The sequence below is a fragment of the Muntiacus reevesi genome, chromosome 9 (genome assembly GCF_963930625.1).
Source record: "Muntiacus reevesi chromosome 9, mMunRee1.1, whole genome shotgun sequence".
In the NCBI taxonomy this organism is placed as follows: domain Eukaryota; kingdom Metazoa; phylum Chordata; class Mammalia; order Artiodactyla; family Cervidae; genus Muntiacus; species Muntiacus reevesi.
In genome coordinates, this window is record NC_089257.1 from 86,843,993 (window position 1) to 86,916,081 (window position 72,089).

A 72,089-nucleotide genomic window follows, 5' to 3' on the forward strand; every position below is an offset into this window, starting at 1 on the left:
GAACTTTATTGGCGAAGTGATAGCTCTGCTTTTTAATATATTGTCTAGGTTTATCAAAGCTGTCCTTCCAAGCAGCAAGCCTCTTTTAATTTCATGGATACAGTCACCATCTACAGTAATTTTGGAGCCCAGGAAAATAAAGCCTGTCACTGTTTCCATTGTTTTGCCATCTATTTGCCATGGAGTGATGGGACCAGAAACCATGATCTTCACTTTTTGAATGTTGAGTTTTAAGTCAGCTTTTTCATTCTCCTCTTTTACCTTCATCAAGAGACTCCTTAGTTACTCTTTACGTTCTGAAATAAGATTAGAGTCATCTGCATATTTGAGGTTATTGATATTTCTCCCAGCAAACTTAATTCCCTGGTACCTCATCCAGTCTGACATTTCTCATGATGTACTCTGCATATAAATTAAATAAGCAGGATGAAAATATACATGTTTTACCTACTCCTTTCCCAATTTGGAACCAGTCCTTTTTCCCATGTCTGGTTGTAACTGTTGCTTCTTGACCTGTATACAGATTTTTCAGAAGGCAAGTAAGGTGGTCTGGTATTCCCACTCTCTTTAAGAATTTTCTACAATTTGTTGTAATCCACACAGCCAAAGGCTTTAGTGTAGTCAATGAAGCAGAAGTATATTTTTTTTTCTGGAATTCTCTTGCTTTTTCTATGATCCAAAGAATGTTGGCAATTTGATCTCTGGTAAATCTCTGGATTATTATTATTATTATTTTAAATGAAATAATTTCAAGCATCCATTCTGGTAAGAATTCTGTAAGTTTAGATATCAACTACAGAAAAATAAATATTATAATAAGCACAAACATATGAAAGCTAGACAACACACTTCTGAATAACCAACAGATCACTGAAGAAATAAAAAAGGAAAAAAAAATATTCATGGAAACAAATGATAATGAAAACAAGATGACCCAAAATCTGTTGGATTCAATAAACAGTCCTAAGAGGAAAGTTCATAGCAATACATGTCTACCTCAAGAAACAAGAGAAATATCAAATAGACACCTAACCTTAAACAAAAAGCAACTATAGAAAGAACAATGACAATGAAAACTTAGTAGAAGGAAAAAAATAATAAAAATCAGAGCAGAATTTAATGACCAAGAAATGAAGGAGACTATAGGTCAGTAAAGATGGTTCTTCGAGAAGTTAAACAAAATAGAAAATATGTTTGCCAGAATCACCAACAACAAAAGGGAGAAGACTCAAATCAATAAAATTTGAAATGAAAATGGAGAAATTACAAGCAACACAGAAATTCAAACAATCATAAGAGACTACTATGAGCAACTATATGCTAATAATATGGGCAACTTGGGAGAAATGGAGAAATTCTTAGAAAATTATAACTTTCCAGAACTAAAACAGGAAGAAATAGAAAATGTGAACAGATCAATCACAAGCATGGAAATCAAAACTCTACTCAAAAATTTTCCAACAAGCAAAATCCCAGAACCATATGGCTTCACAGATGAATTCTACCAAAAATTTAGAGAGGTGCTAACACCAATCGTATCATGACCAACGGACTTTATTGCAGGGATACAAAGATTTTTCAGTATTCACAAATCAATCAATGAGAACAAGACAAGGGTGACCATTCTCACCACTATTGTTCAACATAGTTGAAGAAAAAAATAGTGAGATGAATCTAGATTGGAAAAGAAGAAGTAAAACACTGTTTCCAGATGGCATGTTCTTTACACAGGAAACCCCAAAGATGCCATCAGAAAACCAATGAATATATTAAAGCTGCAGGATTAAATTAATACACAGAAATCCATTGAATTTATATACACTAACAATGAAATATCAGAAAGATAAATTAAGGAAACAATCACATTCACCATTGCAATGGAAAGAATAAAATACTTAGGAATAATTTTACCTAAGGAAACAAAAGATTTGTACCAGAAAACTATAAAACACCGATGAATGAAGTCAAAGATTACACAAATAGATGGAGAAATATACCATTTTCTTGGATTGGAAGAATCAGTATAGCGAAAATGAGTATTCTACCCAAAGGAATCTATAGATTCAATGCAATCCCTATCAAATAATCAATGATACTTTTCACAGAACTAGAAAAAATAATTTCACAATTTGTATGGAAACACAAAAGACCCTGAAGAGCCAAAATAATCTTGAAAAAGAAGAATGGAACTGGAGGAATCAATCTTTCTTACTTTAGGCTAAAGCAAAGTTACAGTCATCAAGACAGTATGGTACTGGCACAAAGAAAAAAAAGTATAGGTAAACAGAACAAAGTAGAACGTCCAGAGATAGATTCAAACACCCATAGACAACTTAACTCTCACAAAAGAGGCAAAAATATTCAACGGGGAAAAGACAGTCTCTTCAATAAGTGGTGCTGGGCAAATCAGTCACCCATGTGTAAAAGAATGAAACTAGAACATTATCTAACACCATACACAAAAATAACTCAAAATGGGTTAAAGACCTAAATGTATGACCCGAAACTATAAAATTCTTAGGAAAAAACAGTCAGAACACTCTGAAATAAATCACATCATGATCATCCATGATCTACCTCCCAGAGTAATGGAAATAAAAACAAAAATAAGAAAATAGGACTTAATTAAAGGAAAATTTTTTGCACAACAAAGGAAAACTATAAGCAAGGTTAAAAAAAAAAAAAAAAAAAAGGCAGCCCTCAGAATGGGAGAAAATAATAGCAAACAAAACAACTGACAAAACATTAATCTCCAAAATACATGAGTGGCTCAAACAGCTAAATACCAGAAAGCAAACAACCCATTCATAAAAGGGCAAAAGACCTAAACAGACATTTCTCCAGAGAAGAAATACAGGTGACTAATAGTGACACAAAAAGATGTTCAATATCATTCATTATTATAGAAGTGTAAATCAAAACTCCAGTGAGGTATCATCTTGCGTCAGTCAGAATGGTTATTATCTCATCAAAAAATCTACAAACAATAAATGCTGGAGAAAAGGGAACCCTCTTACACTGTTGGTGGTAATGCAAATATGGAGAACAGTGTGAAAAGTCCTTAAAAAAAAAAAAAAAAAAAAAAAACTGGGAATAGATTGCCATATGACCCAGCAATCCCACTGCTAGGTATATACTCTGAGGAAACCTGAATTAAAAGAGACACATGTACCCCAATGTTCATTGCAGTACTATTTACAAAACCTAGGACATGGAAGCAACCTAGATGTCCATCAGCAGTTGAGTGGATAAGGAATTTATGGTACATATACACAATGGAATATTACTCAGCTATAAAAATAAATGTATTTGAGTCAATTCTAATAAGGTGGATGAATCTGGAACCTATTATACAGAGTAAAATGGGTCAGAAAGAAAAAGACAAATATTATTAACACATATAAATGGAATTTAAAAAGATGATACTAATGATTCCACATGCAGGGCAGCAGAGAAGACACAGTTATAAAGAACAGATTTTTGGACTCAACTGGAGAAGGCAAGGTTGGAATGATTTGAGAGAATAGTAATGAAACATATATTTTACCATATGTAAAATAGATAACCAGGGTGAATTTGATCCATGAGGTAGAGCACCCAAAGCTGGTGTACTGAGGCAACTTAGAAGGGAAAGGTGAGGAGAGAGGTGGGAGAGGGGTTCAAGATGAAAGGGACACATGTATACCTATGGCTATTCATGTTTATGTATAGCAAAAACCATCACAATATTGTAATTATTCTCCAATTAAAATAAATTAATTAATTTTAAAAAAGTGTTTAATTGGTTGTGTTTTGAATACAAGAATGCTATTAAATGTTGTATATTGATCTCAGTTTTTACAAATTAGAGGATTATATTATTCCTTTTAAAAATTTTCAATGAATAAAATCATATTTTCAGAAACAGTGATGGCTTTGTGTCTTGGCTTCAAAAAATTTTAGTTTATATATTTTACTACCTTGAAATCTAGTGCCAAATCGAATAGAATTTTTTAATCTCTTATTTTGAGGAAGGCTTCCATAAAAATTTTTATTAAACTAAAACTTCATTTCCAAACTAATTACTAGCTTATTTAAAAATATCAGCAATGTTTCCTATATGACTACAATTGCTTTGCTAGCATGTTGTTTAGAATATTTACATCAATGCACCTGAAAAACCAGCTTGTATTTTTCTAACTTTGCCTCTACTTCTCTGGTTTTGTATCAGTTTTGTTAGTTAGTTTAGTTGCTAAGTCGTGTCCAACTCTTGCGACCCTATAGACTGTAGTCTGCCAGGCTCCTCTGTCCATGGGATTCTCCAGGCAAGAATACTGGAGTGGGTTGCCATTTCCTTCTCTAGTCAGTTTTATACTAGCCCTGAAAGAAACTTAAGAAGTTTATTTCTCTTTTTATTATATGGAAGCATTTAAATAAAATTGACTTATCAATTCTTAAAAGTTTTGTAAGACACTTCTCTACAGTCCTTTGGGTCTCTTCTTCTTCTTCTTTTTTTTTTTTTTCCCAGTAGATATACCAAAGAAAATTTACTGAATTTATTATTTATTGATTCATTTGTCTTTTCATTTCTTTATATCCTCATTTGCTAATTTAGTTTTTCTAGAATTCCATCAATGTTATGTACTATATTCTCGTGATTTTTTTGTTTATGTTTATCTCTATTTATTATATCTCTTTACCGCTAATATTGTCTTTGTGCTTATTCTATTTTTTCATACTCAATCCTGATGAATGTCTGCTATTTAATGAGTCCTTTTTAAAGGAAGCGTTGTGCTTAGTGGCTCAGACTGTAAGAATCTTCCTGCAATGCAGGAGACCAGTGTTCAATCCCTGGATTGGGAAGATTCCCTGGAGAAGGAAATGGCAGTCCATTCCGGTATTCTTGCCGGGAAAATTCCATGGACAGAGGAGACTGGCAAGCTACTGTCCATGGGGTCACAACGAATTGAACAGGACTGAGTGATTAACACTTTCACTTCACTTTTAAAGGAAAAGTTTTTTCTTTCTTTCTTTTTTTTTAAGAATCTGCCCAAATTTTTGTTTTGTTCTGTTACTGTCTCATTGTATATATATATATATATATATATATATATATATATATATATATATATATAAATCTTTATCATTTGCTCTCTTCTATTTTCTTAATGGTTCAGTATTTTTCTGACTTCTCAAGTTGAATACTCAGTTCATATGTTTTCCTTTCTTATTTTATATCTGTATGTATATTGTATAACTTATGCTTATATATGCATATACTATGTGCGTGTGTTTTTATTTCTAATTATGTAGAAATTTGTTGCAGTCTTTGTGTTATTGGGTTTTTAATGTTATCATGCATTAGTCAGAGAAGAAAGTTTATCTCTGTACATATTTGATTATTGTGATGTGTTTCTGTGTTTTGGGATCTTTGGTTCCATGTGGAGAGGTACAGAAATGTCTACACCACAAGTCTTCGTACTGTTAGTTAACCATTACAATTCAAATTTCAGTTAACTCTTATAACTGAAAACCTGTACAATTACAGTCTCTCCTTTTTAGAGAGGTAGTGTGGTGCAGTGGTTAGCAATTCAGATTTCAGAACAAATCTGATTGCACTCAAATCCTGGTGTGGCCACCTACTTTATGTGTCACTTTAGGAACATCTCTTAAGCTCTATTTTCTTTTATTTCATTATTTGTAAAATAGAAGTATTAATAGTGATTACTTCATAATGCAGTTGTGAGGATTAAAGTAGTGACTTAAATATACAATATCCCTTACAATAATCAAAATCTTTCAAATAATTTTAACAAATAGCAGATATTACTTATTATGGTAGTATTTGATATATAGAGAATCATTTTATTTTGTAATGCAGTTCAGCATGTACTGAAATATCTATTCAGCATTCTGCATGTATGTAATTGAAGTGGTGCATCTTCTTAGTCAGTAGCTCAGATGGCCATGTTGCCAAAATTCCTCTACTGACATTCACTTTCCAGAAATGTTAACATTTTCTTTCCCATTGCTGACATTTCCCACACTCTTAGCTGTTCTTTATCTAATAATGTCTCTCTTTCTATACCAGCACACCCAGTTATACCATCTTAAATCACAAGCCCAATTTATTTTAGACAATTACCAAGTGTTTGCTAAATAACAAAAATTTCCTGAAGCTTTGAAAACTGGAAAGAAAAATCATCAACAAGAAAGCAAATTAATTTATGGATAAGAAGAAAGATGCACAGGTATCATAATAACTTTCTGAAAAAAATTAACTCGACCTGTGATGTTGGTTAAATAATAAATTAGAAAAATTTTTCCAAATCATTCTAGCTGCAAGGTTTGATGAGTGATCAAAGGAGGAGGTGACCCAGTTTGTGGTCCTTGTCTCCAGATGGGCACCATCTCCTTTCACCCTGCTGCTGAGAGCAAGTCATGATTAGTTCTCTTCACTCAATAAAGTGCAGGCATTATATGCAATACAACTAGAACATTCACTTTGCTTCTTCCACTTTATTTCCATCTATCCACAGTTTTAATTGAAATTCTTTCTTAGAGGACCCCAAAGAACAGTTCATTTGTTTCCACTTTAATTGAAAGACAAAAGGTTAAACATGGATGCTGTGCTGATAAAAATGCTTCTTGAAGCTGATAAATGGTTAAATTTCCTGTGATTTTCTGGAGAAGAGAAAAAAAAAAAACAGAAAATCAACATAGTAATCCCTGGAAGTCGTCAATCTAATCCTTACTGTGATTCTTTTTCTTATTTTCTTCCACATGCTTTTGCCATTCCCCCTACCTTCTATTGGTGACCTTTGTAGCTATTTACCAATAAGTAATCAGAGTGATCTTTGTAAAGTCTAAGTGAGATTATACCATTTTCCTGAATTTCACTCTGCCATTTCTCCCACTCACATTCTCTAGCCAGCTGTCTTTTTGCAGCATCTAAACAGCTTAAGCACACATCTGCCTCAGGACCTTGCTTCCTGTTTCTGGTGTTGGGATGCATTTTACACATAGAACTATGAGGTTCACCCCACTTCTCTATCTGTTCTGATTTCAAATCATTTCATCACTTCAAACTAGCCTTTCCAAAGTGATCTATCTATAACAGTACAGTGTCTATCATTTTGTGTCTCTTTAGCCTTTTTTATTTATTTATTTTCCCTTAGCTCATACCACTCTCTGATATATATATCTACTTGCTTGTATATTTAGATTCTGTCTCCACTCACTAGAGTATGAGCTTTTTGAGAGCAAGGATCCCATTTATCTTGTTCACTGGTATATTCTAAGCATCTATAATAGAACTCGGAACATAGTAAAGGCTCAATAAATATTAGTCAAATAAATAATTCAACCCCCAAAAGTGGTTCCATAGGGCTAATTAGAAACTAAAAGTTATTCTGCTGAAGTATCCATGGGTTTATGTAACCAGAGTGTCAGAAACCAGGAGTAGAAGATGGTAGGTAAATATTTCTAGCACTGAGATGAAGTTTACAATAAAACATAATCTTTTTTAAACTTTATTTATTTATTTATTTTAACTGGAGGCTAATTATTTTGCAATATTGTGGTGGTTTTTGCCATACATTGAGATGAATCAGCTATGAGTGTATAAGTGTCCCCCCATCTTGAACTATCCTCTCACTTCCCTCCCCACCCCACCCCTTTGAGTTGTCCCAGAGCACAAGCTTTGAGTGTTCTGCTTCATGTATTGAACTTACACTGGTCATCCTTTTTACCTATGGTAATGCGTATGTTTCAATGCTGTTCTCTCATATCATCCCACCCTTGCCTTCTCCCACAAAGACCAAATATCTGTTCTTTACAACTATGTCTCTTTTGTTGTCTTGCATCTAGGGTCATCGTTACCATCTTTCTAAATTCCATTTATATGCATTAACATACTGTTTTGGTGTTTCTTTTTATGACTTACTTCACACTGTATAATAGGATCCAGCTTCATCCACCTTATTAGAACTGACTCAAATGCATTCTTTTTTTTTTTTTATCACTGAGTAATATTCCATTGTTTACATGTACCACAACTTGTTTATCCATTTTTCTGTCAATGGACATCTAGGTTGCTTCCATGTCCTATCTATGGTAAACAGTGCTGCAATGAACATTGGGGTACATGCCTTTTTCAATTCTGGTTTCTTCGATCTGTAAGCCCAGCAGTGGGATTGCTGAGTCATGTGGCAGTTCTATTCCCTGTTTTTTTTTGCTGTTGTTGTTTGTTTTTTTTTAAGGAATCATGACACTGTTCTCCATAGTGGCTGTGCTAGTTTGCATTCCCACTAACAGTGTAAGAAGGTTCCCTTTTCTCCACACCCTCTGCAGTGTTTATTGTTTGTAGCCTTTTTATGATGGCCATTCTGACTGGTGCAAGATGACACGTCATTGTGGTTTTGATTTGCATTTATCTGATAATGAGTGATGTTGAGTGTCTTTTCATGTGTTTGTTAGCCATCTGTAAGGCTTCTTTGTAGAAATGTCTGTTTAGCTTTTTGGCCCATTTTTTGATTGGGTTGTTTATTTTTCTGGTATTGAGTTTCATGTACTGCTTGTATATTTTAGAGGTTAACTCTTTGTCAGTTGCCTCATTTGCTATTATTTTCTCCCACTCTGATGGCTGTCTTTTCACTTTGCTTATAGTTTACTTTACTGTGCAAAAACTTTTAAGTTTATTTAGGTTCCATTTATTTATTTTTATTTTTACTTCCATTACTCTGGGAGGTGAGTCATAGAGGATCTTGATGTGATTTATGTCAGAGAGTGCTCTGCCTATGTTTTCCTCTAAGAATTTTATAGTTTTTGGTCTTACATTTAGATCTTTAATCCATTTTGAGTTTATTTTTATGTGTGGTGTTAGCAAGTGTCCTAGTTTCATTCTTTTACATGTGACTTGTCAGTTTTCCAGCACCATTTGTTAAAGAGATTGTCTTTTCTTAATTGTATATTTTTGCCTCCTTTATCAAAGATAAGGTGTCCACAGATGGGTGGATTTATCTCTGGGATTTCTATTTTGTTCTATTGATCTATATTTCTGTCTTTGTGCCAGTACCATACTGTCTTGATGCCTGTAGCTTTGTAGTATAGTATGAAGTCAGGCAGGTTGATTCCTCCAGTTCCATTCTTATTTCTCAAGATTGCTTTGGCTACTTGAGGCTTTTTGGTGTTTCCATACAAACTGTGACATTATTTGTTTTATTTCTGTGAAAAATACCATTGGTAGCTTGATAGGGATTGCACTAAATTGGTTGATTGCTTCAGGTAGTGTGCTCATTTTCACTATATTGATTCTTCCAATCCATTAACATGGTATATTTAGGTCATACCTGAATGGTATAGTGGTTTCCCCTACTTTCTTCAGTTTAACTCTGAATTTTGCAATAAGAAGCTCATGATCTGAGCCACAGTCAACCCCTAGTCTTGTTTTTGCTGACTGCATAGAACTTCTCCATCTTTGACTGCAAAGAACATAATCAATCTGATTTTAGTATTGACCATCTGGTGATATCCATGTGTAGAGTTGTCTCTTGTGTTGTTGGAAGAGAATGTTTTCTACGACCAGTGTGTTCTCTTGGCAAAACTCTTAGCCTTTGCTCTGCTTTGTTTTGTGCTCCGAGGTCAAACTTGCCTGTTACTCCAGGGATCTCTAGACTCCCTACTTTTGCATTCCAGTCCCCTATGATGAAAATGACATCTTGTTTTTGGTGTTAGTTCTAGAAGGCCTTGTAGGTCATCATAGAACCCTTCAACTTCAGCTTCTTTCACATTAGTGATTGGATTACTTTATAGACTTTGGCATAGACTTGGATTACTGTGATATTGAATTGTTTGCCTTGGAAGTGTACAGAGATCATTCTATCATTTTTGTGATTGCACCCAATACTGGATTTTGGACTCCTTTTGTTGTCTATGAGAGGGGGATCCAGATGCATATATATAGAGTAAACAAATAACATATTGCCAAATTACATCAACAAGGATTACCAATTTACTAATTGACAACTAAAGCAATGAGCTGTCATTGATCCTCACTATTAATATCCCTTTCCTATTTCTTTTGCCTGTCAACAACATCTCTTTATACTTACTATTTTCAGTTGCCAGGAAAGAGGTAGAAATATCTTGTCATAGAAAGTCGTTCAACAGTGGGCATCTGAGCTTTAACATTTGGTTTTTCAAATGATTGTTGTACCTAAAAACAAAAAGAGATTCTAGATGATACATATCTCTTATGCATCTCAGAAAATGTTTTGCAAAATAAGCCAAAGTTTTTTTTGTTTTTTTTTTTTTTTGTTTGTTTTTTTTTTTTGAATGAAGGGTGCTCTAGGATTGATGGAACCAAACCCTTGGGTATTTTAACTCCTTTTTGCTGCTATTCTACCTCTTAGATATAACACCCAATGTCAGAATAGTCTCTTTATCTCAAAATACATACCTCAGTCTCTCAGTCATGTCCGACTTCTGGTGGCACCACAAAATTTTTGTCCAGGAATTCTCTAAGGGAGAATAGGGGAAGTGCTATTCCCTTCTCCAGGGGATCTTCCTGACCCAGGGATGGAACCTGGGTTTCCTGCATTGCAAGCAGATTCTTTACCCTTTGAGCCATCAAGGCTCAAGCCCTATGCCTAAAGTACTTTCAAATTTCATTTTCTCTACTTTCCATTTCTGATCTATAGATCTGATGATTAATTATCCTTTGGTGTTTGTTCATGAGAACTGAACCTCAGAGATCCTCTATCTTCTACATCCAATAAGTCTAACTCTTCAATGTAATATTGTAGGGTTTGTCCATAAGGTCTGAATGATGAGCAAGAGTCACAGTTCCACCACTAAGTTGATCTTTGAAGCTTTTTGTTTTATCCCCATAGACTGATCAGTGAAATTTTAATTACTTAGATCTACTATTTCTAATCTTTTCTGATGAATTCCCTTGAAAATGTAATGTTTAAATCTTATTCTTTCAATAAGACTTAACTTTCTATGTTCCTATTCACTGAGACCCTGACTCAGTTTATGTTGTAACTTCTTCAGTTCATGAAAGATATATTCTTCTTTTCCCACAGAAGTATTATTATTCTCTATGGTTTTAGTTTAAAAACAACTACTTTCCCATGTTCGTAATACCAGTAACTTTCTAACTGAAAAAGGAGGGACATTTATTCACACATTCATGCATTTATTTCTTCAATGACTATTAATTCCTACTTGCTAGCATGTTGAGTATTGAATAAATCCCAGGCTTCATGAGCTTGCATTAAAGTAAGTTAATGAAGATAGCAAACACACAAATATATATTATCTGGGTGATGGTAAGAGTTATGAAAAAAAAATAAATTAGGAAGGAGGGAGGAAATAGGGAATGTCCTGAGGTGGGGAATGTGTATCGAGCCTTCCCTTCTGGACCACTCTATTCAAAGAATTTTTTCACCTCTGTCTCTTTCAAATGTCCTTGCTGTTCAGTTTCTAAGTCATTGATATTCTTTGCAAGCTGTTCACATTTCCTAGGAACTTCTCTTCATGGATCTTACCACAACTTGTATCACACAATGTGTTTGTTGGAATATTTATTCAATACCCATCTCTCTCATAAGAAAGTAAGCTCTAGGTAGCCTTATATCACATCTGTCTCACTTACATCTGTGCCACAAAGATATAGCACATTACTAAGTAGACCACTATATATATTTTATATATATATATATATATGTATATATATATATAAATATAACACTATATATATTAAATGAAGCAGTGAAAATTAATCCAATATGCTTTCCATTCTTTGAATTATAAGAACTTATAGCCCATAAGATACACGTTCATATTTTGTTACATTTTGTTCTTCTGTGGTGCATTAATGCAGTCTTTTTGTATATCAGATATTAAATACCTAGATTAAAGAAACCAAGTGCTACACTACTTTTGTGTGCCTGAAAAAATCTGTCATTTTCACTTGAAAGGCAAATAATATTTAAGTTTTCCTTAACAAATAAATGATTTTGAAAAAATGAACTTACCTTCCTAAATACTTCCTCGAGATGACAGCACCAAGCATATTTTTGGAAGCATGTGATGAGTCGTGTAATGAAGAGAGAACCTTTTTTGATGTCTCTCCAGGACACATTATCTATGATGATAGGGAGTGGTAAGCCTTGGGCTGTGGTGTTCATAATTTTTTTTTTTTACTTTTTTTGTCTTTTAAAACAAAAATATATCTTGGGAATTATCTTGACATATTTAGGGGAAGAACTTACAACCTTCCATTAACTCATTTTCCAAAAGAAGTTCAACTAAAGAAGCAGATCATCACAACTGAAGTTCATTTCATGGAGATTGCATTGTCTTTTGGAGACTGACTCTCTACTATGTGACTTATGTTTATCCACTTGGCTTTGAAAAGAGCCTTGAGAGATGATTGTAATTATCCTATTTTACAGAGGAAGGAATACAGGTTCAGAAGGAAGAATTTCCCCATAATCATACAGGTGGTTGTTTACAGATTATAAACCATGATGTCTTTCACAATATAGGGAACAAAATAAATGAATAGATCTAATGAAACTTTTGTAAGGGAAGGATATGCTTTTGGTATATCAGATAACAGATAGTGGTAGATACTTATCTCCCTAACTCATTAAACTATATACATTAAACATGTAGAGCTTTTTTATGTTAATTGTGCCTCCATAAAGTGATGAGTTATTAAAATTTTCAAGTTAGGGATGCTCAGATATAAGGCCTCTCAAGATGATTATGTGAAGTTTAAGAAATAAGTGCTGTTCCCTTACTAATAATAAGCCCCATTTTATCATTTTCTTCTTCTTTTAGAAGGACATGCACCTACTTGCTAATGCATGCTTATGGTGCTACTCTAAGAAGTGCAGATGAGAAATAATAGAGAACATTAAGTTGGAGTTGATAATTTTTAAGAAAGGGAAGTCAGTCCTTAGATCCATAAAAACTATACTCAAAATGTTAAATGGATTTAATAGAAAACTGAATCAATAATCTGTTTTTAACCAGTGTGATGGTAAAGGGATTATCTTTTATTATGTTGTTTTAATGGTTACTATATCTTTGGCTGTAAAGTGAAACAGATAATAAAAATCAATTTTTAAAAGTGAAGAAAAAGTAAAACATATTGACAGTATTCAAAATTTGTATCAAATCATCGCTACTAATTTTTTTTTTTTTTTTTTGAATCATTCAGAGATAGCCTTAGACCCACAAACCCCTGTCTGCAACTGAGAGACACATACGTGGCGTTGAGGAACAGAAGGCAATGAAGTCCTTCTCCACGTGGGTCTTGTAAACAGCGTCTTCTTCCAGGCTCTCGGGTGGCTGGAAAAAGTCGTCCACCAGGGCTGCTGGGGAGTCACTGACCCAGAGTTCCCCACGGTTCGCTGTAGAGACATCAACTTTCTTCACACTGTGTGTCTCCCTCAGTGTGACTACTGCAATTACCTCATTATTTTACAATGTTTACTCCAACTAGTTTTATACACAGAAGTACACACACAAATACACAAATGTGAGTGCATCTCCACCCAGCACTGCTTCTTCCTTATGTCATTGAGCAATATGCCAATTAAGAGTAAAAACATGGTAAAACTGGAGGAATGCATTTGCTGAGAATAACAAAGGAGTTAAAGCCTTACCTGCATAATCTCGGAGCATATTTATCATTTTATAGCTAAATTATTTCTACATTTCATCTTTAAAAACTGCTCTAAAAGTTAAAATAGTGATTGGGAGTCAGAAAAAAAAAAAAAAAAAGAAGAAAACAAAAAAATTTCCCTGAAATCCCAAGTTTTCTCATCTCCCAAGTCATTTTCATTTCAATAATGTAAGAGGAAAAAAAGAAAAATATATTGCTTTATATAATATCCTGACTTTCAAATGAAGTTCCTCTCAAGCCAGAGAACATTAAAATGTCTGTAAAACACTTACAAGCAAAGCAACCATTTAAATTATTTCATTCCAAACTTAGAATAATTGTGTCTAATTTTTTTGAGGATTCTAGTGATCTCCTTCGTCACTTAGTTTGGATTAAATTTATCAGCTAATTTATCAGCTAACAAGTCTCATGAGACCACCTGCCTAAATGGAATTTCCTAATAAATCAATTTAGTTTAAGATTGTTTCACCTAGAAATAAAACATGCATTACAAACACCTTTATGATCTTTATGAACTTTGGATTCTTCATCTCACAACTCACCACCTCTGCAGGCCTGGACAATGATGACTTTAGGTTTGTCCTTTAGACTGAGGCAATTACGGTTGTTGAATATCCGGAAGACGGTGTCATAAGGTAGCACATCTGGTTTTTCATCACTGTGCATAGTCCCGCAGATCCCATCCAGGATGCCATGAGACATTAACACCAAGAATGTACTGTCTGAGAATTTGTGCTCTTCACGTGCAGCAAATTTCCACAGAACTGATTCCATGTCCTGAAAAGACCACAAAGTCTTACTTCAATAGGACAAGCATTAAAATTAAACTGACCTCCTATTTATTATGATCAGTATAAGAAGTGTCTGTAACATTTCAGTTACAGTGTCTTTACATAGTGGATGTTCAATGATAATTTTATTTTTGTTTCTATAATGAATCAGTAGACTCAAATTTTGCTCCTGATATAACCTGTTCTCTTAATACATTTTACATTTGTTTATTGTCACTATATACTTTCCCTTTCAACTGTTTCCTTTCTCTCATTACTTAATAAGAAACTTGAATATAAACATATCATACCATTTTCCTTCTAAAACACTCCCAATCATACTTAAAATAAAATAAAACTTCTGACATGAGCGTGCTTCTCCTGACGTTCTTCTTCCTCCTCTGGTTATACAGATCTCTTCCTACTATTCATGTAATAGTTTCATATTCAGTTCAGACTTTTCACCTGTAGTCATGCCTTCTTGGAATATATTTCATTCACATCTTTCTAGAGCTATCTTGTCTCTGACAGTCATTATCTCCTCAAAGATGCTTTTCTTGGTCATGATTGTGAAACATTATCATTTATTATTATGTTATCAGTAAAACAATCAAACATTATTACTCCTCATTCACCAATGTATTCTTTTGTTTCCTTTTTCCTTTTCACTTTCTTTTCAATCTTAAAGACATACAGATACATCAAATCTCTGAAATGCTCTGTTTTGCTTATGGCTTGATCATTCCCTGTCACCCAGCAAGTTAACCTACATCAGTGTGAGCTGGGAACCTTCTGTCTCATTTACTGACCCATTCCCCATGCCAGCACAGCCTCTGGCAGAGTCAGGATTCAGCATTTATGTGAATGCTGTGAATAGGAGCTCACTCCTGCTAGCATTCTTTACTCCAGAATTTTCTGGGAAATACTAGGGCTGAATATCAATCTTCACACTTCAGAATTGTGTGGGTATACATGCCCATCAGGTGTTTTTTTTTTGTTTTTTTTTTTTTCCAGGTTTTATGGAATTAAGGATGTTTGAAACTCTAAAGCGACACAGATTTCACCTATCTTAATATTTACTTTACAATACACATTCACACACTTAGATATACACATGCACATAAATGAGACCTATGGTTGTTAAGGCATTTGCTTAGTATTATAAAGTTCCCTAGTTAGTAGAAGGATATGTGCTGAATATGTGTCAGGGTGGGTGAGGGACCCTTACGCTGGCTGTGAGTTTTTCTTCTACTTCCACAGTGTAGCCAAGATCCTCAAGCAGCTGCTTCATTCCAAGGATGTCAAGGGCAGCACCATCCCTGGTAGGCAGATGATCAAACTCTGTATTGCATATGATGAGAGCCAGACGAGTGCGGTCCTTTCTCTGCTTTATTGGATAGATCTACAGGAAATTGATATGCAGTGAGTTTTGTTTACCAAAATTTCTCTTAAACTTTCATATACCAATCATTGTTGCTTTTAAGGGCTTGCATAATTGTCCCCTCTCCTATCCCGTACCAGAAGACACTGCCCTTCCTCTCTCTTACTAATGGATTAAATTGACAATAGAAAAAAGTACAAATTGAAAGTGAATTATCTTTGAAAAGCCCAGAACAGGATCCAAAACGTATTTGTGATGGTTACTCAAGAATCTTGAGGAGACTAGAACAACTCCTACCCTCTCCTTCTTGCCTTTCTTCTACATCTAGTCAAATCTTTCTTAACTTTCAAGATTCAGGTCAAATTGTATAAAAACTAGGAGATATTTGCCATTGGATCCAGCTGAAAATAAATACACCAAAGATCATTTGCCTTAGGTAACATTATTTTGATACTATTTTTAACACTAACTTATTATGTTTTGCACATGTTAACATTTTTTAATTAGATTGCAACTGATTATTACTCAGCCATGTTATTTCATAAATATTTTGATTCTATGACTACAGCTAAAATTCTAATAAACCCCAAATATATTTGACAACAAATAAATGAAAAAAAAGAGAGACATATTTTATCATAGGGGAAGAGAATTGGAGTTTGTTTGAGGCCATGTGATTTCCTCCTACTCGAAGTATTTATAAACAAAATTACCACTGTCCCCACCCTGCTGTTCGGTAATGACTGCTTTAAGAAATTGTGTAATTAGTGAAAGCAGTTGTTTCTCTTCCTCCCTTTAATGTACAGAACACAGCACCTCTCCAGCCCTTTCTTTACACAGTTTCAGGAATTCTTCATGAGGGCAAAGCTTGAGGGTAGCTGCAGATCCTGCTGACTCGTCTGGTCCAGCCACAGTTTCCTCAGGAGCTGCAGGATACATCACATGATATAATTGGTGATATCTGTCCCTGTGACCCAGTTATCATCCAAGAAAACTGACAGGGGACAGTCTGGGGAAAATATTTTAACACATTGGGTCATAGAAGATAGATACATTATCACTGGGAAAGAAGGGAGAAATACTTGGTAATAAGAGCAGAGCTACTAACAAATTCAATAACAGATTATGATATTGTGAAAAAAATAACCTTGATGATTTGGGGTCAAATAACTTTGTTCCTTACTGAACAAAACAATTTTATTTTTCAAATAGTTTTATTCTAAGGTGTTGCTTATCTATGTGAACTTTCTGTTGTCTCTGAGCAAGAGCACATTGAGTAAATATTCATCAGTGTTATCTATTATAGATATAATTGAATCTCATGTGCAATTTTAAATTTTCTAATGCCCACATTAAATAAGAATAGTATCAATTAATATAAAAAATTAACATATCCAAAATATCATCATTTTAATGTGTTACTAGACACAATTTATGCACATAAAAACTAAGTCCAACATCTCAAGTTCATTCCTACTTCACACAACAAATATAGACACATACACCCCCAAATACTTAAAGGAATGTTGAATCTTGTATCAGCCTGGTATTATTATTTTTTTCAATCTCTCATGAATTCTTAACCTTTCCAGAGAAAATGAACTTCAAGGATTCCTCATCAAGCTGTGAATTCAACTATTTAAAAGAGAAATGCTGTCTATTAACCATAGTACTGTATCCAGTGTCAAAAGGACAAATTTGTCAGAGATTCTACATTCTACATACTCTGAATGTCTTTGCCTCCAAATGGTGAATAACCAGCACTAGGTTTTCAACCCATATGAGGAAATAACTTCTCCTTGGAAATGTTTGTTTCTGACTCATTCTGCCTTAATCCCTTGAGAAATGTAATATTTTCTGAAACTGGTTGACCTCATTTGACTAAGATTGTGCAAGAGACTGGGAAAGCCCAAAGCCCTTCCTTTGAGAGGGGAGGAAAAGTCCTCATAAGCAAAAACCCAAAGAGAAGTTTATCAAGAACTAATATAACAGGGTTTTTGTCTATGAAAAGAATAAACCTCTATGTTCATTTACATGAACTAATCAAAATTTTCTTATTAATTTAATTTACATTAGAAAGCCAATATAATCTTCTATAATTTTTTTCATTTATTTTTTCCATTACTTTTTCAATAATATTTTTATAAATGTCTTTCTAAAATAGTATGTGAAAAATATAAGCTCTGGAGATGCAGTAAATAGTAAGTCTTTAAGGGTACCAAAGTCTCTAAACATTTATTTTTGTAGGTTATATGACACATAATCTACCTATTTCAGAAGATTCTACCAATGTGAAGATGTTTGGTGTCCTGAGATAGTCTCTGGTCAGAAGGAATGTTTTGTCATTGAAAGTCTCCTGTTTTCAGGTAATTTACAGGTTTGATGTACTCTCAAATTTAACAAATGTCATCTCCTAATGGCCATTATGTGTCTATGTATGGATGCAGCATTTACAAATAAAACTGAAAGTTAGACTTTCTTATGTCTAATAGTAAAATTAGCATGAATCATTTCAATACAGCATAATAAATATAGTGTAGCCTGTGGTCCAAAGGGAGTGCCCATGGGTCTGACAGAACAGCCAGGAAAAAAAAAAAAAAAAAAAATAGGAGTTTAGATAAAAAATTTTAATATCTCAGTTTTATCTGTTATCTAATGGTGTGCTCAGGAAATCTCTTAAACTGAAATAAAAATAAAGATACTGATACTAGATAAGAAAAGGCCATCTCTCTGGGCAAGTTAGGAATTTGAATAATTATCTTCCTGACTAAATAGCAGTTCTTGGCACATAGTCTGTGTGAAAGTGAAAGTGTTAGTCACTCAGTTGTGTCGACTCTTTACTACCCCACGGACTGTAGCCCACAAGGCTCCTCTGTCTATGGAATTCTCCAGGAAACAAAACTGGAGTGGGTAGCCATTGTCTTCTCCATGGGATCTTCCTGATCCAGGGATCAAACCCAGGTCTGCCACATTGCAGACAGATTAAGACAAGATAAAATAAAACAAAATAGGAGATAATTCAATAAATGGAAATCAGAATTGAAGTAATGGGAACTTCAAGATGAATTTAGCAATTGCAGGATCCAGAATAAATCTTCAACTGAAATAGCATATCCTATCAGAAGAGTCCGTGGCAGTCAGGAGGCAATTATAGACCTATTTGTTAAAACAGCTTGGATTGCTTAGGGAACCCTCTTACACTGTTGGTGGAAATGCAAACTAGTACACCCACTATGGAAAACAGCGTGGAGATTTCTTAAAAAACTGGAAATAGAACTGCCATATGACCCAGCAATACCACTTCTGGGCATACACACTGAGGAATCCAGATCTGAAAGAGACACGTGCACCCCAATGTTCATCGCAGCACTGTTTATAATAGCCAGGACATGGAAGCAACCTAGATGCCCATCAGCAGATGAATGGATAAGGAAGCTGTGGTACATATACACCATGGAATATTACTCAGCCGTTAAAAAGAATTCATTTGAATCAGTTCTAATGAGATGGATGAAACTGGAGCCCATTATACAGAGTGAGGTGAGCCAGAAAGATAAAGAACATTACAGTATACTAACACATATATACGGAATTTAGAAAGATGGTAACAATGGCCCTATATGCAGGGCAGAAGAAGAGACGCAGAAGTACAGAACAGACTTTTGAACTCTGTAGGAGAAGGGGAGGGTGGGATGTTTCGAAAGAACAGCATGTATATTATCTGTGGTGAAACAGACCACCAGCCCAGGTGGGAGGCATGAGTCAAGTGCTCGGGCCTGTTGGGCTGGGAAGATCCAGAGGAATCGGGTGGAGAGGGAGGTGGGATGGGAGACCGGGATGGGGAATTCATGTAACTCTATGGTTGATTCACATCAATGTATGACAAAACCCACTGAAAAATAAAAAAATAAAAAATTAAAAAAAAAAAAAAAAAAAGAAAAGAAATAAAACAGCTTGGATTCTTCCTATCTCCCATCCCATTTCCTCAGTACTATGCTAAGAACCCTCCATGCCCCAAAGGCCTAATATCCTAATATTGCACATTCTAATTGTCCAACTTACCCAACTTCCTGACCTCCTAGACCAGGGTACTCTAGGTGTCCTAGGACTCTTCTGGAGGTTCCATGTACAGATAGAACTCAGGGGACTACTGGATACTTCATGAAAGGGTCTGCACCTGCCTCCTGCCTGCCATGGATTCTGTTGACAGGTTATTTCAATTTAAGATTCATTCTTGTTTCTGGGATTGCTAAAATCATTTTGAAGTTCCCATTACTTCAGTTCTGATCCCTATTTGTTGAATTATCTCTGATTGTGTGTTATCTTATTTTATCTTATATTTTCTTTTCTTTTCCATCCTGGCTTAGTACAGGATATTGAGTATAGTTCCCTGTGCTGTACAGTAGGTCCTTGTTTATCCATTCTATATGTAATGGTTTGCATCTACTAACCCCAAAATCCCTGTCAATGCTTCTTCCACACCTCTCTCCCTTGAAAACTGCAAGTCTTCTCTCTGATTTTGTTTCTAAATCCAAAGTATTTTTATCCCATCCCAGTTTAAGAGAAAGTAATAAACTTGCACAAGGACCAACTTAAATATTAATAATAACATCTTGGATATCTATTAGACCAGCATGTACTTCCTGCTGGTGGTAGTGTCCCTTCTACATAGAGAAAGGCTTATTAAAAATACTTAGTTGCTGTAGTGAGGTATCTACAATTGTGTGGCATTTCGTTTACTACAGCTTACTATTATTGATAGGCTCCAGTGTTCTGGACTGGAGTTTCAGGTTAAATTATAACAAATTGAGTCCATCACTGGTGAACTTGGACCTCAGGATATTTAGACTCTAGTGATATTTAGAATTCAATTAAAGTGAAGTTTCGAAAGAGGTTAAGATATTGGACACTTTATAGACATTCTCCTAATCATATTTTGTAAACTCACAGGAATACATAAGCCTTGTAAAGGTATAAATATTATAAGCTAGAGAATAATTATGATAGCTACTATTATTGCATGCATGCATCCAACTTTTATTATATGCCTTATAATATGTTTATATATATGCTATATCCTTGGTACTCTGCTAGGAGCTATTATTCATTGGTGAAAAAAAAAGCTGTGAGCTGGATTAAGAAACTCAGAGGATTGTAGTCTTATTTAATGAGATAGGAGATAGAAGTGGAACAGATCTGATGGGGAGAATTAAGTATTTCATTTTTTATATCTTAGCTTTGTGAAGTCAATAGAGCAGTAAAGTGGAAATGTTGAATATGAAGCTAGAGCTAGGCATACCTGGAGCTCAGAGGAGAATTCCAGATGGGAGCTAGAATATTATGAATTGTCATCCCATACCTGTCATTATGTTCCTGGCCTTACAAAATCTGTGACAAAGTTAGTGAAATTTTTCCCATTTCACAGATGCTCATATTGATGCTTATGGAGGATAAGAAACTTGAATGAAGACACATAGTGTCTAAAGTGACAGAAACCTAAGTTCAGGTTCAGATATTCCTTATTATAAAGTTTCTGTAGCTATCTCAATGAACAACCTAAACAGAAAACTCAGTTTCTCAGCTAATTGGGAATTGGATGCCCTCCCCAAAGTGACAAAGTGGCCTCTAAAAGGGCAATGATAGATGTAATTAAAATTATACATTAGTAATAGGAGGATGAGGGAACTATAGACGACAGTGGAACAGTCTTAGAGTCAAGTAGATTCTGAAAAAATTAAGATCTCCCTTGTAAAGAATTCCAGTCTTACCTTTTATACTGGTGGAATTTTTGTCTATGTTTAGGAAAGTTTGAACAAAGACTTGACCTGCCTCTTGGTTTTTCTGTCGTATAGAATCAACCAAGACTCGGGCTTTGTCTTGAAGTTTGGCATCATAAATTTTTTTCTTCTCCTCTTCCTCCAATTTCAGGACATTTTTTTCCACGAAGTCATCCAAAAGGCCAGAAATGAGTTCTTTGCCCAAAGATTCCAACATCTTAAGTGGGTTTTTGTTGTGTTTGTCTTCTGTTAGAAATACAAAGCTTCAACTTGATCTCTTCTCAAAAAATCCAGAATTGAAAACAATCTGGTTGTTGATCTTTCAATATTATAGATCAGCCTGACACCAGGTTAATTTATTACTGTCTGGGATAATTTGAATTTTTGTGGGGAAATAAAGAAGTCAAATTATTAAATATTATGTTGTAACACCATAGATATTATTTGATCATGTACTGTATGGGAAGGCAGGATATCTCACCAATCCTTAATTAAACCTACAAGAGAGTTATACAGTCCATCTAGAAATAAAGATAGCCTTGACACAAAATGAGATAGTCTAAAAAAATTCACCAAGACATTGAACAAGAACTTTGGCCCAGAAGCATCAGCCTCATTGTCTATCTTCAAGTAATCTTTCAATAAATGTTTACTGGACAACTTTTATGAGAAAGAAACATGGAAATTAACAAAACATGAATAAAAATTTACCTAATATCTGTTCATTTTTTAATAACTAACATCTCTTAAAAGATAAGTATAAAGCAATATAAAATATTATTTACAAGTATACTAAGTAATTTATAAGTATTAATATGATAGACACTCACAATCATCCAGAGAGATGGTTAATACTTCCCCTATTTTACAGATCATTTAAATAAAATGCTGGATCACATTTCTGTTCTTATGCCATATTCTATAAATTTAGCCATAGCACAGCTTCAGTACGTACAATTGATATTCAGTAAGTCCTACTGGTCTCAAGTGCTTCATATGACTCTTCTCAACATTAATAAAAATTTCATGTAACAGATATATTAAAATTTCTATTATATGGTAAAAGAAACAAGTACAGAGCAGTTAGTTAAATATTTGACCAAAATTGTGTGAAGAGTACGCCATGTTTAGTAAGAGGGCAGGGAGGGATTCAAACTTGGAGGTTCAGAATCCAGAATCACCACTCTTAAGTCATCAAACTACTTTACATGATACTTGGTAAAGTGAAAGTGAAAGTCGCTCAGTCCTGTCCGGTGTCCAACTCTTGGCAACCTCATGGACTGTACAGTCCGTGGAATTCTCCAGGCCAGAATATTGGAGTGGGCAGCCTTTCCCTTCTCCAGGGGCTCTTCCCAACCCAGGATCGAACTGGGTAAAGAGGTATTTAAGAGAATAGAAAGTCATTCAGGGACTCAGAAAAGACTGGACACATTTCTTGAGGTGAGGGCACAAAAGGCTGCTTCTCAGAAAAAGTCACAGAAACATTGATCTTAAAGTACAGCAGACACGTCACAACAGAGAATTTGAAGAATTACAAACAACATACAATTAATGTATGAGATGTTTACTCTGATGGGATTCTATTTCATTTATTTCTGCCCCCAATAAGGTTGAATGTTGACTGAATGATTGGTACTAGGAGAAATATGGCAAACGATTAAAGTTCTGTATAATTTTAGCATTGTATCCTCTTATTGTCTACGTGCATCATGGCTTCAGTTATTAGCTTTAAATAATTATTAAATAAATAAATTTGTTATTAAATTAAATTAATTAATTATTTAAATAAATAATTTCTGAATTTATAGATCAGTCCAAAGATGGATCTCAATATTAAGGCTCATATAGTCATTTTTTCTCTTCATACCACAAACTCATAAACTCAACTTTTAAAAGCTGAACTCATTTTATGTCACCTGCTTCATTCCCTATCAGTCAGTTAACAGTTCAGTTGCTCAGTCATGTCCGACTCTTTGTGACCCCATGAATCGCAGCATGCCAGGCCTCCTTGTACATCACCAACTCCCGGAGTTTACTCAAACTCAAGACCATCGAGTCAGTGATGCCATCCAACCATCTCATCCTCTGTCATCTCCTTCTCCCCCTGCCCCCAATCCCTCCCAGTATCAGGGTCTTTTCCAATGAGTCAACTCTTCACATGGGGTGGCCAAAGTACTGGAGTTTCAGCTTCAGCATCAGTCCTTCCAATTTTGAATACCCAGGACTGATCTTTAGGATGGACTGGTTGGATCTCCTTGCAATCCAAGGGACTCTCAAGAGTCTTCTCCAACACCACATTTCAAAAGCATCAATATTTTGGCACTCAACTTTCTTCACAGTCCAACTCTCACATCCATACATAACCACTGGAAAAACTATAACCTTGACTAGATGGACCTTTGTTGGCAAAGTAATGTCTCTGCTTCTTAATATGCTATCTAAGTTGGTCATAACTTTCCTTCCAAGGAGTAAGCGTCTTTTAATTTCATGGCTGCAGTCACCATCCGCAGTGATTTGGGAGCCCCCAAAAATAAAGTCTGACACTACTTCCAATGTTACCCCATCTATTTGCCATGAAGTGATGGGACCAGATGCCATGATCTTAGTTTTCTGAATGTTGAGCTTTAAGTCAACTTTTACACTCTCCTCTTTCACTTTCATCAAGAGGCTTGTTAGTTCCTCTTTACTTTCTCCCATAAGGGTGGTGTTGTCTGCATATCTGAGGTTATTGATATTTCTCCCAGCAATACATACTAGTAAATTATATCTTACAGTCAATTACACCAAGTCAGTAAAAACTGGCGATATTGAACCTCTTCTACCATCTATATTTTATTTTCCATCTCACATCAAACTCTATTGATTATATGTGCTAAATATTTGCAGAATCTGACTGCTTTTCCTTTTCTAATAGTTCAGTATTCCAGTTCAGACCAATATCTTTTCTTTTTTAATTACTCTAAGAATCAGATAAGTCTACTCTTATACCTTTCTAATCAGTTCTTCACAATGATGAAGAGTAAGTGTTCTAAAATCTTTTGAATATACTTCACTGTGAAATGTCTCAGCTTAATGTAATCTAGGACTTTCCTGACGGCTCAGAGGTTAAAGCATCTGCCTCCAATGTGGGAGACCTGGGTTCGATCCCTGGGTCCGGAAGATCCCCTGCAGAAGGAAATGGCAACCCACTCCAGCATTCTGGCCTGGAGAATCCCATGGACGGAGGAGCCTGGTGAGCTACATTGGTCCGGGGTTGCAGAGAGTCAGACAGACTGAGTGCCTTCCCTTACTGTGATCTAGGTCTTCTCACTCAGCCTCATCCTCTGCTACCACACCTGCCTTGCTCGTTATACTTTGGACACTTTGCTCTTCATTCAGGTTCTAAAAAGTCATGTACAGTTTCTCACACCCGACATTCCTTATTCTTTTCTTTTTATCTTCAAGTCTCAAACGACATGCCATTTCCTCTTAGAAATGCTCCCTAATGCTTAAGACTAGGCTGAGCGTCAGAGCTACATGCTCCCAGAGAGACTTGTTTCAACCTAAGGTAGCATTTTTTCCCCTTATAATTAACTAGTTAACAACGGCAACCAAACTCTTTAGTGTATTGTATTACTTTACTAGTTTTTATCTACTACTTTTCAGTTTCTCATGTCTGTTTTCTAATGATGTCCTGATTCCAATTCAGTAACCAGTGAAGTCATCCTGCCTAGCTAAAGATGCAGCCATGAGCGTGAATTTAAAATACTACTCCCCAGCCCAATGCTGTATTACTGTCCTGAAGAAGACACTAAGAAGATACCAGAAAACAGTCAATTCTCACATTTTAGGAGTTTAAATTAAACAGAAACCTGGAAATAATTACACTACAGGAAAAATGAAAGAAACAAAGAAACACAGTAGCAAGAAAGTATGAGTGGGGTGAATGCAATAAACATTTTTTAAGGAAACTGAAATTTTGCTTTAGAGAGATTAATGAAAGGGTGAATACATATTAATATATTCTGAAAGTAGGAAAACCTGCCTGACAAGTTCAGACGTTTTTGTTTGTTTGTTTTAATGGTAGTAAGGATCATTGCAATTTCCTGAGTGAGAAAATCTCACTCAGTTTAGATATCTAGAGCATAAGAAAGATAATGATCTATTCTTTCCTAACAATGCTAATCTGCAGACAAGCCTGATGCAGATACATAAGAATCATTTGTAGATCTTAAAAATATTATAAATCACAGCTTATTCATGATTGAGTAATTTAAGGTTAGGGAGGGGGAAATAATCAAATTTGTTAATGTCTACAGATTATTTAGATTTATTGTAAAGTTTAGAAATCATTGATTTAATTGAACTTCTTCCTTTTCAAATGAAGAAAATGAAGCAAAGAAATTATTTAAAATGCTTGACTATTAGCTGCATAAATAGCATAAATAATAGCTGCATAAATAGACTCCATTTCTTATGCCCTCCAGTTCCTGTGTGTAAGATATGTGACCTGAAAGCAGTATGCGAGATGGATTGGAAGATTAAATTCTGGAGAGAAGGAGACCAGTTAAAAACTGTGATAACAGTCCAAGAAATAGTATGCTAGAGTAGCTAGCCCCAGAGCTAGAAAGGAGGAAAAAATGGAGTCACTTAATAAAGACCAAGAGCATAATTCAATACAGGAGATGGTAAGGGAGGGTGGGAATTCAAAGACTCACTTATCTGATCATGGAGAGAGTTTAAAGAAATCAAGAGGAAGCCTAGAAGATATCATAATGCATTTAAGAATTTTCAGAGTTTTCTCACATATAAAAATGTACTGTATTTTTTTTACCCACCCTTCATTTTGATTATCAGAAGCTGTAAAAAAAGAATTAACTGCTTCCTGGCTCCGAGCTATGTGTAGATCATACTCTGCTTCAGTCTCTGAGGCAGAGTTCCCCAACTTAAGTTATACGGAACTAACAGGAAGAATTTAACTTTTACAGAATCGGCTCACTTCCCTTTTGTATATTTCTGTCTGTCACAGAGCAATTAATAAAGTGTTTTCTAAGACTCAAGTGTCTGACCCTTAGCTAGGAAAAAGACCCCTACTCACCAGCCATAGATAACAGGCTTAGTATCTTCCTACTGCCTTGAAGGAGCACAATCTGGAAAATGAAAGTTACTGGGCATTTCCTTAGTACCGGAGGCTGGGACTTCTAGCCACAGACTGGGAAATTCCTGTTCAGAACTTCCGGGTTCACTGTCGGGAAATCCCCTGTAGTCAGCAAATGAATTTCCAAATCCTTTGGGAAGAAATGTTTATTCATTTTGGAAGAAAAAAATTGAAATGACAAGACATTTTCTGACCTGTGTTGGCACCTCTATTTTTTTGTGTGTGTTTTTTGTTTGTTTGTTTGTTTTTGTTTTTCCCTTTCCTCACTCTCCTACATCTTGTCTTCTTTGTTCTCTCTCAGATATCTCAGTGTTTAAAGGACTTAAAACTAACAAGTCTCATTTTGTTTCAGGATAAGGGTTATCTTAATAACTTTTGCTTCTTTTTTAACTGTGCTAATAATGGCAATATCATCTCCTCTCTGTCTCCCTGTCATTTTAAACATTTATTGGAAATAAGTTCTGAATACTTGTCTCCATTTAATGCTTTTCTTTTACTGCCTAAGCTTCTATAACATTTAATTTTTACTGAAAGTGACAGTTCCTCTTTTTGTTATACTCTGAACAAAGACTGACCATAGAAACACTGTCAAGATATAGTACAATGATCCTGTGATAATACAAAAGAGATCGATTCAGTTAGTGAAAGAAAAAAAAATTGTTACATGCTCAACTTTGAAGATTTTTAAAAGGTCAGAAATTCTAGGTCCATCCATGTTGTTGCAAATCATACTACAGAAATAAGTCAGATAAGAAAGATAAGTATCATATGATAGCACTTATATTTGGAATTGAAAGAAGTGGTACAAATGAATTTTTTTATGAAACAGATGCAGAAAATAACCTTTTTTTTTTTTTTTAATAAACTTATGTTTACCAAAAGCAAGCAGGGGGAGGCATAAATTAAGAGATTGAGATTAACATATATATAACTATACATAAAATAGATAATTAATAAAGACCTTCTTTTAGCACAGGGAACTCTATTCAATATTCTATAATAACCTATGTGGGAAAATAATCTAAAAAGAGTAGATATATTATGTGTATAACTGATTAATTTTTCTGTACACTTGAAACTGACAGAACACTGTAAGTCAACTATACTCCATATATGTGTGTGTATATACATATATATTCCAATAAAAAATTGGAAAAAAATCCCAGGAAGTGTATATTTGACAAGTCCAAATAAAACAACAAAATGGTCAGAAATTCATCTTCACTTTTAATGGGTTAGGATTAGAAAAGGTTCATATTTGCAAGTGAAAGAGTAGTTTTTCCAGTCCTTTCTGGGTATAACCTTGCTAAATGAAAATCTTACCCCAAACTCATAGGGATACTATTTTGTATACATCTCACCCTGGCATTTATTTACAGGCATTATACTATATGCTGATTGTTTCATGTTTCTTGACTGTCTTGTCTTCTCAATGAGACGGTAAACTACTAGGTACCTAGATACACAATTATTTTGTGTTACTGAAATGCCTTAAGGAAGTGCTAGAATTGTATAAACAGTAGTCATGACTTTGCCAGTGACAAACTCTGAGATTTTGGATAAGTTACTTATCACATTACCTTCTCTGAATATCTCCCTCTGAGCTCAAAATTTGTTGAGGTCAGGTACCTACTGTAATTTATATCTGTATCCCTAAAGCAGAAAACATTTGCTAGCAAATGTTTTCTAGAAAGAATGGTGTGAGTAGCAAATTCAATTCGTATGAAATCTGAAGACTTCAAACCCATTATTTGCTCCAAATTCCACCTCCCTACCTTCTCAGAGTGGTGAAAAAGAAACTGATGACCTTTCATTTCTATTTCAAATTTATTGAAATGTTTAAAGAAATGTCTGTTTTCTGCCAACAGGATTCCGAAACAGTTATGGAATGACAGAACTCCTGGCTTCCTATGGAAAAGGGAGAGAAAATAAAACAAGCATCAAAAAAGAATTCTGCTAAAAGAAATGCAAGTTATAAAAATGACTCCACCAAATGGTTACACACACTCATAAGAATGAAGAGCCTGTGTTATGTCTCAATATTGCCCTGCTGACACAAAGGGGAGGAACGTCTAAAACTGAGCTTTCATCATCTTCTGGCCAAATCTCAGTCTACATCAGCTAACCTTGAGAAATGGCCATCTACCTCTGCAGAACTTTGAGGGAAGTGCAGTGTGCCCTGTACTAACCAGCAGAAAGGCTTTTGTTATCCTTTTGTTATCCCCTGTTTATTATACTAGACCTTGAGATCTTCACTAGGAGGGTAGTTCAGTACTCCTCCCCCAATTTTGCTCCATCCCTACCACACATACATCTGTACTTACAGCTTACTCACTTTAATATCCTGGAAAGAGGTAGAAACATCTTGTCAAAGTCACTCTTTCAGTGGTGGGCATCTGTACCTTACCATCTGGCAGCTCAAATGAAAATCGAACCTGAAAGGAAAATAAATTCTACAGATTTCCCACCCCCCCACCCCAAGTGGAAGGATTTGCACTTATGTTGGGAAAATATTAGCAAAATAAATGATTAAAACAAAGAGGTTTTGCCTGGATACAAATCAGCGGTATGCATGTCTGGGGATGGACTAACCATGCTTTTAAAATCTACTGAATCTAATAGTTTTGGACACAAGCAAATTAGAGTCCACTCATTTGTCTATTCTTTTCTAGGGTTTGTTTTCTAGATCATAACAGCTTGGAACTGACTTCCGGGTTGACTGACTCACCAAAGAAAACCTCAAAACTCATTTGAAAGAAGGACATTTTTTAGAAGAAAACATGTCCAGAGCTGCTTTTTAGGTTACCAGTTAGAACAAATAGGGAGGCAGCATTTCAGAAGTATCTAGCACCTACCTTTCGGAAAATTTCCTCCAGGTCACAGGACCAGGCATATTCTTGAAAATTTTTGATGAGTTTAATAATAAAAAGAGAGCCCAATATGGGATGTCTCCAGGAAACATTATCTATGAAGAAAACACATTTCAAATTTCATGCAAGGTATCTCACTTGGCTACAGGAATGGAGTCCTAGGATTTCTGTTCCAGTTAAAGCAGACTGTTGAGTTTATGCTATTTCTTACAGACTGCACGCCATTTTTAAGTGACTCTATTCAACATTCAGTGTGAATATTTTCAGATACTTGAAAGTTTTTAAAGCCATATGAAGAATGCTGTATATGGTACAGATGTTATGCAGCATAATCTTTGAAATTCAAAGAACCATAAATATAGTAGAGAAGGAAAGTCAGGATGGAATGGAAGGGAATAACTGGGCCTTGAGGAACAAATACCTGAGTGTGGACCCCAAGAGTGCCACTGACAGACTTGAGTTAAGTTAATTATACACTCTGAAATGCAGGCCTTGACTGTAATAGGTAGGGCAATAATTTCTGCCCCCCAAAATACATTTGCATATTAGATATAAATGCATTGCAAGGATCTGGAAGAATATACAAATGTAGTACCCAGTTTATACAAGGAAATCATATTAATAATATTTCTTTAAATTTATCTACCTTGTGATTTAATAAAAATCAAATAATATTGATCATAAAGCATTTAAACAAAGAAATTACTCATTAAATTTGAAAATGGTACCAACAGAAAAAAAGTCCATACCTAGAAAAGATTTAAGAGGGAAAGATCATAAGACAAAACACTTTCATAGAAAAGACATATTAAAAAAGAATAGTTATACAAAATAGTAGGACTTAGAAGTTATAAAGCCATTTTTAAATTATGTAAAGGAATATATAGGAAAAGTATCAAAACATTTTAGCCAATAGAAATGGTAATAAAATGCATACTCGTAATAGATTTAAATCCTATCTAAAACTACAGCTGTCTTGATGAAGATGGTTTCAATTAAAGGAAGTAGGTGGGACAGAGTTGCATGCTAGTATCTCTTCAAGTTTTTTGTGAAATTAGTTAGAGACCAATCACTTTTCTTCATAAGAGTACTACAATGCAATTGGAATTAATACCAGAGGATATAAAGCTAGATTTACTCATAGAATCTCAAGACAACTGAACTGGAGTTTCTACAAATCCTCTGGAAGGAGCATGAGGAAAGTGAAAGAAAACAAGACAAAAATCAACAAGATAGATTATCAAGAAGCCAGGGGGTCCATAAAGGTTATAATACTTAGAGGTAAATCTCTGTGGAATACTGGAATCAATTTTTTTTAATAGCTACATCTAGTATTAAAGTCTGTTAAATACACTCAAACTGTAAATGTATGGAGGCTTTCCCTAGTGTCATTGTTTTCATTTTTGAAAAAAATTGATTTCTATATCAAGATATCGTCAACACAATGCAAAAGCATGTCTCCTGAGAGATGGTACCTCATTATAGAAAAAAGTCTGTTAAGTTAAACTATTTGATCAGGGGCAAATCCTTAAGCTGGAAGTAATCAAGAGAGTGTTAATGTCCAAGAAATTCCAAACTATAGTGGATGACTTTTATTTAAACCTGGATATGGAAAGTAACTCAAGGTAAAAGCTTGAATTAAGCTACAACATAGAAACATCATTAATAGTGGCAATCATTTAAAGTGTGCTTTATTCTATGTCATATTTACTTAACGTTTCATATTTATTATTAAAATGTTTTAAGCCTTATGACAATGATATTTGTATTCACATATATTAGTGAGGAATTCAAAGAAAGGCCAGAGAAGCTAAGTAACTGGAACTAATTTACAAAGCACTAAGTGACAGAGTCAGAATATAATTGACAGTACTCATAATCTAAAATCTAGATTTAGAATCTTTCATTTTTTTTTTTTTTCCTGTTGCATAAACTCCACACTTCTGGTTGAAATGCCTTTACCATAGGGACTCAATATACTTTGTTTTCTTTTCTGCCTCTCCCCTTTATAAATACTCTTCTATAAATACATGTGTAGGCAAATTGAAATGTTAAGTGATGTCAAGATGTGGACCTACCTATCTATTCCTCACAATACAAAAATCATTTTGCACCATGGGAGTTTACTAAAATAGATGTATATTTATTTGGTCTCCATGGATAAGGAGAATTGAAGGTGTAACTGAGAGGAAAACTTGAATTAGTCTTCCAAAGTCTCATGAAAATTTTAACACAGGTATCCATGCTCTAATGTATTAGTGTGAATTTCTGCATTGGTACTGCTCACAGAGGTGTCTTACATATATACTCATTACCTGGTGTCGAAGAGCAGAAAGCAATAAAATCCTTCTCTATGTGGGCTTTCTTAATGGCATCAGCCTCAAAATCTTCTGGGGCCACTAAGGAACAATTTCCAGAAGTTGCTACTGAATCGTTTACCCATACCATCCCTTGCTTCTCTGAAAAGACAAGATTTGGTTTCTTGTTACTGCCAATAGCCAAGAAAACTTTCTCCACTCAACATCTGTTCAACCATTTACTAATTTGTCAATAATTTTAATTCAGGTACAGATGCGCATATACATCTCAAAAACTATCTTAAGAACTCTTGTCCCTCCTAACCCTCAAATTAATTCCAATAACATCAAAGTCTTAAGATTAAAAGTGATATTTCAGTTGAAAAAGGAACAAAAATCTACCAAGCAGTCATGTAATTCACAGAAGCTATAATCCCGTTTGTAATGTCAAAGAATATCTACTTTCACCAAACAGGATTGTAGCTTTTCTTTGACATTAAAGAGTAGACTCAAAAGAATGGAAAAATACTGTACACATACAGATAATGAGATCAATACTTCAGGGTCCCGTCTTCGAATGGCCATCAACACTCACCACCACGGCAGGCCTGGATAATGATCACCTTGGGTTTGTCCTTCAAAGTTGGGCAGTTCCAGGTGTTCAAAATTTGAAAGATGTCATCAAGTTTTAATATGTCTGGGACTTCTTCAGAGTATTTCTTCCCACAAATGCCAGCCCGAATTCCATGAGACATGAGTACCAGAAAAGTACTATCAGAGGTCCGGTGCTCTGAGCGAGCAGCAAATGCCTTCAGTTCTAAAGTCATTTCCTGGAAGAGACATATTAATACCACTGGTGTTGAACTATGTGATTGATTATCATGGCAGCTTGGAATCCAATAAAGAGACACTCCTGAATGATATGAAAATCAATGGAATACAAAAGGAAAATTTAATTTTCAATTAATGGAAAGGTGAAAAAAGAGTTATGGGTTGTAATTAAGAGATTTCTAGTACTGAGTAAGAGGCATTGCTTATTTATTTTTGTGGCCACAGACATATAATTGAATTAATAGAACATTTTCCAGGTAAAGGTTTCACCAAACTCTTGCTAAAAGATTCTAGGATAGAAGCATGAAATACCCTACAAGAACAAATTTGAATTTTAGACTATCAAGAGATTAAGTTTCTAGTGCTACAACCAATCTTTCTAACATTCTTTAAGGGTAAAGGCCATTACCATTGTCTCTACATTATGAAAAAATTTACCAAAGCAGTGAGATTTTCTTTCACATCCACATTGTATCCCAGACCTTCTAGTAGTATCTTCATATTTCTGGTATCAACATCAGCTCCATCTCTTTTGGGAAGATTTTCAAACTCTATGTTGCAGATAATGAGGGCAAGACGTGTGCGGTTTGACCTTTCCATTATTGGGTAAATCTGTAAGAAGTGCAGGTTGAACAAATAGACTTGTTCTTTCTAATTAAATATCCAGTTTGAGGATTTAAGACAGCTTCTCTCCCCTTAGTTCTCTGCAGAAACCCAATCTCTTGAACCATAGGTAAAAATAAAGAGGGGAGAATGAGTCCTACCGTAGGAGTGGAATGAAATCTGTGAATGCCCAGATGGCAGCTGAGCACTTGATTTTTATTACTTTTGAGAGGTAGGACTGAGGGAAATGAGCATAATTAGAGCTATAATGACTCAATTTTAAAACTGATTCCTTGACTTACTGCTTAAGACTCATTATTTCACAACTGTTGCCTCAGTTTTCTGATCTCTAAAATGGGCTATTTTGAGGTTCAAGGTGTTATTATATGCAATATCCTCAGAACAGTGCCTGACTCCTATTAAGTAGGTGTTTTTATTATTTTAGCTATTTTGTTCTTAATATTATAACTATTTTCTCAGGGGATTGGACTAAACTTGAAAATCTCTACATAAATCGGGAAAATAGGAATTCTTTATGTAAGGGAAGAAGCAGGATGGTTTTCCAGAACCTCTCAAGGAAATTAGCTCTAAGAAAGAACCACTGCAGTTTAGAATTTTCTCCAGTGTGTCTTTCACCCAGATCCTTATGTTCTAAGCATAGCACCTCTCCTGATTTTTCTTTCCATATTCTTTGGGCTGTTTCTGGGGGGCAAAGCTTGAGGTTCCCTCCTGGTCCTGAAGATGCAAGCTTAACTGGGTTATCCTGTATTGCCTGAGGAGCTGCAAGAGACAAGAAACATTATGAACAATGGCATTACTGAGTATCTCATTTGGTTCACCTCCCTGAATCACCTGTGCATGAAGCCATGGAGGAGATAATTAATCCTTAAGAAGATGATCCTGGGTTACTCCTTACACCATTGAAAGCAACTCTGCTAAAGGAATATATTCCAAGTCAGAAATTTCCAGGGTGTGATATAGACATCACATCCCTTTATCACTTAGACTTAGCATTTTACAAATGCTTTTCGTTAAAAAGCAAAAGGGAGTTTTTCAAGGCTATGCATGATAAAAATCCCAGAAAACAGTGTGTTAGATAAAATAATTAAGCTATAAATATATTTCAAGTAATTGAAATCTTAGATAATTGAAGTTGTCCTTAATGAATGCACTTCAATGATTTAGAAATTCTTGCTTATGTATCTACTTCTTTAGCTGTTTGTTTGCTTAACAGTTGTGAGAGTAGGCATTAGAGATTGCAAGGAAGGAAGGAAGGTAGGAAGGAAAAGCCTTTGTCCTATATCCTTTAGGACTCTCTTTACTGTGTGTACATATAGGGAGAAAAAGAAGATACTGAATACATGGACAAAAATGATTATGAAATAGAGTAATAAATCAAGGTGTACACCTAGAGGAATCCATAGCACTAAATATTGATTGCACAAATATATGAGGAAGAATTTTCACAATGGCTTAAGACTTGGGAGTTTATTTGATCACAAATTCAACATCATCCAATAATGCTGCACATTTTCTAAAAAAATTAATATAATATTTGCTTCAAAATAGAAATAAGTTTTACTGATGTTAGGGGGGAATATTTTAGAAACTAAACTGCTCAAACAAGAAAATTATATTCAATTTTGACAAGGAACTTGTAGAATTCAGTAGAATTCAGTTAGGTAAACCAATGTAGCACGAAGTGTGTTGACTGTGGAGAAAGTAAGAGTTAATTAGAATGGATAGAGTTGGGAAAAAAAACTATAGAAATCATTATCATGTGGAAAAATATTGCATTTCTTAAAAAAGGAGTCTGAAGAACAATAGAAAAATTAGATAAATATTTGGGCTATATTAGAGCTAATTTTTCTTATGGCACTTGGTTATATAGTGAGTGTCCTAGATGACAAGAGCTTTCTTGTCATCTGGGACCTGGGTATTCCTTGTGCTACCTTCAGTGCTATGTTGAATGAAAAGTTCTGTGTTTAAATTTTGTGGCTGAGACTGGCTAAATCTTCAACAAAACAATTCATTATTTTTCCTGAACACATAGTTAATCTATATTGCTAACAAGTCTAGTCATTAGGTATATATATATATAACTAAGTTCTAGACAATGGGATGAAAGCTGATATACTGTGTTATTCATCCAGGCCAAGCCTAACAAAATCTCTTACAAACGATCCTACATATTCCTTCCAATGCCATTAATTTGACTGTTATTACAACAATCATTTTGGCATTGCATGCTGCAGATATCAGAGCCACAGCATGAAAGAGACCTAGATATCTGAGTTACCACCTGAAGGAAAGCTGAATCTAAAGAAAAAAATGCCCATTTTAGAAATTTCTTGAATTGGAACAAACATTTCTATCTTATCTAGCTATTACAAACATTTATCTCTGTTACAATATCCCATATCATGTCAACTGACACAGATATGTGTAGTTTCATTTCCATCCCCAAATTTTTGGCTGACTTTATTTTGGTGGTGGAGTTTCTTAAATGCCTATCCATTCACTATTCATATATTCAAGTAGTTTTAAGAAAAGAAGAAGTCTTGCTTGTTTTATTCATTACTTTCTAAATAGTCCATAGAACAGGGTCTGTAGCACAATTGGCATATGCAAATATTTTCTAATGGCATAGTAAACAATAGTGATTCTGCCCAAATTATCCAGTGAAACAGTCTTAACAAATATTTGTTACATATATATTACAGATTTACTGGTGAAATTCTATTAAAGGTGAACTATAAGAAAAAACATACATCCAATTTCTTCATAAAACTTTTAGTGCTGTGAGGGAAAAGAATGAATTTATTTTTTTAAATTACAAGAAAAATATAGTGAAAGTTATGACTGGAGAATTATGGAACACTCTTGGAATAGGGGCTCTGACATCTAATAGTAGAAGTAGAAATGCAGAAGTCAATCTGAATTTGTGAGAGGAAAGTAAAATCTGGGTGCCACTTAAATGTTCGAAGTGAGGGAGAAATGGTCTAAGACAATTTCAGGTTTCTGGCTTGAATAACTGGGTGATAGTGGTACCATTCATCAAGACAGAGGAAAGTTGAGGAGAGCCAATGAGGGGGAGGCATGGCAAGCTATCTCAGTTCACATGATTGAAAGTGTCTGTAGGAGATGAATGCACAAGTTCAGTAGATTACTGAATAGCAAAGTGTGGCACTCAGGATTTGCGATAAAGATTCAGAACCGTTAGTATAAACATGATAGTGAAGCTGTAGGAACAGCTCCTGCTAAAGCAGAATGGATTAAGAGAAAAATGTATAGAATAAATCTGTAAATAAACCCATGGTCCTCTCACCCTGAGTTCATCCCATTAATCTGTAGTTAATGCCAAGGAAGGTGGCAATGCCTTGAGAATACCATTACCTGAAAAAGGAGGGAACAATGCTTGGGACTGTTGTCTAAGATAAGTTCCAGACTGTGAACCTGAGGAAAGACAAAGGACGTTAAAATAGTCACAAGCTCTAAAGATTCTTACCCCAGTGTGTTGGACACTCCTTACTAAAGATACCTTTCACAGGATTTAATCCTGTATAAGATGTGACTCACCTGGAGCCATACTCATCACTGGGAAACAAAAGCTTCTACACATGAATGACTGGACTTGTTAACTTAAGTAGTGGTAGAACAAAAGTGTCTGGAAGTGACTTCTTTGATTTATACTTTCTATTATGAAAATAAAATTGAAACAGCATCAGCTATAGAATCACATATATTTTAAGGTGGCTTCTGAGCTGATCAGTGCTGCCTAACAAATGTGTATTCAAAGTGAAGTTGTCTAATTCAGAGTTGACCTGGACTTTGGAGAAAACTAGCGCTAAAAGGCCTCTGTGTTTGGACACTTAGCCGTGCCAAGATTTATCACAACAAAATGAGAATGAAATTGAGGCCTATCCCCAATAAGTGTTAAGTAAATTTCCTAAGTCATATAATAATAGGGTGGCAGAGCCAGGATTTGAATACAAAAATGTCTTGACTATCAATACTGACCTCTTAATCACTAACCTACCCTCTAGCCCACAAAGGGTTTTATATAATTATGCATATGGCCGGAGCCCTGACCACAACCTGTAATCTGCACTTGTTTTACTCAATCAAATCTATTAATATATTCTCTGATGTTGCTAGACATTATGATTGTCAATTTCAAGCACAAGAATTGAAATTAACTTTATTTAAGAATTTATAAATGTCTCAATGTAGCAACACCCACATGAGAAACATATTCTAGAAACTTAAGAATCAGCATGAACCAATACTACTCCAAGTACCTATTGAAGACAAGATTTCTGTAGCCAAAATATGGGCCATGTGAATGGAGGAAAGCCTTAGGACATCCCACAATACTTCAAGTCCAAGACGTAAGCTACAATTCGTCCCATCTTTCCCATCTAAACTGCAGGACTAAATTAACCATCAATAAATTCAAGAACATTTTCTGCATGAGGCCTTGTTATTGCAGTAGTTTATATGTCAAGAAATGTTTTTAGGTGTGTCCTCTTAGAGAAAATTTAAATATTATATCCAATTATCATACATATGGGTCCTGAAGCAACTGGCAAACAGCTGAGGAGGAAGCAAAGCCATTACAACCTTGACTGAAGAGGTATTATCCAACAACTGGAGAAATAGACTCTAGGAATTACAGATCACAATGAGTTGCACAAGTGCTTCTAGGGTTTAAGGACTGTGAGTTAAAAGAAATATGATAAGGAAGAAGAAATTCTGACTATTATATAGAAATTCTAAACCCTTATTTTTATTGTCTTTAATTCTTGGAGGTGGGAGTTAATCTAAAAAAATATATCAAAAAAAAATCAACAAAGAAAATATTTGCTGTCACTGAGAGGGGCACAGGCTCCTCCCAGTTTCTGAGGGACAAATGATTTCTTGTTTTCAAATAACATCTACTCTCTTTGAATGATTTTAGAAGCACAAAAGTGAAAGTTGCTCAGTCATGCCCAACTCCTTGCAACTCCATGGACTATACAGTGGATAGATTTTCCCTTCTCCAGGGAATTTTAGAAGCACAAAAGGAACCAGTAACTGGAAGCCCATCAGAGCTCCAGTCTTTTTTGTGTGGAGAAACTAGGGAAAGATAGAAGAGGCAGCTCAGATGGCTGAGCCTGGACTGAGTCTTCAGAAGACAGAAAGAGAGGCGATGGGCCTCTCAGAATGGTGCACAATAGAGGGCACAGTCCTACTCGAAAGAAAATGCAAGGGGGCAACTAAAAGCAAGAGTCCACTTAAAATCTCTACTTTTCTGTAAGCAATTAATTTAGTCTCTGAGTGTTCCATTCTCCCTGAAATATATTTTATTCCTCCTGGAGAGCAAACTTTTGGAGAGACATTATACAAAGTATTTGATTACAGACTTTAAACCTGTGTCAAATCACTACACAGAGGTTTCTAGGGACCTTTAGATCATAACTAATTTACTAGATAAATCAGTAAAGTACCTTGCAAGGATGACTGGAGAATACACTATGAAACTTTTCAAGATTGTCCTCATGAACTTCAACAAATGAGCTACAACATACTCAGGATAGGAAATAAGCTTTAAGCAAAAGAGAGACCCTAAGGCCAAAAAACAGGAACAAAGAAGAAAAGAGAGAGGATGCATGCAATATGATCACTGAAATACCTGAAGCCAGAGGTAAGAAGTGGTGTGCAAGCTAACACGACCAATGAAGAATTCAGATATTAGGCCTGATGACACAGGGCTTGCGTGAACCTCAGTCTGAGTCACAGGTCCTTACCTGAGGTGAGCCCCAGTATTCCTGCCAGGTGGGAGTCTTCTTTACAAATGTGGCTGATGCAGATTTGGCACGCCTGACGTCCTTTACAAATAACGATGTCTATCAAAAACCGGGCTTTATCCTCAACTGTAGCATTTTCATCTCTTACTTTTTCCATCTCCTCCTGGTTCAGCACTCTTTTTCCTAATAGCTCATCCAGCAAGCCATTTATTGTACCCTTGCTCACTGAATGAATAAACAGATTCCTCTTCTCTTTCAGAACCTTGTCTGTTGGAAACAAAAGAAGCCACAAGTCATAAAAACAGTCTCACTTTCCTTTCGTCTCAGCAACTCAGAATAGCCTCTTTCAGATTTAATCAGTAAAATGTGCCTTCCCACACAGTGTGGTAATCCTGAAGACACTCACACCTCATTCTTCCCCCAGTATTATCCATGTGCTGATGGAGTGGCCTGAAGACTGAGATTTACTATCCCCAAGATCGTACCTGAAAATCCTATGTTAACATGCTTCATGTTGAGTCAACTGTGCATAATAAAGTAATGAAACAGTGATTTTCCATTTTCTTTGGGGAGAGCTGCTGGAACCCATTCTGTGCCAATTCTGCACCCTCTGTCAGAATTCAGTTAAGATTGCAAAATGATAGCCAGAGAGCTGCCAGTGAAGTTTGATTCCTTTCTGCCCCTTGCTGTTCCGCACCCCTTTCCTTTTCTTTGCCCCACCTGTACCTCTCTTGGCACGAGCACTCCCTCTTTGCACATTCACAGAACTTAATTATGGCTTCTGTAAAAGCCAGCCCCGTCCAAAACCATTCTTTCAAGAAGCTGTTTTCAGTAAAAAAAAACTCACCGGCCATGGCTTCCCCTTCTTAGCCTTGCTGTGTGTTATGAAACTGAAAGCTTGTTCCACCTTCCTTTTCAACAGGGTGTGCACGCATTGTGAAATACCCATGGCGCATGTATATATATGCATTTATTTCTGTCCTAAAGAGATTATCAGATAACTACAACTTAGATCACATCAGGGAGTGTATACCTGGGAAATTTCCTTCACCACAGTTTGAATCGTGTCAGGGTAGGCGGGAAATGAGGTTTACAGAATAAGAATATAATGAAAAAGTATGTATACAATCAAACTTACACAATAATTAAGTACAAACTGCAAAACTAACTCATCCTTTAGTATCTTTATTCATTCAGGCTACTGTAACAAAAAGTCAGACTGGATATCATATAAACAAAAGAAATGCATTTCTCCTACTTCCAGAGGCTACAAGTAAAAGATCAGTGCGCCAGCATGGTTGGATTGTGTCGGATCCTTATTTCAGTTGCAGACTGACAACTTCTCACCATGTCCTCACATGGCAGAAAGGACAAAGTGTCTCTCTCTCATCTCTGACATAAGGGCATTGGTCTTGCCATGAAGGTTCTGCCCTCATGATCAATTCAACATCTAAAGATCCTGCCTCCTAATACCATCAGCTTGGGCATTAGGTTTTGAACATGGGTATTTTGCACAGACAGTCATTATATAGTCCTTGGAGAAGCTGAACTACTGTGACCCATTCCCCCCACTCCATGGCTCTGGATAATGTCCTGGGAGCTATGTGTCCCTGTGAGCTTTTAAGAAGGAAGCTTACTAAAAGTTCCAATGAAAGAATTCCCTACATGTTCTGCTTTTAGGAAGGAAATATTTTTCTCCGGAATCAAATGTAGCATTCTTCCTTTTTAAAAGCCTCTGTCTTGAGGAACACTATAGAGATAAAAACACAGGCTCTGCACTCAGAATCTCAGACTTAGCATTTTAACTCTCTGTTCTTGGGCAAGGTATTGAACTTTTTCATGCTTTATTTCCTTTATTTGTAAAATACTTTAATTAATAGTAAATACCTACACAGATTTGAGCACTAAGTGAATGAAAGTGTGGAAACTTCATAGGACATTTCCTGACACATGATAAGCAGCAAATAAGTGGTGGTATTATTTTTTAATGTAAGTGTTTCACACTAGAAAAATAGCCAAGTTTAATTATCTGCAGGTTTTCCTTTTAATTTTGTCTTTTGTATATCTCACTTATTCATTGATTTAGAAAATATTTATGGATGGCCTTCATATCAGAACTGTTCTAGCCACGAGAGTTGAGACAAAACAGACAATGGTCCCTTGCCCCTATGTCCTCACATTGAATATGAAATGACAAACATGAAACTCAACATGTGTAAGTAGGATGTTCAGAATGTTAGGTATGGTAAGTACTAAAGAGGAGAAATTAATTAGGCAAGTAGGTTATAAATTTTGGAAGAATCATTAATACTGAAAACAGGGGAGTCTGGAAAGGCACAAGAAGTCATTGTTTTCATAAACACATGTACAAATAATTATCCCAGTAATAAACTCAATGTGGCCAATATTTTTGACATATATTTGATGAAAAAAAGGCTAGTAACAATGTGCAGATATTAGGCCTTCATGCTTATCACTTTACTTACTGAAAATACTTTCAGGGAATGTAAATGGGTACAACCACTATAGAGAACAGTATGGGGATTCCTTAAAAAACTTAAACTAGAACTACCATATGATTTGGCACACAGTCCTGGGCATATATCCAGAGAAAACCATAATTTAAAATGTTACATGCACTCCAATGCTCATTGCAGCACTATTCACAATAGCTAAGATATGCAAACAACCTTAAAAAAAAAAAAGGATGAATAAAGATGTGATACATATGAAGACATGCAAACAACCTAAACAAGAAATGGATAAAAATGTGGTACAAAAGTCATGGAATATTACTCAAGCATAAAAGGAATGATATTATGACATTTGCAGCAACATGGATGGACCTAGAGATTATCATACTAAGTAAAGTAAATCAGACAGAGAAAGACAGATATGATATGATATTACTTATATGTGGAATCCTTAATGGACCTTAGGAAGCATCACTGCAAACCACACTAGTGAAGCAGATGGAGTTCCAGTTGAGCTATTTCAAATCCTAAAAGATAATGCTTTAAAGTGCTGCCCTCAATATGCCAGCAAATTTGAAAAACTCAACAGATGCTACAGGACTGGAAAAGGTCAGTTTTCATTCCAATTCCAGAGAAAGGCAATGACAAAGAACGTTCAAACTACTGCACAATTGCACTCATGTCACACGTTAGCAAAGTAATGGTCAAAATTCTCCAAGCCAGCCTTCAACAGTTCGTGAACCATGAGCTTCCAGACGTTCAATCTGAATTTAGAAAAGGCAGAGAAACCAGAGATCATATTGCCAACATTTGTTGGATCATAAATAAAGCAATAGAGTTCTAGAAAAACACCTACTTCTGCTTTATTGACTATGCCAATGACTTTGACCGTATGGATCACAGCGAACTGTGGAAAATTCTTAAAGAGACGGGAATACCAGACCACTTGACCTGTCTCCTGAGACATTTGTATGCAGGTCAGGAAACAACAGTTAACTGGATATGGAACAAAAGATTGTTTCCAAATCACGAAAGGAGCACATCAAGGCTGTATACTGTCATTCTGCTTATTTAACTTATATGAAGAGTACATCATGAGAAACTCTGGGTTGGATGAAGCACAAGCTGGAATCAAGATTGCCAGGAGAAATAGCAATAACCTCAGATATGCAGATGATACCACCCCTATGGCAGAAAGTGAAGAATAACTAAAGAGCCTCTGATAAAAGTGAAAGAGGAGAGTGAAAAGCTGGCTTAAAACTCAATATTCACAAAACTAAGATCATGGCATCCAGTCTCATCACTTCATGGCAAATTGATGGGAACAATGGAATCAGTGAGAGACTTTATTTTTTTGGGCTCCCAAATCACTGCAGATAGTGACTGCAGCCATTAAACTAGAAGACGCTTACTCCTTGGAAGAAAATCTATGACCAACCTAGACAGCATACTAAAATGTAGAGACATTAGTTTGCCAACAAAGGCTGTCTTGTCAAAGCTATGATTTTTCCAGTTGTCATGTGTGGATGTGAGAGTTGGACTATAAAGAAAGCTGAGCACCGAAGAATTGATGCTTTTGAACTTGGGGTTGGAGAAGACTCTTGTGAGTCCCTTGGACTGCAAAGAGGTTCAATCCGTCCATTCTAAAGGAAATGAGTCCTGAATATTTATTGAAAGGACTGATACTGAAGTTGAAACCCCAATATTTGGCCACCTGATGTAAAGAACTGATTCCTTGGAAAAGATCCTGATGGTGGGAAAGATTGAAGGCAGGAGGAGAAGGGAACGACAGAGAAAGAAATGGTTAGATGGCATCACCAACTCAATGGACATGAGTTTGAATAAGCCCCCTGAGTTGGTGATGGACAGGGAAACCTGATGTGCTGCAGTTCATGGTGTCACAGAGTCAGACATGACTGAGCAACTGAAGTGAACTGAACTGATATGTGGAATCTAAAACTGATATAAATAAACTTATTTCCAAACATAAACAGGCTTGGAAAGCAAACTTATTGTTTATCAAAGGGGAAATATGAGGTGCAAGGATAAATTAGGAGTCTGCTATTATATGTACATGTGTGTGTGTGTGTGCATGTGTGTGCAAGCTGCTCAGTCGTGTCTGACTCTTTGCTACTGCATGGACTGTAGTTTTCCAGGCTCTTCTATCCATGGAATTCTCCTTGGATTGGAAGTCTTCTTGCAGTCCAAGAATACTCGAGTGGGTTGCCATCTCCTTTTCCAGGGATTCTTCCCAGCCCAGGGATCAAACCCAGGTCTTAGGCATTGCCAGCAGGTTCGGCAGATTCTTTACCTTTTGAGCCACCAGGGAATCCCAGATAAATGTATATGTATAACTAAATCACCTGAAACTAGTGCAACATTTAAATCAACTATATTCCAATATAAAATAAAATTAGATTAAAAATTAAAATACTTTTGGAATTATTATCTTATTATCTTAATAGAATAAAGACCCAGAATTACCAAAATGTTCAATATGGTTGTGTGTGCATATGCACATGCATGTAATATCTAAAGTGAATATTAATAGCTTTATCACTATTGTTTTAAAGCTCTGTACAATTAAAAACAAACTTGCTTTTTAATATGTGGGCACCGGTTTTGCTCCTTGTAGTCTAAACTGTATCAATTTTATTTTATTATTTTATTTCAATCCAGGGTTTCCTCAGGGTAATTTTTATCTTTTCTACTTTGCTTACTTATTCAATCTGGTTGCAGCACACTCTTGCGCTCCTTGCCCCAGGGAGGCGTGTCGCAGAGCAGCAAGCAGAAATTGCAAGCGCATTTATTCTAGTCCACATTTGTATTTATTTGTTTAGTCATTGCTCAGTTACCTTAAGGATTTAACATAAGTGTTTCTCCACCAGCCAGGGACACACATCACTGAGCTGAAGCATGTTGATGTGGCATCCAAGCCACAGAAGGATGGCAGGGCAATATGCTTGAGAATGTAGAACTCTAAGGACATAATCAATTTGATGATTCCATTGATCCCCAAAGCTAAGTAGAGACCCACATAACATGGATCCACTGTTGCCTCAAAAAGGAAGATTCAAAAAACTGGAAATACCTCAAATGCCCATTTTAGGAACATGTCTGAGCAAACAAATTGCATTTTATGCAAATACTGGTATACTACTCAACAATAAAAAAATAATAAATTACTGATGCATGCAGAACCATGAATGAAATTTTTATAACCAAAATAACCCATATATAATATAATACATACCTATTATTTCAATCATATAAAGTTCTAGAATAGAGAAAACTAATTTGCTGTAATATAAATCAAATCACTGATTGCCTGAGGGGGAGATGGAAGAAATTGAGTGCAAAAGGCACAAGTTGACTTTATAGGGTGATGGATGGAAATGATTTGCATCTCGACTGGGATGGTGTTATATAATATAATATACGTCTGTCATTAATAATCACATTGTATCTTTAAAAGAGATATGCTTTATTTTTGTAAAACTTATGCCACAAAAAATTGAATTTTAAAAACTAAAGTCAATTGTAAAAAAGACTAGAAAATTTTTTCTTTTCTTGTTTTTCTGGACATACTCTATCAAGCTCCACAAAAGTAGAAAAAAGAAAAAAAACTGGTAAAAGAAAGAGGTTCCTATACTGATGGAAATGGAATTATTAACAGTTGGATTAGGATTTGTAGACAGGAAGGAAATAATTCATGGTGATAATTTCTAGAAATGATCAATTTAGAAACTTGGATATGTACATAGATAATAGTAATGCATAGCATTTTAAGTATATAAAATCACCTTAAATTCATATAGCAGTCCACTTGTAAGTAGTGTTTTAAAGGAAGCATATTAATTTCAAAATTCTTCTATGATAGCATATTTGTACAACAGTATCATTTTAATAAAACTAACACAAGAAGCTTCTACACAGAAGCAGAAGATCCCTGTGCTTATGTTCTGGTTGTGCCATTTTTACCCCTTAAAAATCCATTTACCCTCTCAGTTTATCTTTCTCTTATTCTTTATATTTTTAAGACCTTGTAATTAATACACCTTAGACTACTAAACAACATAACATGTTATTTTATTTATTCTTTGCCTAAAACTTTCCCTTCTATACAGCTTATTGAGATTCAATAGCCTTGGGATCAACTTCCATTTATTGGCTCGCAATCTTGGATATTTATGTAATGTTTTTTATCTTCTGTTTTCTCATATATAGAGAGAAGTTCATAATTATCAGTATTTTGTATGATGGCATAGTATGTGTAAAAGCTATTCCACAATGCCTTCCATCTAAAGTACTCATGAGCTATATATCAAAAGCAAGGTAATGTCAGTATACACTAAATTATTCACATACCTTATTTTATAGTCTGTTATAACAACTGTATACATTAGATTGAATAAGCACTGATTCTATTCTATAAACAAGAAAATCATGTAAACAGTTGATTCAGAGACTTGGCAATAAATTGCAGAACTTGAGTGACGAAGCTGTTTTCCTTCCCATTCAATACTTGCTCTATGTGAGGTATTTTGCTCTAATTTGTACTCCTTGGGAAATATGGACAATAAAAGCAGAGGAAAGAACTATGAACTTATTCTTATGGGGCTGAAGATAATTTGGGGAGATTAAATATAAGCACTGATAAGTGATAATAAATGAGGGAATAAGTTAAAATGCTTGGCTATACCAAAAAAAGAGATAATTAAATATGGCCTAGAACATTCAGGGCAGAGTTCACAGGCTGGTAGGAAGAAGAGCTTTCAGATTGGTAATGGAGGAGATAGAATAAATAGTGTATTTATTAAGATATGTCTGTGTTTCGAGTATCAAGATAGGTCCTTTCAAATGTTTAACAATTCTGAAAAATTATTTCCAATTTTGAAGATCAGAAACTGAGGTTCTGAGTAGATACATCTCTTAGTCAATAGCAGAGTCCATGAGTAAAAAGTTAATTTGATTTCTTAACTCTGAAGTCCATGATTTTTTAGAAAAACTATAGAGTAGAAATGTGAGAACAGGGCAATCCAATGAGGAGTGGAATGTTAGTCATTCAGTCATATCTGACTCTGCAACCCTATGGACTGTTACCCATCAGTCTCCTCTGTCCATGGAATTTTCCAGGCAACAATACTGAAGTTGGTAGCCATTCCCTTCTCCAAGGCATCTTCCCCATTCAGGGATCAAACCCAGGTGTCCTGCTTTGCATGTAGATTTTTTACCACCTGCACCACCAGGGAAGCCCAACCCAATGAGGAGAATAACAAATAAAATTTCAAGTCCAAAATCAAGGAAAGAGGGAATTTTTTTATTTTAATTTTGTATGAATCAAAGTGGTTTTTTTTTTTTTTTGGAAAAGCAGGAAGTGTGTTTTGAGAAATAGGCTGAATCTAGATATGATGATTTATAACAATCAGCCTCAGTGGAATTGAAAATGGTGTGATAGGCAGTAGGAGCCAGTGTAACTTGTTGAGTAAAAGAGTCACATAAGAACACCTCCAAAGTAGCTATTCTGTATTGAGTATTTAAGGAGAAATAAATTTGGAATGGGTATTTAATCTAAAATGGTTCTACTAATGAAAATTCTTGAAAATACTGATATTCAAGCTTACTTCATATTATTGAATCAAAATCTCTGAGTGTGGCTCAGGGTTATGAATATATAAAAATAATCCTAGTTGATTTTGATATGTATCCTCTATTGAATAGCACTATTCAATGTCCTAACCTAGTATCAGAAATAAATAGAAACTCTTTGAGACCCCCACACTTCACAGCATTGAGAATTTAGTGGTACCTCTTTTTTGAGACATTGCTGACCACATGTGAATCAGAAGATGGGCCTTGAGTAGCCAGGGCATTCATGCCATGAGATGGGATGGGAAAACCTGGGAGTTAGGTGTGGCTGTGAAAAGAAGCTGTAAATGTGAAGTGGAGTGGAGAATCAAAGTGCTTGCCTGGACTGGCAGCAAAGAAGAGTGTGGTCTTCTTGTATCAGATTTCTATTTCAACAGTATATGAAAATACTGACTTATAGAACCTCTACAAGGTGAGAAAGTTGACCCTGGAATCACCCTGAGGCCAAATCCTTGAGGAGGAATGTATGAGGCCTTAAAAATGATTTTATCACATGACAGCAAAAGTAGAAGGAATTCTTTTCCAAGTTTGGCCATCAAATTTTCTGTTCAAAATAGGAAGTATACTGACAGGTGAAGTTTATAAACTCACTAAAATGCAAGTCACTGTAAGATTATATCAGCAGACACAAGAAACTGCAAATGTATGTCCATAAGGATATGAAGATGCTGGACTAATATATATAAAGAGAGAGTACAGAATGGAAGTGTATGAGACAATCAAATAAAGTGGGGAAAGTGATTATTTTATAATAAGGAATAATCAGAACAACTGGTGATGCCTTCCAACCTTCTCAAGCTCTGTTGCTCTTTTCTCCTTCTGCCTTCAATCTTTCCCAGAATAAGGGTCTTTTCCAATGAGTTGGCTATTCGCATCAGGTGGCCAAAGTATTGGAGCTTCAGCTTCAGCATCAGTCCTTCCAATGAGTCTTCAGGGTTGATTTCCATTTAGAATGACTGGTTTGATTTCCTTGCAGTCCAAGGGACTAAAGGGTCTTCTCCAGCACCACAGTTTGAAAGTGTCAAAGTTCATGGACATGAACTTGGGCAAATTCAGGGAGATGCTGGGAGACAGGGAGGCCTGGCGTGCTATAGCCCATGGGGTCATGAAGAGTTGAACACGACTTGGTGACTGAACAACAACAATAAATCAGAACAATGTCATTAAAATAAAACATAAGAGACATATATCAGTTACAATTAATAATGGATAATTTAAAAGGAAGACATACAAAATTCATGAGAATATAAATGACCTGGAGATACACAGTTTATTTAGAATACAATAAAAAGAGATGAGGAGCTGGAAAATTTTAAAGAGGAACTTAGAGATAAGAAGCATTGAATGAGAAATTCTAAAATATATATGGTTAAAATCCTAGAAAGTTATAATTGAGTAAATGAAAGAAAGAAGAAATTTAAAAATATTTTTTCAGAATGAAGAACTAATGAATCCACTGGATGAGGAAATGTGACATGCCTCAGACTGGATAAGTCCAAAAAACAACTGTTTATGACCTTATGACAACCTTGTGAACTAGGCTTTTTTATGGGTTGAATTGTATATCACAGAAATATTTATTGAAATTCTAACCCACAGAAAGTCAGAATGCATTCTCATTTGGAAAAAGTGTTTCTGCAAACGTGTGTAGTTATCATGAAATCATATTGGATTAAGGTGAGCATTTAATTCAATATGACCAGTGACTTTTAAAAAGAAAAGAGACTCAGGAACAGAGATGGACCAAATACATAAAAATATAGATACACAGAGAGGAGGCAGCAATAGCATACTGAAAGCAAAGATTAGCGTCATGCATCTGTAAACCAAGGAACACGAAGGATTGTCAGAAACAACCAGAAGCTGTCAGAGAGAGCATGGCTCTCCTGACGCTTTGGCTTCATACAGGATTCAAAAGTGTAAGAGACTAAATCTCAGTTTTGATTCTCCTTGTTTATGATACTTTTTTAGAGCGACCATAGGAAATTAATATGGGCATTGTTAATTCCATTTTGCAAATGAGAAAACAATCTCAGAGAGGTAAACTACTTTGCCACATGAGGACAGGTGATTTTAGCCACAAGGATTTAAAATCTAGTGGGAGAGCAGAGACTGCATGAGTTACAACAGCAGTTAAAAAAAATGGTGGCTCTCAGACTCCATCATGAGCACAGATTTTGAGTTTTTCTGACTTTCACAGATATAGTTTCTTTTGACATTGGTTATTTATTAGTTAAAACTTAAAAGGGCTTCCCTTGTGGCTCAGATGGTAAAGAATCTGCCTGCAATGTGGCAGACATGGGTTCTGTCCCTGAGTTAAAAAGATCCCCTGGAGAAGGGAAAGGCTCCCCACTCCAGTATTCTGGCCTGGAGAACTCCAGGGGTTCGCAAAGAGTCAAACATTTGAAAACTTAAAAGATTTCAAATAAAATTTTGGAATGTAGTCCTCCCTTGCCTGAATTTACACAGGGCAATAATTACCTGGAACAGAGTCCATACTGTTACATTTATATGTTCTCCCATTTTTCCTGTTCCTACCTAACCTACGGAGAAGGCAATGACAAGCCACTCCAGTATTCTTGTCTAGAAAATCCCATGGACAGAGGAACCTGCTAGGCTGCAGTCCATGTGGTCGCAAAGAGTGGAACATGACCGAGTGACTTCACTTTCACTTTTCACTTTCATGCATTGGAGAAAGAAATGGCAACCCACTCCAGTGTTCTTGCCTGGAGAATCCCAGGGATGGCGGAGCCTGGTGGGCTGCCGTCTATGGGGTCGCACAGAGTTGGACACGACTGAAGCGACTTAGCAGCAGCAGCACCTAACCTGATTACCTTAATTTGTGCTTCTTGTCAAGCATATGGCCTTGTTTCATTTGTGGCCTCTAATGTGGTGATTAAAGACCGACCAGAGTTTGGACTCAGCCATTCTTAATAATACCAACACTTCACATTGATGTAGTGATTGGTGTGATAACCATTCAACTCAAGTCTAAATTCCCCTACTTGTAAAATCTGCCTTGGAGAAGTTGTTAGATTAAATTTAATGTTGAAAATGAGTATCACCTGTTGAATAGTGTACACCCAGTAGTGTGATTACTACCTTAACATAATTTTACAAGTAACCATAATGCTAGTTGAAAATGAGAAGTGTCATAAGAGAAAGGTTTCTACAACAGAAATGCAGTATATTTCTGCAAAGAGTTTGAAAGTGAAAAACTACATCTGTTTCAAGGGTAAAGGTGGGCAGTATGGAGAAACATTGGAGAGTATACTGACTAAAACAGAATAAAAAATATATTTAAGACATAAATAGTATTACAGAAGTTTCATAAGCAAGGTATGCAGTACTAATTTGCACTATGAGTTTGAGGAAATAATTATCGCATGCCATAGCCCTTTGACTGACTTGGTTTGAATACTATTATGATGGAGAGTTTCTTGCACATGGCTAGTGTCCCACATCAAGTCACTGTGCATCCGGTTTTTTTTTTTGTTGTTGTTGTTGTTGTTTGTTTGTTTTTTTTTTCTTTGCTGTCTGGAGATATTCACCAAAGGACTGAGGATTGCTCAGCTGTGAGCATGCACATTCAGGAATTTGGGTGTATGTATATAAAGGCCTGCTCCCCAAAACTTCAGCAGAGGGAGGACAGTACTCAGTTGATAAATATCCCCAGTTTTCCATTTTCTCAGAGGCAGATACTACAAGATTCCAAATGATCACCCAGGAAGAATGAAATTCAGTTGTTCAGAATAGTAACTAATTCATTAACACAAAAATTTCAGGTGATTTTTTTTTTTTTTTTTTATCTTTCATCTCCTTTTCCCTTTCTGCTTCCACGGGCATCCAAATTGAGAAAATACCTTTGTCATCATCGTCATCATCCTTGCTGTTGTTCTTACCATACTAATTGAGTATTTTCTGTGTGAAAATCACTATGCTTGATTTTCTACATGTTACATCTTATGTAATTCTTACTACATTGAGACTGATAGTATATCTCTCCTTACAGACAAAAATCTATAACTAAGGTTAGTTATACATATAATCTCATATCCCATAAGTTGGATTTGTATTATATACTCTAATTATTTTAACTCCCTAAATTTAATCTAAATAGAATAAAGGGTTCATTTATTTTTAATAGCCTGGGCATCAACTCTTTAACTTTTAAAGCCCAAAACTATGTTTCTGATGTTTCTTATCAGACCTATTCTCCACTGCTCTCCATGATATTCATTAACTAACTTTAAGCAAAGCTAGTCACTAAATAATCCCTCAAGTGTTTGCCTTGTCCCTTTAGTCACACAACAAACTTTCTGTTTTTTTAATTTTATTTTGTTTTTGTCTGAGGGATGTCTACATATTTCTCTGTTATTATTTCACTACTCTGAAGAGATCAGTAAATGACAGGTAAATTGTCTGTGGTAGGAATGTATAGAATTACTTTCTATTGATAGTGAAACTGGAAATAACACAGGGTGGAATACATAAAACAATATGCAAAGCATTCTGTAAAAACTAGACACTTTTCAGCTGTCTAAATTTCTTCAGTTCAGTTCAGTTCAGTTCAGTTCAGTCCCTCAATCATGTCCGACTCTTTGTGACCCCATAAACCACAGCACTCCAGGCCTCCCTGTTCATCACCAACTCCCAGAGCCTACCCAAACTCATGTCCATTGAGTTGGTGATGCCATCCAGCCATCTCATCCTCCTCCGTCCCCTTCTTCTCCTACCCTCAATCTTTCCCAGCATCAGGATCTTTTCAAATGAGTCAGCTCTTTGCATCAAGTGGCCAAAGTATTGGAGTTTCAGCTTCAACATCAGTTCTTCCAATGGATATTCATGACTGATTTTCTTTAGGATGGATTGGTTGGATCTCCTTGCTGTCCAAGGGACTCTCAAGAGTCTTCTCCAACATCACAGTTCAAAAGCATCAATTCTTCAGCGCTCAGCTTTCTTTATAGTCCAACTCTCACATCCATACATGACCACTGGAAAAATCATAGCCTTGACTAGACAGACCTTTGTTGACAAAATAATGCCTCTGCTTTTTAATATGCTGTCTAGGTTAGTCATAACTTTCCTTCCAAGGAGTATGCATCTTTTAATTTCATGGCTGCAATCACCATCTGCAGTGATTTTGGAGCCTCAAAAAATAAAGTCAACCACGGTTTCCACTGTTTCCCTATTTGCCATGAAGTGATGGAACCAGATGCAATGATCTTAGTTTTTCGAATGTTGAACTTTAAGCCTTTATGCATTGCATGACCTCCTACTCTTTCCATTTTTTGATTTATTGAAGCCTGGAAATTGGTGACCTCAACTCATAAAAACTGTCTAGAAAAGTATGCCCTTGAGATTGAAGAGTAGAACGCAAGAAGAAACTTCCTCCCAGGGGCTTTGTTAGTGAAACTATTTGGGTCCAGCAAAGAAGTAATCCCAGATATTATAGTGACATTTCACCTGTACATGTTCTAACAGAGAAAATTGCATTTATTGCTAGTAGTCACTGAAAAAAAAAAATCAAGAAAATGTCAGTGTAGTCATCCTTTTATATACATTTGGAGATATATATATATTTAATCTTATAGTCTCCGTTATTATATTCCACCTCTCTCTCTCTCTTTCTATCTCTCTCACATATACAAAACAACATATACATATCTGTTTACACTGCCCCCATCCTCCCATTAAAATTCAAAGCTGTCTTTTGCTTCCTCATAAAAGAAAACTAGTTTTGTCCAATAGGCTTTGAAACAGATTAAAACAACAAGAACAACAACAAAAACTCACCATTCAGCAATAAAATATTGTATTTAACACTCACCTCCAAGTTGTTCAGTCTCTAAATAATGAGATAAAAGCAGTAAAAAGGTAAGGTTCCAAGAGTCAATTAACACATTTTCTGACCTTTATCAGTCTGTTAAGTACCATTGAGTCCATGAAAAACACCAGAAAACAAGGAAATTTGAAATTCCATAAACCTTGCACTAAAACAACATAGCACTCACTTAGTAGTAGGCCTAGATGATGATCTTCCATTTGTCCTTAAAATTAGGAATAGTTCCAGCTATCTCATAACTGGAAGGCAGTGATGCAGCAATATTAGAACATTCACTAGATCCTTGATAGTTAAAGTTTGTGCTTATTCCAAAAGTACTGGAATTACCTGTAGCTCATAAGAAATGCAGAATCTCAGTCCTACCTAGCCTTGTTGAATTTGAACTTTCCTTTTAACAGGATCACCAGGTAACCATCTTAAATGTATTTGTGCATTTAAGTTTGGAAACACTGCTCTAAGTGCTTCTTCCCTTTGACACTCTCTGAGCTATTATAAGATATAAACACAAGAAAAGTTACTAGCAGCAATCCAAGGTTCTGGGCAGGCAGCTAAAATTTTAAACTAAAATCATATTTTGAAAAGATTAAAAAACCACTGAATTTGGATTCAGTTGAACTATAGTATACACATTAAAGAAATTAGTAGTAAATTAACCTTAAATTAGAAAATCCTTTTCTTTACCTTGAAGATTCCACTTATGTATTTTATCATTGATGATCAATTGTATTTCTCATTAAAGAACTCAAAAGACAAAGAGATAATTTGTTTTAGAGTTTATTAGAATGCAAGAAATAACAAACTTGGAGGACTGGCAAATTTTCTTCTAGTCAAGAAGGCTAGACTGTCTGCCATTCTCTGCAAAAATAAAAGAAGTGAAGAAGAGCAGTTTGGCAAATGCTATTTTAAGCCATTTCCTGAAACAATAGTAGCCTTATCATGTGTATTGTTAGCTTCCAATCACCAAATATGTCTTTTTTTAATCAAGAATAAGAAATTGCAAAAGGACATTTGTAATGGTATATGGTAACATTACTCTCAAATGACTAGGAATGATAAAAAAAATCTTGGCCTAAGTGATAATGTGTATTCCGCTAGACTGATCATTTCTGTGACTGATCCATCACAGATAATAGGAGTAAAAAATTAGATGCTTAGTAATTATGATGCTGAGCTAATTTCATAATCTAAATTTTAAGAGTGTTAATAATTCAAAGTCTAATAAAATATACGCAAGTTTCTTAGATGTAATGGACATTTTGAAATGAATAAATTAATTATTGACTGAAATCAACATACATATTCAAAAAAGATTTTGACCATAAAGAAGTTTGACTTAGCATGAGAAATTGAAGAAAGTATTTGAATAGTAATGTAGTAGTGAGGTAATATTATGTCTTGTACTCTAGACATTTATGCAAGTTGCCAATCACAGTGATTGATACCAAAAGACGTAGTGAAATCTCTAGGCATCACTTAAGAAGTCATAATACTCCAGGTAAGCACACATTCAGGAGTAACTGCATTGAAATGGGTAAAAATTTCAAAGAAACATCGCATTTTATCCTTGATAGCACTTACTCGAAGCAGACACACCTCAGTGTCATCGGAAGAAAACTTGCAGCTCACAGGTTGGATTATCTATCAAATGTGAAAGAGAGAGTGGCAGGTATATCTAACATTATGACTTACTGAGGCACTTCCAAGGGACTGATTTTGGTGTTAATTGACTGGGAGGACTGACAGGGAATCAGCATACTTTGGAGGCTTGAGGGCCACTGAAAATAGGAAATCTCAACACTGGAGAACTTGCAGTAGGGCAGACAGATACCAAAAAGAAGAGATTATGATCTCTTGAAAGAGAATCCAGTAAATTTCTCTAATTGGGAAATTATGCATTTAACCCCCAATAAAACACATCTCCAGAAAAGGTGTGAAGCCCCTAGAATTTCTAGAAGAGCAACAACAAAAATCTCCAATACTGACTCGTGAAAACAGAAAATCTATAAATTATCTGACAAAGAATTCAAATAACTATCTTAAAGAAGTTCAGTGAGCTAAAATAAAACAAAAATTGAAAGCTAAATAAAATGGGTAAAATAATGCATTAACACAATGAGAATATTAACAGATAGAAACTATTAAAAAGAACCAAACAAATTCTTAAGCTAAAGAATAGAATAACTGAATTAAGAAAGTCACTAAAGGGATTCAAGGCAGACTTGATTAAAGAGAAGAAAGAATCAGCAATCTCCAATACAAGTGGTTTGGAATTCTCAAGTCACAAGAGCATAAAGTAAAAAAAAAAAAAAAAAAAAAAGAGAGAGAGAGAGAGAGAGAAGAAGAAAGAAAGAAAGATGAGGAAAGCCAAAGTTACTTACAAAAAAAATCACCAAGTAGACCAAAATACACATTATATGAGTCCTAGAAGAGAGAGGCAAAGGGACAAATCACTTATTTGAAGAAATGTGGCTGAAAATCACCCTACCTAAAGAAGGAAATGGACATCCAAATTCAAAAATTTCAATGGATTCTGACTAGGATATGTCCAAAGAGACTCACACAAAACACATTATAATCAGATGGTCAAAAATAAAAGACAAGTAGAGGATATTGAAAGCATCAGGATAAAATTGACTCATCATGTACTAGGGAAGTCTCAGAAAATTATCAGTATATTCCTCATTACAAACTTTATAAGCAAGAGGGTGGTAGAATGACATATTAAAAGTGATGAAAGAAAAATAATTGTCAAATAAAAATACCATTTCTGGGAAAAAAAAAGTCTTTCAAAAATGAAGGAAAAATAAAAAGTTTCTCAGATAAACGAAAGGAGCTCACTGTTACTAGACCTGCCTTATAAGAAATGCTAATGATGACCTAGGAGGTGTGCTACCATGAATTTCCTCTTAGTGTTCTGAAAGTCAGAGATCATTCTGCTCTGACAACCTAGTTCACTGAACTCTGAAAGAGTTTGTCAGGTTGATTCCTTTGAGAACAAGAGTTGCTTATACTTATTCTGCGCCCAATGCTATTCTCAGGTGACCCACAGCTTCACATTCAGAGAAGACCAGCAGGGTAATAGTGGAATGTAAGCAGGATTCCTGATTCCTCCTGGTCTTGACCTTTCATCTCCAAAATGCTGTGCAAGACTAAGTGAACTCCTTTCCTTTCTCCCACTATTCTTTTTCCACCTCAGAGCTGCTCATGTAAAATTTCATCAAGCCTACTGGGTGCAGCCCTCTCTGAAACTCTTCCTCCGTACAACCCCTCAGACTGAGGAAGACTGAAGTCTCTTCACATTCCCTTTGGACACGCAGTTGAAATGGGAAGCAAAAGAGCCCTATCTCTTTAGGCAGGACTAGTGCACATTGGAGAAGGAAATGGCAACCCACTCCAGTATTCTTGCCCGGAGAATCCCAGGGATGGGGGAGCCTGGTGGACTGCCATCTGTGGAGTTGCACAGAGTCGGACACAACTGAAGACTTAGCAGAAGCAGGTGCACATTGAGAAGTAATGATTACACCGTCCCGAATATGTATTTATCATTATCATTTCCTAAGAAGTATTTAATTATTACATCTTCCCAAGACATTTTTCAGGTCAATAAACCTTGGATTATGGCGTGAGCTGTGCCTGTAGACATCTACTTCACCTTTCCTTGGGGAATGAGAATATAAAACAAATGAAAAAGCACATATAGTTAAATGTATGCAATAAAAAATCTTCAACTCAGTGAGGTTTAAATAGAAATTAAAAACAGTAAATGGAAGTTTGGCCACATAAATCAAGTACTAAGACTTCTTTCAAATTATGGCTAAAATACATGTAATAAGACTAATCATCTGAATCAGTCCTTTTGTCCATTTCAGTGACATGAAGTATATATACTCATACTGCTGTGCAATTATCACAACCATACATACATACAGAACTCATCTTAGAAAACTGAAACTGTATCTACTATACAAGAGCTCCTCATTTCTCTTTTCTACCACCAACATCTGCCAACTACAATTCTGCTTTCTGTCTATATGGATTTAATTGCTTTAGCTAGCTCACATAAGTGGAATCATATAGTATTAGACATTTTATGACTGAATTATTTCACTCAGCATAATGTCTTCAAGGTTTACCCATGTTGTAGCATGTGTCAAAATTCCTTTTCATTTTTTTTTTCTTACTGTACACCCTCCATCATCTTCAGGAACTCTGTCCTTTTCATTTTAAGGCTGAATAATATTGCATTATAATTATAATATATATGTATGTATTTTGCTGTTCAGTAACTAAATCATGTCTGACTCTTTGTGACCCCAAGGACTGCAGCAGGCCAGACTTCCCTGTCCCTCACTATCTCTCGGAGTTTGCTCAAACTCATGTCCATTGAGTTAGTGATGCTATCCAACCATCTCATCCGCTGTTACCTCCTTCTCCTCCTGCCCTCAATCTTTCCCAGCATCAGGATTTTTCTAATGAGTCAACTCTGCATCAGGTGGCCAAAGGGCTGGAACTTCAACATATATTCTTGCAATGAATATTCAGGGCTGATTTCCTTTAGGATTGACTGGTTTGATCTCCTTGCTGTCCAAGAGACTCTCAAGAGTCTTCTTCAACACCACAATTTGTAAGCATCAGTTTGTTGGTGGAAGCCTTCTCTATGGTCCATCTCTCACATCTGCACATGACTTCTGGAAAAACTATAGTTATTGACTCTATGGACCTTTGTCAGCAAAGTGATGTCTCTGCTTTTTAATATGTTATCTAGGTTCATCATAGCTTTTCTTTCAAGGACGAGGTGCCTTTAGATTTCAAGGCTGTAGTCACCATCTGCAGTGATTTTGGAGTCCAAGAAAATGAAGTTTCTGACAGTTTCTATTTTCCCTCCATCTAATTGCCTTGAAGTAATGGGACAAGATGTCATGATCTTCATTTTTTGAATATTGAGTTTTAAGCTAGATTTTTCACTCTCTTCTTTTACCCTCATCAAGAGGCTCTTTAGTTCCTCTTTGCTTTCTGCCATTAGGGTGGTGTTATCTGCATATCTGAGGTCATTGATATTTCTCCCAGACATCTTGATTCCAGATTGTAATTCATCCAATCCAGCATTTCACATGATGTACTTTGCATATAAGTTAATAAAGCAGGGTGACAATATACAGCCTCATGTACTCCTCTCCCTAATTTGAACCAGTCCATTGTTCCATGTCTGGTTCTAACTGTTGCTTCTTGACCTGCATTCAGGTTTCTCAGGAGGTGGGTAAGGTGGTCTGGTATTCCCATCTCTCTTAAGAATTTTCCAGTTTGTCGTGATCTACACAGTCAAAGACTTTAGCATAGTCAATGTCAAAGGCTTTATCATAGTCAGTGAAGCAGGAGTAGATGTTTCTCTGGAATTCCTTTGCTTTTTCTATGATCCAGCAGATGTTGGCAATTTTATCTTTGGTTCCTCTGCCTTTTCTAAATCCAGCTCACCTGGGCTGGTTATTTTTACTTGCCATCCCGAGATCTATTCTCTCCTCTTACATTCCCTGTTTCATGATTTTATGGAGCATACCCATTGGATAGTCTTGTCAAAAACTTTGAGTTGTGTTTGACAAATAGGATGCACCAGCAGGGGAGTGAAGAGAATTGAAGAGTAGTAGAAGATATAAATGAAAATAACCTATTCTTCCACATACCCACATGCCTCACTGTTAGTATAGTCCTCTCAGGGGCTTTGTCCTCTATGACTACAGTGCCTTCTGGATGAACCCCTTCCTCAGCTGTAATTGTATCACCACAGTCTGGAACAAAACATGTGGGTATGTATGTGTGTATATTTCCTAAATGAAGTGGACAGTTTTGGGTTTAATAATAATAAAATAACTACAGTAATAATGACAACATTGTGGCCAAAATATATAACTATGTGTGTACCATCATATGTGCCTATATATGTGTACATGTATATGCATATGTATGCATATAAATTTCTCAAGGAGGTGTAGACATTTATAGATTTAACATTTTTATTATAAAGTTTAAGAAGGCAAGCTCCAGAAAAGTGAAAATGAATGACCTCAAATTACAAAGCTAGTTAGTCATTAGAGGTGTGTGGGCACACAGGTTTATACTCACTGCACAGAAGAAGGATTCTTACCTTTGTTATGAGGTTCTTTTCCACATGTGCATGGGAGCCCATGTCCTCAAGTAGCCCTTTCACCTGAATGATGTTGCGACTGGACCCATTGTGCCTAAAGAGATAGTTAAACTCTGTGTTACAGGTGATGAGGGCTGTCTTCCTCTATTACTGGACAAATGTGCATTGCATTTCTTCTTACATATTCATATCATAGAAGGATATAGCAGCTACTTGTTTGTCTGCTAGCTTTTGCCAGAATTATTTCTTCACTCTTCCTTAGTAATGAATAGTAGGAGTTTCTGAAATGAAACAGTGGCAATGGGAAAAGAAATCTAACCTACAATATAACTAAAAGAGCAAAATGCCAGAGTGGTAATGAGAACAGATGTGCTTTTTAATCAGTGATTTTCCTAGAAAATTTACTTCTTTCTCTCCTTTCTTTGATTTAGTCAAAGCTTCTCTAATATTCAATATCCATCTCAACATTTTTTAATATTGAGGGCATTTCCCATCTATTTCAGCCTACACTAACTTTCAGGCCCATTATAGGGCATTATTTTTAATTCATATATTTAAATATATAAATATATGAATGTGTATATATATATATAACCACTATATATAATGCATTTGGGCTTTCCTGGTGGCTCAGTGGTAGAGAGTGTGCCTACCAATGCAGGAGACACAGGTAAGAAGATGCCCTGGAGACAGAAATGGCAACCCACTCCAGTATTCTTGCTTGGAAAATTCCATGGATAGAGAATTCTGGCAGGTTACAGTCCATGGGGTCACAAAAGAGTCAGGCAAAACTTAGTGACTAAACAACAGTGACATATAATGTATTATATCATTATTATTCCATTATAAGTCCTCTTAATGCAATGAAAATATATACCTATAATATATTTTAATTCCTATAGTGCCTTAAGACAACATTAGAAAATAAATCACAACTTTCAGAATCTCTTCATATTTCATATCTAGGGAAACTTCCACTTCATTTTACCTTCCATTTCATTCTAATCATCTAAACCTTCCAGCCTCTTTTTTGTGTGATTCCAGGAATTCTTTGTAAGGACAAGAGTTTAAGTTTTCCTATGTGTTCTCTGAAGACTGACTTTGTTTTTCTAGCAAGAATTTCTGCAAAAGTTTTGTAAGACAGGACATAGAGTTGTGATATCTAGTGTACTGGCATTCTTGTTGATTCCAATATCCTATACTGCCCCAGAAATCATCACAGAGATGGTACTTATTTTCTTGAAAGAAATAAGAAAACTTTGCAAGAAAATATCTTAGCTTTTAAGAGTTGTAATTTTGTCCAACATCTTGTTAACAAGATGAATTATTAAGCAAGAGACAGCTCCTTTGTCAGGGACGTTATCTGATTATAAGATCTATACCCAAGATTCATAAATGCATGATGCATGTGACTCTTTGATGAAGACTAAAAGGAAATGGGCCTAATAATAATAATCAATTTGATCTACCTTAATTCTTGAAATCCACTAAAAGACTCCTTTAAATCTAGCCTTTGATTCATAATGGTTGTCTGGCTAGTTCCTGAGAGTAAGAGTGAGTGAATTTTGTTTCATATAGATACTTTGTTCTCTTCTCCTTAATTAAAAAAAAAAAAGAAAGAAAGAAAAAGAGTTCCCACCTCAGTTGAACAATGGAAGAAATGCTTTCTTTGTTTTGTTAATATTACTAGTGTTTTCTTACACTGAGGAGGACTAGGTAAATAACAGATCAGCATGAGGACTGCTGAGGTGTTGCTGGCTGGATTGAGTAAAGGAAATGTCCTTGCCAAAGATCCAGAGCTCAGAACAAGTGTCAATTTCTTATAGCAGGTGTGTTGGGGATCATCAGGGAAGCACAAGAATATTCTCAAGCTGGAGAATATTGATAGCCATTTCTCCATTAGCTTACTTTCTGGGGACATGCATGTCACCCAAAAGCAACAAATAAGTTTACACAAAGAAGGGAAAAGAACTGGACAAAATACATATTTTGATTTTACTTACTATAAACTTAGAGTCCCCTTCATGGTTTACTGCTTGTTGTGGTGAAGGGGCTTGAGTAACTCAATGAAGCTATGAACAATGGCATGCAGGGCCACCAAAAGACAGATGGGTCATAGTGGAGAGTTCTAAGAAAACCTTGTCCACTGGAGGTGAGAATGGCAAATCACTCTAGTATTCTTGCCATGAGAACTACATGAACAGTGAAAAGTAAAAGTGAAAGTCGTTCAGTCATGTCCGACTCTTTGCAATCCCATGGACTGTAAAATCCATGGAATTCTTCAGGCCAGAATACTGGAATGAGTAGGCTTTCCCTTCTCCAGAGGATTTTCCCAAACCAGGGATAAAACCCAGGTCTCCCATATTGCAGGTAGATTCTTTACTAGCTGAGCCCACAAGAAAAACCCAAGAATACTAGAATGGGTAGCCTATCCCTTTTCCAGGGGATCTTCCATCTTCCAGACCCAGGAATCAAGCTGGGGTCTCCTGCATTGCAGGCGGATTCTTTACCAAGTGACTTACTAGGGAATCAGTACAGAAAGGCAAAAAGATATGACACCAAAAGATGAGCTCCCAGTTCTGAAGGTGTCCAATATTCTACTAGGAAAGAGCACAAGCAACTAACAATAACTACAGAAAAAAAGAACAGCTGAATCAAAGGAGAAATGATGCTCAGTTGTGGATATGTCTGATGGTAAAAATAAAGTCCAATATTGTAAAAATAAAATAAAATAAAATAAATTGGACATGATCAAACAGATGGCAAGTGTGAACATCTACATCTTAGGAATAAGTGAACTAAAATGAACAGGAAGGGGTGAATTTAATTCAGATGACCATTTTATCTACTACTTTGGGCAATAATCTCTTAGAGAAATGGAGCAACCCTCAGTCAGCAAGAGTCCAAATTTCAGTACTTAATTGCAATCTCAAAAATGAGAGAATGATCTCAGTTCATTTCAAGGCAAACCATTCAACATCAGAGTAACCCAAGTCCATGTCCCAAACACTGATGCTGAAGAAGCTGCAGTTGACTGGTTTTATGAAGACTTGTAAGATCTTCTTGAACTAACACCAAAAAAAGATAGCATTTTCATCATGAGTGATAGGAATGCAAAAGCAGGAAGTTAACAGATATAGAGAGTAACAGGCAAATTTGGCCTTGGAGTTAAAATTGAAGCAGGACAAACTCTAGCAGAGTATTTCCACAGAAAACACTGGTGGTAGAAAACACCCTTTTTCAGTACACAAGAGAAGACTCTACACAAGGAACTGACTGTGGCTCAGATCATCAGCTCCTTGTTGCAAAATTCAGGCTTAAATTGAAGAAAGTAGGGAAAACCACTAGGCCATTCTGGTATGATCTAAATTAAGTTTCCTATGATTATACAGAGGAGGTGGTGAATAGATTCAAGGGTTTAGACTTGGTAGACAGAGTGCCTGAAGATCTATGGTCAGGAAGCAGTGACCAAAATGATCCTAAGAAAAAAAAATACAAGGAGGAAAACTGGTTATCTGAGGAGGTCTTACACATAGCAGAGTAAGAAGAAAAGTGAAAGGCAAAAGAGAAAGGAAAAGATACAACCAACTGAATCCAGAGTTCCAAAGAATAGCAAGGAGATGTAAGAAAGCCTTAAATGAACAATGCAATGATATAGAGAAAGGTGATAGAATGGAAATGACTAAAGATCTCTTCAAGAATATTAGAAAGATCAAGGGAATATTTCCTGCAACAATGGGCACAATAAAGGACAGAAATTGTATGGACTTAACAGAAGCAGAGATATTAATAAGAGGTGACAAAAAGACACAGAAGAACTGTACATAAGAAGTCTTGATGACCCAGATAAACATGATGGTGTGATCACTAACTTAGAACCAGACATCCTGGAGTGTGAAGTTAATTGGGCATCAAGAAACATTAATGCAAACAAAGCAAACATAAGCAAACAAAGCTAGTGGAGGTAATGGAATTCCAACTGAGCTATATAAAATCTTAAAAGAAAGTGCTGCTAAAGTGCTGTGCTAGATATGTAAGCAAATTTGGAATGCTCCACAGTGGCCACAGGACTAGAAGAGCCAATTTTCATTCCAATCCCAAAGAAAAAGGACAACACCAAACAATGGTAAAACTATTATATAATTGTGCTCATCTAACATGCTAGTAAGTTTACGCTCAAAATTCTTCAAGCTAGTCTTCAGCAGATGTGAACCAAGAACTTCCACTTATACACCTAGATTTGAAAAAGGCATAGGTACCAGAGATCAAATGACAACATTTGTTGGATCATAAAAAAATCAAGGGAATTCTAGGAAAAATATCTACTTCTGCTTCCTTGACTACACTAAAACCTTTGACTGTGTGAGATGCAAATAAATAAATAAATAAATAAAAACTATGCAAAATTCATAAAGAAATGGAAAAACCAGACCACCTTACCTGTGTCCTAAGAAACTTGTATGTGGGTAAAGAAGCAACAGCTAGAACCTTACTTGGAACAACTGACTGTTTCAAAATTGGTAAGGAGTAGGATGAAACTGTAGGAAAATAAAATATTTTCACCATTTTATTTAACTTCAATATAGAGTATTTGTGCAATGATTACCCCATGAAAAGTATAAAAGGCAAAAAGATATGATACCAAAAGATGAGCCTCCCAGGTTGAAAAGTGTTCCATATGCTAGTGGGGAGAGCAGAGGGCCATTACTAATAGCTCCCAAAATAATGAAGTGACTGGGCCAAAGTAGAAACAGTGCTTAGATGTGGACATGTCTGGTGGTAGAAGTAAAACCTGATGATGTAAAAAACAGCACTGAATAGGAACCTGGAATATTATGTCCATGAATTAAGGTAAATTGGACACGGTCAAGCAGGAGATGACAAGAGTAAACATTGACATCTTAGGAATCAGTAAAGTAAAATAGATGGGAATGGGGAAATTTAATTCAGATGACAATTATGTCTGCTACTGTGGGCAAGAATCCTGCAAAAGAAATGGAGTAGCTCTCATAACGAACAAAAGAGACTGAAATACAGTACTTTCTCAAAAACAGCAGAATGTTCTTGGTTCATTTCCAAGGCAAACCATTCAACCTCACTGTAATCCAAACCTGTGCTGCAACCACTGATAAGTTGACTAGTTCTATGAAGATCCACAAGACCTCCTAGAACTAACAACAACAACAACAGATGTCATATTAATCACAGGGGAATGGAATGCAAAAGCAGGAAGTTAAGAGATACCTGGAGTAACAGGTTAGTTTGGTCTTGGAGTACAAAATGAAGCAAGGCAAAGGTTAATAGAATTCTGCCAAGAGAATGCACTGCTCATAGCAAACGACCTTTTCCAACAGCATTAGAGACAACTCTATACATGGATATAGCCAAATGGTCAATATAAAAATCAGATTGGTTACATTCTTTGCAGTTGAAGATGGAGAAACACTATACAATAAGCAAAAACAAGACCTGTATCTGACTGTAGCACAGATCATAAGCTCCTTATTGCAAAATTCAGGCTTAAACTAAAGGAAGTGGGAAGACCACTGGGCCATTCAGGTATGACTTAAATCAAATCCCTTTTGATTATACAGGGGAGGTGATGAATAGATTCAAGGAATTAGATCTTGTAGACAGAGAGCCTGAAGAACCATGGACAGAGACTCATAACACTGTACAGGAGGCAGTGACCAAAACTATTCCAAGAAAAAGAAAAGCAAGATGATAATGTGGTTATCTGAGGAGTCTTTACTCACAGCCAAGGAAAGAAGAGAAGTGAAAAGCAAGAGAAAAAGGGAAAGATATACCCAACTGAATGCAGAGCTCCAGAGAATAGCAAGGAGCAGCAAGAAGGCCTTCTTAAATGAACAATGCAAAGACATAGTGGAAAACAATAAGATGGGTTAGACTAGCTATCTCTTCAAGAAAATTGGAGATATCAAAGGAACATTTCATGCAAGGATGAACATGATAAAGGACAGAAACAGTAAGGACCTAACAAAAGCAGTAGAAATTAAGAAGAGGTAGCTTCCCGGGTGGTGCTGCAGGTGAAGAATCTGCCTGCCAATGCCGGAGACACAAGAAATACAGGTTTGATCCCTGGATCAGGAAGATCCCCTGGAGAAGGAAATGGCAACCCACTCCAGTATTCTTGCCTGGAAAATTCTATGGACAGAGGAGATTGGCAGGCTATAGTCCATGGGGTCACAAAGAGTCAGACATGACTGAGTGACTGAGCACACACATACAAAATATGTCTTAATGACGCAGATAACCATGATTGTGTGGTCACTCACCTAGAGAAAGACATATGGAGTGTGAAGCCAAGTGGACTTTAGGAAGCATTGCTGCTGCTGCTGCTGCAGCTAAGTCACTTCGGTTGTGTCTGACTCTGTGCAATGCCATAGACGGCAGCCCACCAGGCTCCCCCATCCCTGGGATTCTCCAGGCAAGAACACTGGAGTGGGTTGCCATTTCCTTCTCCAATGCATGAAAGTGAAAACTGAAAGTGAAGTCACTCAGTCATGTCCAACTCTTTGCGACCGCATGGACTGCAGCCTACCAGGCTCCTCTGTACATGGGATTTTCCAGGCAAGAGTACTGGAGTGGGTTGCCATTTCCTTCTCTGTAGGAAGCATTACTATGAACAAATCTAGTGGAGATGATGGAATTCCAGCTGAGCTATTTCAAATCGTAAAAGATGATGCTGTTAAAAGTGCTACACTCAACACATCAGCAAATTTGGAAGACTCAGCAGTGGCCACAGGATTGGAAAAGGCCAATTTTCATCCCAATTCCAAGGAAGGGCAATAGTAAAGAATGTTCAAACTATCAGGCAATTTCTCTCATTTCCCAGGTTAATAAGGTTATGCACAAAATCTTTAAAGCTAGGTTTCAGCAGTACTTCCAGATATACAAGCTGGATTTAGAAAAGACAGAGGAACCAGAGACTAAATTGCCAACATTTGTTGGAACATACAGAAAGCAAGGAAATTCCAGAAAAGCATCTACTGCTTCATTAACTAAGCAAAAACCTTTGACTGTGTGGATCAGAAGAAACTGTGAAAGATTCTTAAAGAGGTGGGAATACAAGGCCATCTTACCTGCCTTCTGAAAAATCTTTACGTGGACCAGCTTGAATATTACATGGAAAAACTGACTGGTTCAAAACTGAGAAAGGAATGCTACAAGGCTGCATATTTTAACTCTGTTTATTCAACTTATATGCAGAACACATTGTGTGAAATATCAGCCTGGATGGGTTACAGGCTGGAATCAAGATTGCTGGGAGAAATATCAACATCCTCAGATATGCAAATGACACCAATTTAATGGGAGAAAGCAAAGAGGAACTAAAGAGCCTCTTGATGAAGATGATAGAGGAGAGCAGAAAAGCTGATTTAAACTCAACATTCAAAAAACTAAGATCATGGCATCTGGTCCCATCATTTCATGGCAAATAGAAGGGGGAACAGAAAGGAAGGAAAACTATGCCAAACCTAGATAGTGTCATATAAATAGATGCATAATTTTTCTGCCAAAGTCTGTGTAGTCAAAACTGTGGTCTTTTCAGTAGTTATGTATGGATGTGAGAGTTGGATTATAAAGAATGATGAGTGCCAAAAAAATTGGCGATTTCAAATTATGACGCTGGAGGACACTCTTGAGAGTCCCTTGTACAGCAAGGAGATCAAATCAATCAATCCTAAAGGAAATCAACCCTGAATTTCATTGGAAGGACTGATGCTGAAGTTGAAACTCCATTACTTTGGTCACCTGATGTGAAGAGCTGACTCATTGGAAGAGACCTTGATGCTGGGAAAGATTGAAGGCAAAAGGAGGAGAGGGTGGCAGAGTATAAGAATATTGGATAGCATCACTAAGTCAATGGACATGAACTTGGGAAAACTCCAGGAGATAGTGATGGACATGGAGGCCTGGTGTGCTGCAGTCCATGAAGTGGCAAAGAGTTGGACAACACTTAGTGACTCAACAATAACAACAACAACAACAACAACCCTAGGGTAGAGTAAGAAAATAATATTAATGGCATACCTGATACTGAGTCAGAATTAACAGCATTCCAATAGACATCTCTGCTATAAATTAAACAACGTTGGATAGAAAACTCTGCTTATTCAAGACACATTGTAGATTTATAGTCATAAAGATGAACTTTGGAAGGAGGCTTGAATATTTCATTTACCATCGATTAGCAAGTCAACTTAATTTCTTAATATCTCTTTTCTTCAGTTTCCTTAGTTGAAATGGGAGGACAGAAATAGCACCTTCCTCATTGATTTTCATGAGCATTCAGGAGTTAATACATTAGAAATGTTTAGAGCAGTGCCTGCATATATTGCTTTATATTTATATTAGCATCATCATTATTTAGCTACTCAAATATCATGTGGGCTCAAAAAACAATGGGATCATAATTAGATCTTATATACACATGTGTGTGAGTGTGAGAGTTAAGTCGCTTCAGTCGTGTCTGACTGTTTGTGACCCTATGGACTGTAGCCCACTGGGTTCCTCTGTCCATGAGATTCACCAGGCAAGAATAGCAGAATGGGTTGTCATGCCCTCCTCTAGGGAATTTTATTGACCCAGGGATCAAATCTTCATTATCTCCTGCATCATCAGGCAGATTCGTCACCCCTCACCACTTTGGAAGCCCATATACACATGTGTAGCTTATATTAAATAACAAGGAATAAATGTTCTTGACTTTGCTTCTGCAGATTGAAATTAGTTGTTTTAGTCTAGAATTAAGCACTGTCTTTAATTCCTGGGATTACTGAAACAATCCTCAAATTTTGCTATAGGCTCCCTTTGACTTTTTATTTCATTGTGATTTCATCCATTCCTATGATGTTGAAATAAGAGTTGACAATTATATATCTCCAATTCTTTTGATGTCCAGTTTTATGTAGTTCAACCATTTTTTAATATTGGCATACATAATAGGCAACTTAAATTTAATGCATTAAACTTTGTATATCTTTAATAATACTCAGTTAATCATTCATTCATGTCCAACTCTTTGCGATCCTGTGAATGTCCTCTAGTGAAGCATGCCAGCCTTACCCATCCATCACCAATTCCCAGAGCTTACTCAAACTCATGTCCATTGAGTCAGAGATGCCATCTAATCATCTCAACCTTTCTCCTTGCCTTCTTCTCTTCAATCTTTCCCAGCATCAGGGTCTTTTCCAATGATTCAGTTCTTCATATCAGATGGCCAAAGTATTGGAGTTTCGGCTTTAACATCAGTCCTTCCAATGACTATCTCGGACTGGCTTCCTTTACAATTGACTGATTAGATCTCCTTGCAGTCCAGGGGACTATCAAGAGTCTTGTCCAACACCACAGTTCAAAAGCATCAATTCTTCAGTGCTCAGCTTTCTTTATAGCCCAACTCTCACATCCATACATGGCTACTGGGGAAACTATTGCTTTGGCTAGATGGACCTTTTCTGGCAAAGTAATGTCTCTGCTTTTTAATATGCTGCCTAGGTTGGTAATAGCTTTTCTTCCAAGGAGCAAACATCTTTTAATTCCATGGCTGCAGTCACCATCTGCAGTGATTTTGGAGCCCCCCAAAAATGAAGTCAGCCACTGTTTCCACTGTTTCCCCATCTATTTGCCATGAAGTGATAAGACTGGATGCCATGATCTTAGTTGTCCAAATGTTGAGTTTTAAGCCAACTTTTACACTCTCCTCTTTCAATTTCATCAAGAGGTTCTTCAGTTCTTCTTCACTTTCTGCCATATAGGTGGTTTCATCTGCATTTCTGAGGTTATTGGTATTTTTCCTGGCAATCTTGATTCCAGCTTATGCTTCTTCCAGCATAGTATTTTGCACTATGTACTATGCATAGGAGTTACATAATCAGGGTGACAATATACAACCTATATGTACTTCTTTCCCAATTTGGAACCAGTCCGTTGTTCCATTTCCAGTTCTAACTGTTGCTTCTTGACCTGCATTCAGATTTCTTAGGAGGTGGGTAAGGTGGTCTAGTATTCCCATCTCTTTAAGAATTTTCCAGTTTGTTGTGATCCACACAGTCAAGGGCATATTCAATAAAGCAGAAGTAGATGTTTTTCTGGAATTCTCTTGCTTTCTCGATGATCCATTGAATGTTGGCAATTTAATCTCTGGTTCACCTGCCTTTTCTAAATCCAGCTTGAACATCTGGGAGTTCATGGTTCAAGTACTGTTGAAGCCTGGCTTAGAGAATTTTGAGCATTTCTTTGCTAGCATGTGAGATGGGCGCAATTGTGTGGTAGTTTGAGCATTCTTTGACGTTGCCTTTCTTTGGGATTGTAATGAAAGCTGACCTTTTACAGTCCTGTGGCCACTGCTGAGTTTTCCAAATTTGCTGGTATATTGAGTGTAGCACTTTTAAGAACCTCATCTTTTAAGATTTCAAATAGCTGAACTGGAACTCCACCACCTGCACTACCTTTGTTCATAGTGATGCTTCCTAAAGCCCATGTGATTTCACATTCCAGGATGTCGGCTCTAGGTGAGTGACCACACCATCATTGTTATCTGGGTCATGAAGAACTTTTTTGTATAGTTCTTCTGTGTATTGTTAGCAATACTAAATAATTTTATCTCATGTTTCTGCTTCTTGATAAATAATGCTACTATTCACTCATTTGCCCAATTGAAAACTTAGAGTCTTCTTTGATTCCAGTGTTTCCCTCACTGTCTACTCATTTCATCCTCTTCCAAGATCCATTTTATCAGCATATTCCATTAACTCTACCATCAAAATGCATCTTATTTATCAGTTCTCCCTTCCCTACTGCTACCTTCCCATTCCCATAACCCATAGTCTCTCATACTAATCACTGAAATAGACTGAAAACTTACCTCTCTCTAGCTTTTCTTATCCTACTATTTTCAACTGCTGTAATTGTACCCAGAAAAAACTTTTTAAAAAGGTGCATAAAGCTCACTTTTCTCAATTCTAAAGCCCATTCATAGTACTTTTGCTCTTGGTTCAATGTCTTTGAGAACAAAAATCCTAAAAAAAAATCAGTGCAAATGTCCTCAAGAATAAAACTTGAATGACAATCATAGATATTCATCAAACAGTTTTACATCTCCTTCTTTAAGGAGAAACCTAGGGTGTCAGAGATTTATCTGTCTTCACAATTAAATATGTCTCCTAAGCAATTATATTGACACTGAATAAAATATTCCAATAGTTTTTCATATTACTTAAAATTATATCCATGTGACTCTAACATGCTATTTGAAGACTTACATGAAAAAATCCCTGCCTAAGCTTTGAGTTTATTTCATACTTGCTTAACAACATGTATAATTTTTGTGTGTGTGCTTCACAAACATTTCATAGTGTTGCCTTGAGATCTTTGTACTTATTGTCCTCTGTATTTATGTTTTAATTACCCTAAATCTATAAAAGCCTTAATTTTATGACTCATATAATTTTTATAACTTTGAGTGATAATCCAGGTAGCCTTTCAGTCATTTTCTCTCCTAATATATCCGCTTATCTTCTGTTTTTCCTTTATAATGCTGATCAGTATCTGAAACGCTTTTTTAAACTTCTAATTGCTATCCCCTTCCCTTTACTGTGTAATGTCCATATGAATTTTATTTTAAAATTACACATGCCCAAGATGAAAAATACTGTTTGGCGACAGTCACTCAATGATTTCGTTGAGAAAAAATTAACCTGTGTTAGGTTAAGAGTTGTGGGCTTTGGCCTCAGGAAACTGAAAGGGCAAAGTGTTTTAAGATATGGAAATACATTTTATTGCATACCCTCTTTTGTACCTACCTGGTATTTAGTATCAGCACTCGTATTTAGTATCTTTCATGAAGAAAAGCATTTGGATATCTCACAGTGAAGACTATGAGAAACATTTCTAAGATTCTAATTGTAAGAAAAGATAGTAAGAAGTATGGCAATCTGTGTATGTGGAAGTGGTAGAATGTTGGTCCTATCATTTTTTGAAAAAATTGAGTTGTATATTTTGTGGGAGTAGACATGTTGCCAGATAAATAAATGACATAAAAGCACATCCAAATCAAGTAAGCAGAGAGTAGGAGAGGGGTAAAATGCTTCCAATTTCAAGAGCTTTCACGAACATCAAGGACCAAAATAAAGGCCTTTGTCATTTATTTATTTAGGGAGATTAAAATAATCTTTCAAATTATTTCTGAAGGATTGAATTATTATTCTCTAATATCCTCTTCAAAGAGTAAGGTATGGTCTAAAAGTAAAACAAAGACCCTCAAAGATTTTGCAATGACAAAACAGAGGAGAACAGAGAGAGCATGCCAGCATGAGAGCAGGCCAAAACACATGAAAGGAGCCTGAGGATAAGTAGATAAGAGGCTAAGAGCTCATGAGTCATTTATTAACTGTCAAGTGAATAAGAAAGCAGATATTGAGTACAAAGATGCAAAGGTAGGTTGAGACATCCCTTGAAGAGAATTGAGGAATCTTACCTGAAGAAAATCCCAACTTTAAGCAAGGGTGGAACCACTCTTGCAGATTTGGCAATAAATATTTGGCTAGTATGCAGGACGCTGGAAATCACAGTCACTTAAGACAAAATCACTTAAGACATGAGTCTCAACTATAGTTATAATATTACCCATTTTCCCTGTTTCTGTCTTCTCTTGATTCAACACATAACTTCTTAACCAATGAGTTATTGTGTTCTCATATACTGAGTCAACAAATACTTTTATTTTCTCCCTTAGTCTATCTGTTGGAAACACAGAAATATTGGGACTTATAATCATCTTAAGAAATAGCACTCTATCACCTCAGTAATTGAAATTGCTTCTTC

General features: G+C 35.9%; 1 protein-coding gene across 1 annotated transcript; it reads right to left on the reverse strand.

The window, feature by feature from the left end:
- Nucleotides 1–5,809: 5,809 nt before the first annotated feature.
- Nucleotides 5,810–39,666, reverse strand: LOC136175979 (caspase-1-like). Its single transcript, XM_065946150.1, has 18 exons — nt 39,622–39,666; nt 39,137–39,403; nt 36,744–36,803; nt 34,012–34,127; nt 33,183–33,356; nt 32,509–32,743; nt 31,932–32,075; nt 29,602–29,711; nt 29,086–29,181; nt 26,687–26,738; nt 21,601–21,855; nt 16,649–16,758; nt 15,680–15,853; nt 14,224–14,458; nt 13,263–13,406; nt 12,021–12,130; nt 10,092–10,195; nt 5,810–6,663 (listed from the first exon to the last, which is right to left on the reverse strand). Exons 1-17 carry the CDS (start codon nt 39,647–39,649, stop codon nt 10,097–10,099), a joined length of 2,409 nt encoding a protein of 802 aa, XP_065802222.1. The 5' UTR covers nt 39,650–39,666; the 3' UTR covers nt 5,810–6,663; nt 10,092–10,096.
- Between the last annotated feature and the right edge of the window lie 32,423 nt (nt 39,667–72,089).

Excerpts from the sequence above, each read along its gene's own strand:
- LOC136175979 (XM_065946150.1), bottom strand. The coding sequence starts at position 39,649 with ATGAAGCATGTTAACATAGGATTTTCAG. Across the intron at positions 13,407-14,223 it reads TGTCCAGGCCTGCAGAGGTG|CGAACCGTGGGGAACTCTGG; the intron begins GTGAGTTGTGAG and ends ATGTCTCTACAG. Across the intron at positions 12,131-13,262 it reads CTTCTGTTCCTCAACGCCAC|ATAATGTGTCCTGGAGAGAC; the intron begins GTATGTGTCTCT and ends CTATCATCATAG.